A 58,125-nucleotide genomic window follows, 5' to 3' on the forward strand; every position below is an offset into this window, starting at 1 on the left:
ACTTTAGAAATATTTTGGAGCATATCAATGATATATGAAATATTTTAAAGTATATCAATATTGTATGAAATATTTTAAAGCATATCAATGGCATATAAAATATTTTAGATTATATTAATGACATATAAATTATTTCGGAGCATATCAATAGTGTATAAAATATTTTAGAGTATATCAAAAGAACAAATAAGAAACATAAGTTCAAATATCACATTTGATGTTACATTCATTTCATTCTTATCCAAAGCTCACATATAAACTCATAAGCAATGCTTTAGATATCATATAAAAAATATAGAGGGTGAAATGTGATCATAATATAATAATGTCTATCCATTTCTATTTGATTACCAAATATAAGTCTTCCACGTTTGGGAACTCCATCCACCCATATCTGGATGAAGTCAAAGGGGGCTAGTAAAGCATCGCGAGCTCTAAATATAACTCTCTTTTTTTACTTCTAGTAAAGGTTTATATTATTTCACAAATACTATAGTATAAAAGGATATTATGAACAATAAATTTAGCATGTATCGGTGTTAAATCTCAAATTTTGATGATGAAACCAATTGATAAGTGTTTATGATTTAATATGCGTTTTGAGTGATGCAGGATGCTTCGATCAAGATAAGACAATTAAAGCAGGAAGAATCATGTTGGGCCAGTGGAACATGTCAGAAGATTGGACGTCGAGCCGGAGGATCGGTCGACATATCGATAGAAGGCTTCGGGTCATGGATTCGGGCTTCGGGCCAAGAAGAGCGAATATTGCGCTAAGGATATCGGAGTTGTGGAGTCAACTGGCTGATTGGGCAATAGGCCGCAAGAGAGAACGATATGCCGAAGAATCGGACGAAGCGTCAATGGACCAATGACATACCGGACAACATGATTCATGCTTAGTATTAATTGTCTAGATCGAAGTGTGTTTTTACATGTGTAGGATTAACTACAATAGCAAGGTATAAAGCAAAATAAAGTTCTGGAGTCAAGGACGTGATTTCGTTGGGAGTTTGAGAGTTCGTCGGAAGTTCGGATGTTCGTCGAAAGGTTTACCGAGAAGTCTAGGAGCTTGCCAAAGAAGCTGGTCGGAACTCGCCAAAAAGATCATCATGAAGTCCAAGAGCTTACCGGGAGTCCGCCGGAACATTACCGAGAGATCGTCAAAAGTTCGCCGGAAGCTCGTCGGAAAAAACCAAGACTTACGGACTTGTTTAACTTAAGTATATCTTAGAATTCATAGTTAGCACATAATTGAGATTGAATTTGGGCCAACCAATTAGGGGTTAGTTGGGCCCATGTAAGCATTGTGTTGGGCCCAATGAGAGTCCCAAACAGTGACCCAAGAAGTGGCACCGTCGTGGCACAGTCTCTGAGACTATGTCAGGCGGTGGTACCGCTAGCCTGGGCGGTGGTACCGCCCTTGGCAGGGTGTCAAGCGGTGGTACCACCCAACGCAGTGTCAGTGTCAGACTGACACTAGCGGTGGTACCGCCCGTACCCAGAAGATCCGGGATGAGATGTTTTTAGGCTCCAAGTTTGAATCAACTTAAGGCCTATAAATGCCCCTCCTATCCTTGGTTAACTAATACAAGCACAAAGAGTTTTAAAGTGAGAAAACACCGTAGAAATCACTTGAGAAATCCCTCCTCTAGCTTAAACTTAGAATTCTATTTAGAGAGGAGTGTGAGTGATTGTAAGGGTTATCTCCTAAACCCAGTAAAAGGAGAAGAGGGGTGTAAAAGGTGGTTGGTCTTCGCTTATTGAAGGAAGACTGATAGTGGATGCCGGTGGCCTCGATGGAAGAGGAATCGTTGAAGTGGATGTAGGTCACGATGACCGAACCACTCTAAAATCTGGTTTGCATTTACTTTGAGTAATTTACTTTCATAGCAAACTGCCTCACCTTCTTGCTTTACATCCACTACGCTTTTCCGTATGCTTTCAAAGTTAAGATCTTTACGAAATGATTTTCGATGGAATCGGTTTTAATCTAAATGAAAAGTTTTGAAGACATATTTTACCGCTGTACTAATTCACCCCTCACTCTTAGTGTCAACTGCTTTCCTAGCAATTGGAAGCACATAACAAATAATAAAAATATATATATGTTTATAGAAACAGTACGATGCAAACATAAACTTTTATGCAATACATTCAGATATAATAAGAATCAATGATAAAGGCTACAACAGTTTAAAACAATCACATAAGGCTTAATTGTGGGAAGAATTCTAGATAAATTTGATTTCAAAGAGATGAAATAAGAATAGGCAAAATAGGCAAAAATTTTGTTCTGACAAAATCTATAAGGCACATTATATAAATTCTTTGAAAAATAATTATACTCTAATTTGCTCAAGAAAGGGGTTATTTGAAACTATATCAGTCTACTTTCAAATGAATCAAGTTTTGTAAAATATAGAGTTTTTAACAGAGAGTTACAAGTAATTTAATATAGAAAGATAAAAAATTATCTTTCCCATTTTATAAAATCTATAGGGTCAATTTAAATAGATGTTTTGGTAGGCATTTATACTTCAAATATTTCAAATAAGATATGAAAGAAAGATTTATAAGTTTAGTTTTCAATAAATCAAGTTTTGTAGAATTATAGTTCATAATAGAAAGTTATAAACAATTTAGTAATAAAAGATAAAAAATTATGGTATTTGTTTTGTAGAATCTATAGGGCCAATTAAAATAGATGTTTGGATAGGTATTTAAACTCAAAATCTTTTAATCGAACTATAAAAAATGATCTATGAATCTACTTTCAGATAAAATAAGTTTCGTCTAAATCTAAATTTGGTTTAGAGAGTTATAGTTAAAACAAAGCAGAAAGATTACAATCATGAACAATTTCAGATTTATAGTTTTATATCTAAATAAGAGGGATATCATGTGCTAGGCCAAAACCCTTCAAATTATTCATAATTAAGATGGAAATAGAGGTTAAAATCATATAGGAAAGGGTTAGTATAAAATATGTAATATGGTATATGTAATTCGAAAAAACTTCGATTGAAATCAAATAATAATATATTGGATTTACGATACGTACCTTTCGATGTCATTTGAAAAGAACTTTATTAAATCTACAAGGGCACCATCTTCGATCTAAAGATCATAGTGATATCAATGTGCAAGAAGAACTATACTCTCCTTCTCCTCTCTTCATGTTTTTTCACAAGACCACTTAGATTGATATATTAAGGACAATATATCAATTACTATCACGTATCCACTTCCATCATATTGTGATGTATCATATTTTGTTTAGTCCCTAAAAGGTGCTATCTATATATAAGTGAGAACAAAGTGTCTAGGATAAATAATTATGAGAGTTCCTCCCATCAAGAGCATCTCCTAAGAAACCCTATTATAATATGAACTTCCTTTCAATTGGTTAAAATCATCATCGGAATCCAATCAATTTTATAATATATCATATTCAATTAGAAAGGATAATCTAATAGAAGATTAACATTCCAATAAGGAATACTTTGAAGGTATGGTTTTAATAGGTTTTATAAGATAATAATGTGTGTAGGATATAGAATGTCTAAATTTAATTTCTTTAATTTTGTAAAGGATCGAGAAAGGTAAAGTTTTTACAAAGGAAGAAGAAACATTAATCGTATGCATGTTAAACATATTATCGTGAGTTAGATGATAAATTTGATGAATTGTTTGATTATGTGTAATAAGTTTAATATATTTGTAATAATTTTATACAAGAAGAAGATAATATATATATTTTTTGACGTTATAGTTTATTAACCCAAACCATTTGAAAAGACAACCAACAACACCTGACTATGGATGAATTCTTGAGCTTATTAGATTGGAACAACATGTGTGATGGAGAAATAATAAATGTGTATTGCAGTACTCTATTTTAGAAGGCATGTGCACTATTAGCATTGTCAAATAATTCTTGTGTTTCATCGATATTCATTTTTTTTTTTTTTGGATATGAGGTATATGTCTTTTGTTGTTTGTTGGAATACTATAAAATTTTGAGGTTATTAATAGGTGTCATATTGTTTCAGGGATACCTCGAGGGCACTGACAGCTCATTATTTAGACTTAGCAACAAACACATGATGATGATCTAATTAAATACATCTTTGTGCCACTACATGAGATATTATAATGATCATGATTTGAGAGAATTACAATTCAATGTCAAATAACTAAGGATTATTAACAAAATATTATAATATGATAATAATGAGGTAGAATTATATATCCTTATTATTATTATTATTATTATTATTATTATTATTATTATATATATATATATATATAGTAAGGTCATACTTGTTAAAAAAGTCATGAGCTGTTTATTGTTAAATATTTTATATTAATTATTTTAAAATGTTATATACATAACAAGATATTGCTCACATAAATAAATTTATAAATATTTATACTTATTGAGTGATTATTTATTATAGATCATATTTTATAAGTAAGAATACTAGTATCCTACCTAAGTGATTAGGTAGGAAAATGAGTATGTGTAAGTCCATGCAGATATAGACGATAACTTATGAGTATTTAATTTGTATAAATTTTAAAAATGTTATATTTATAATTTTCTTTTGGTCAGAGGTTATAATTGTGCACAAATGTTAAAAATATTATGTATAGGAAAAACTCTATTATTTTATTTAGTAAGTTAGCATATTTTAATTTTAAGAGTATCTACTTTTCATTTTATTCCTATCGATAATAGTAATGAAAATTAAAATATAACATTATACTTTAATCATGTATATATGGTATGTATGGAACCAGGAGTAAGATGAATAATATTTACAATGTTATAGATAAAGATATTCAAAGCAATGAATAATATGCAACTAGAGTTGTTGCATCCTGTGATTGCATAAATTATCAAATCTAAGAGATGGACATACAAATATCAACTTTATTCTAAGCAAATTTTGTCGTAAGGTACCATATTTGAAGAGAATATATCATACACATTGTGTTTTCAATCAATTTTTTAATAATTTTTTTTTGTATTCCGGGAATGATTATGCTATATTCCTTATGAAGTATATGAAACATTTGCTCTTCGGATATCCTTTTTATATTCTTATAATCGCACATGAAGTGGTTTCGATCGGACATTTCAGGAACAATGATGGAGGACCAGCATTTTTGTGAAAAATTCAATGATTGTTAGTGTGCACAGATAGTTGTACGGAAGCTATAACTGATTGTAACTGTTTTTTACTTTCAACTACTTAGGGCCAAACATTGTACAAATGACATCAGGCTAATATGAAGATATTGATATTGATATCAAATTCAATTTGTACCATATATTTACGAGTGTTATATGTTATAAAACCCCTCGGGTTCAATTGTTTGGGTCCATAGTGAGAGTGTGTACCCATTTTTAATTACTTAGATCGTTGCTGTGTTGTTAAATAAAGCATGTAAAAGAATTTGATTACTTTGAAAAGGGTCCGAGATTGACAAAATGACATGATTTCCTATTTTTTGGGGAATTTATTTGATAATTTCTGGTATTTTCAGCGTGTTAATACTCCAAATTTCCTGAATTCCTTTATAATTTGAAGCTTCCATATAATGTGTTTTTTTTTTTTTTTATTATCATTTAAGCTTCTAAATAGGTTTAAAACCTATTCTGAATGTATGCTCCAAAAATACTAGCATTTAGACCTACTTACATTGTTTTTAGGGGTAATTTTAAAAATTATATTACTCGGTGGAAACTTGGTCAAAACAAATTTAAACTTTCGATAAATCTTTAAATTACTATGGACGATAAGGAATGAGAAGTTTAACATAGAAAAACTATTGCCTATATTAGAAGATGGATGTACATAAATTTGCATGAGCATATTTCTGATGAAACCAGAGCTGATTTTGTTTCACAAAGATTAGAAAACCTCTTTGCGAAAAAGACAATGGGAAATAGAATTTCTTTCCTTAGAAGACTTGTAAATTTGAAGTATAAAGATGGTGATAATATTGTTGAGCATATAAGCTTATTTCAGAGTCTTGTAAACAAGCTGGTTGCTATAAAAATAAATATAGATGATAAGATGCAAGGATTATTACTTCTCAACTCTTTACCAGAAAGTTGAAAATCGTATGTGGTGACAATTTGTAACTCCATATCAGAGGAGACTCTAACTATAAATATAGTTAAAGACAGTTTGCTAAATGAAGATGCTAAAAGGAAATAATAGGGTGAATCTTCTTCTGGTGTATTTGTTACTAAAAAATAAGAAAGACGTGGAAGAAGTCATAGCAGAAATCTACATAGTTATAGAGGAAGATCCAAGTCTAGAAGAGATATCAAATATTTCCACTATAATATGTCAGGTCACATAAAGAAATAGTGTATGGTTTTGGAAGCGAGAATAGAATGAAATGAAGAAAAATGATAAATAGACAAATGCAGTTGCTGTTGAAGGTGATATCATTATTGTTTATGATGACGGTTGTATCAGTCTTACAGGTTAAGACAGTAACTAGGTAATTGACTCTGGTGCTTCATTTTATATTACGTGATTTCTTTAGATCTTACACTGCTGGTGATTTTGGTAATGTCAGAATGGGAAACGGTGGTACATCTAAGATTGTGGGTATTTGAGATATTTGCTTGGAGACCAGTATTGGGAGCAAATTGATACTCAAATATGCTAGACATATTCTAAATATTCGTTTTAACTTAATATCTACAGGTAGACTTGATGATGAGAGATTTACATATTATTTTGGTGAAAACAAATGAAAACTCATTAAAGGTTCTCTAATTGTGGCAAGAGGAAAGAAGCTTAACTCTTTTTATATCATGGAAGCTAAGCTACACAAAGGAAAGATTAATGCAATTCAGAAGGGTGAAAGTATAGATCTTTAGCATAAGAGGCTTGGTTATATCAATGAGAAAAGACTTCAAACTCTTGCTAGAAAATAGTTCTTATCAGAGTTGCAAGGTATATCTATTAAATCTTATGATAATTACTTAGCTGGAAAAACACAGAGAGTTGCATTTCATATATATTCATCATCTAGAAGATCATATGTTATTGATTTGATTCATACTTATGTCTGTACTATACAAACTAGAACTCTTGGAGGTACTCTTTATTTTGTTACTTTTATTAATGATCATTCTAGAAAAGTTTGGGCTTTTGCCTTCAAATCTAAAGACTAGGTACTTGATGTTTTCAAAAGAGATTCATGTCAGTGTTGAAAGAGAAACTGGAAAAAAGTTAAATTGTATTCGAGCAGATAATGGTGGTGAGTGGGTCTTTTTGAGAATTATTGCAAGTTTCATGATATCAGGCTTGAGAAAATAGTTCCTAAAACTCCTTAGCAGAATGGTGTGATAGAAAGAATGAACAGAACCATTGAAGAAAGGATTAGGTGTATGCTTTTCCACGCTAAGTTACCGAAATCATTTTGGGGGGAGGCTATGAGAACTACAGTTGACCTGATAAATCTTTCTCCATCAGTTCCTCTGAAAGGTGATGTTCCAGAGAGAATATAAAAAGGAAAATATATATTTTATAATCACTCGAGAGTCTTTGGGTGTAAAGCATTTGTTCATATTCCCAAAGATGAGAAGTCCATGCTTGATAATTAGGCAAAAGTATGTATCTTCTTGGGATATTGTCATGAAGAGTTTGGGTATAGATTATAAGATCCAGTGAACAAAAAGATTATTAGAAGCAGAGATGTTGTATTTCTTGAAGACCAATTGTTTGATAATGGTGATAATGTTGAGAAGTCAAAAACCTTTGTTTATATTCCTTGAAGTTTGGGTCCAGTTCCTTCACCTGTAGTTCATGATGATCATGGGGGAGATAAACAAGAATATTATAGTAAGAATGCTAGTGATCATACTCTTACAATTGATGATGTTAAACCAATTGAACAAACACCTCCACCACTAGTTGAGATTCCATTGAGAATATCCACGAGAAAGCGACAACCATCTGCCAGATATTCTCCACATGAATATGTTATTATTACTAATGCGAAAGAGCCAAAAACTTTCTAAGAAGCTATTCTACATAAGCATAAGAATGAGTGTGTTAAAGCTATGCAATAAGAGATGAGATCCTTGTTTGAGAACCACACCTATTATTTGGTAAAGTTGCCCAAAGAAAAGAAAGCTCTCAAGAATAAATGAGTTTACAAATTGAAGATTGAAAATAATAGCTCACAACAAAAATACAAGGCACGACTAGTTGTGAAAGGATTCAGTCAGAAGAAAGGTATTGACTTTGAATAAATATTTTCTCCTGTGGTAAAAATGTCCTCTATCCGAGTTGTTCTTGGTTTGGTTGCTCGCTTGAATTTAGAGGTTGAACAACTTGATGTGAAAATAGCATTTCTTCATGGTGACTTAGAAGAAGAAATTTACATGGAGCAACAAGAATGTTTCAAAGTCAAGGGAAATGAAAATCTGATATATAAGCTTAGGAAAAACTTATATGGACTCAAACATGCACTTAGACAGTAGTACAAGAAGTTTAATTCATTTATGATGAGCCAAGGGTATAATAGAACCACATATGATCATTGTGTGTTTATGAAAAAATTTTCAAATGATGATTTCATTATTCTCCTACTATATGTTGATGATATGTTGATTGTTGACCATGATGTTGGTAAAATTAAAAAGCTTTAAAGAGAGCTAAGTAAGTCTTTTGCCATGAAAGACTTGGGATTGGTAAAACAAATACTATGTATGAAGATTTTTCATGATAGGAAGGAAAGGAATATTTGGTTATCTTAGGAGACTTACATTGAAAAAGTTCTTGAAAGATTCAACATGAGTAACGCTAAAGCGGTTTGTTCTCTAGGTCATTTCAAGCTTAGTTCAAAACAATGTCCTACAAGTGAGAAAGAAAAAGAAGAAATGTCCAAAGTGCCTTACTCATTTGTAGTAGGCAGTTTGATATATGCTATGGTTTGTACTAGACCAGATATAGCTCATGTAGTTGGAGTTGTCAACCGATTTCTCTCTAATCCTAGTAAGGAACATTGGGCAGCAGTGAAATAGATATTAAGATATCTAAGAGGTACTTCCAGGTTGTGTTTATGTTTTGGCAGTGATTAACTTGTGTTAGAAGGGCACATAGATGCAAACATGGTAAGTGATACTGATTCCAGGAAATCCACTTCGGGGTTCTTGATAATATTTGTATAGGGAGTAGTCTCTTGGCAGTCTAAGTTATAGAATTGTGTTGCTTTATCAACCACAGAAACATAATACATAGTAATTACTGAAGCTTGCAAGGAAGCTTTTTAGATGAAAAAGTTTCTATAGGAATTAAGCTTGAAACAGGAAGGATATACTATTTACTGTGACAGTTAGAGTGTCATTCACTTCTCCAAGAATTCAATGTACCATTCTATATCCAAACATATTGATGTGAGATATCACTGGATTCGTGATGTACTTTAGATGAAAGAATTGCACATGAAAAAAATACATACCAAAGAGAATGGATCAAATATATTGCCAAATTTTTTACCTAAGGAGAAGCTTAAAGTATGTAGATGAAGAGCGAACTTAGTACAGCCCATCATATGAGCTTGGAGGGAGAGAATTGTTAAGTCCAACCCATATGTGGGCTTGGACTAATGATTTCGGCTATAGGCCCAAATTATTAATTAAAAGAAAAAAAATGCATGTACAGTGCGGGCAACCAACGAGGGTTTTGTGTGTGCAGCGTACAGAATAGTGGCGGTATCCAGCGAGAGGAAAAAGAACAGAGAGAGAAAGAGAGAGAAGAAATAGGATTTTGAATTTTTGTGGTCGACTATAAGTGGCCAAATGTTATCAATTTTGACCCAAATTATATATGGAGAATTTTGTAACAAACTCTATAATCCTAACGGTACTGATTTAAAGTTTACTCTCTTTAAAGTACTTTCTTATTATACTCATTTTGTAAGATCTAAAATTTTTTTATGATAAGATTATCATAAGATTGTCTATATGAAGAAGATATTGAGCCAAGATATATAATTAGTGGAAGATTGAGATAGTCCCGTAGTTTTTTTGGGTTTTATATATTAAAAATTTGGTCTGCGTTCATATTTGTTTTTGATAACATATTGATATTTTGATAGAAAAAAATTATTCCGGTTTTTCCCATCACCTTCCTTCGTTCTGGCATTTGCACATTCCAATCAGGCAAAAACCAGCGAGCAAAACAGCAAAACAGCAAAACCTCCGACCACGCCACCAACGTCACTCTTATGTTTCGCACTCCCCTTCCTGAGATCTCTAGGATCATCGTAGAGCTGCGAGCGTGCTCCTGGATTAAGACCAGCCAGGCTGTTATTACTGTTCTGCAGCTTGAACACCTCAAGCCCATTCAAGATGGCATCATAATACTCTGGGTTGGAGAGTGTATCTGGATGAAGCGCAACCCACAGATCCATCTGCCCTCTTCCCATTGTCCTCACCACATAGTCCTTGAACACAGGGATACCGATCCCGCCACTCCAACCAATGACATCAGCTTCTTCTGTTGCAGTCTGGTTATTAAGGTAGATGTCAAAGACTCTCTGGTTTTTCTTCACTATCGGATACTGGATTTCACAGAAATGTAGCCGGACAAGGTAATAGAAGCCAGCATCCACTGGGAGAATCCATGTTAAATTGTAGTTCAAGTTCACCTGTGCATTTGGACCCATTGATCTTGCTGTGGAGTAGACATCCGGTGGTGCAATGTAATTTGGAACACTGGTCGGGTATGTGATGGTAACATTCGGATCATTGGAGTAGGACACACCAAATGCAGCCCCATAAATGTAAGGCGAGTCGTCGTCCCAAGAGCGGAACAAGCCGGAGTCTTCGATGGGGGGAATTGCTTGCCCACCCACATTGAGCCGGTAAACTGTCTCCAGAGCTTGGTCGGGATCGATAGTGTAAGTATGATTATCATCATCGCCATAGACAAGCAACGGTGTTGCTGAGCTAAACAAGTCAGGGATTGATAGAATCTCGATACCGTTAATGAAGGCATAGGAGTTGGGATGGGTGGTTGATGGGGTGAAAGTGAGGTTTAGGCCGCCGGTGGAGACGTTTACGGAGTATTCACGGATTAGATAGGCGAAATTTAGGGCATCGGCAGTTAGGTAGGCGCTGAAGTTGTGAAGAAGGATGTAAGGGCCAGATGTAACGGAGAAGAAGGCATCGGAAGCGGCATGGTTGGAGTAATCGGAAGGGTAGAAATGGAGGCGTATAAATTTCCGGCCGGCGCTGAGAGGGAAGCGGTAGGTGAAGGGAGAAGTGAAGACCCGAGCGGTCGAGTACGGGACCGTGGAGACCGATGGATCTTTCCGTAGAGCATCGAAGCCGTCGCCGTTCAAGGAGGGGGCGTACCTGGTTCCGGTGTCGCCGGTCCAGGATCGTCCGTCGAAGCTAGATGCCTGGCCGGAGGCGCCGCAGTTGAGGAGGATGTCGTCTCTTGGCATGTAATAGGGGGAGTTGTCGACAGCAACGACGACCAAAGTAGTCGTCAGCAGCAAGAAGGCTAAGGAGGCACAGAGAAGGGAACGGAGCTGCATCAGAGACCATGACTGATCCAGGAAAACGAACCCTAAATCCATCAAAAATCGGATCTTTAACGAAGAAATCGATTGGCCTCACTCTACTCTCCGGAATTCAGCAGGGAAAATTAGCATTCAACATCTAAATCTTCAACTCCCGCGCTCACGTTCAGCTAAAAGCAGAGGAAAACCAGCTAATATTGCATCAAAATCAACCTTGGAAACAAGGGAGAAATCAGGCGTTAGAGAGAGAGTTACCACGAAGAACTGCGAGAGAGTTGAATTGGGAGTCGCGGAGGGGAGGCGTTCATAATATGACTCGGCGCCACAATCGTCGCAAGCAATAGATTGCAAGAGTCGAGATGTTTTGAGCGAATAGGATGAAGTCTGCGTCAACACTGACTCACACGGAGTCAACATAAAGACTGGCATCCACTCGAATTTGTTATTCATATGTAATTAATCGACCAAAGTGTTGACTCAGTGGAGGACGTTTGGACTAATGAAGTATAATGAGGTTAAATTATATATATAATTATAGAAATTTTTTTATTAGATATATTTTCTCTCTTAGCATCTTCATTTCCAAAACTTTTTGCTTGCCGCCTTTGCCCTTTCATTTGTGGACGCTAGTTTTTTTCAATCAAATCAATATTTTTGGATTGTAAATTCATTAAGGGTTTATTATTAGTTTACTAAGATATGATTTACTATAGATTTAATATGATTAAGGATGATAGAAGATTATGATTGAGGATCAATGGAAAAGTAAATCTAGTTAAGTTTATTATATTTCAAATATGTCATGATCCTCAATTAACTAATATTTGAGGATCAATTAATATGATTCATGTGTATGATTAGAGGATAATCAATCCCTCCTCAAATATGTATAAATATACAATACTTCATATGAATGAAATCATCTTTTTCATAACTTGAGCAAGGCTTCCTCTTCCTTACTCTTGATAATAGTTATTCCTTTTCTCCGTTGATGTTACTAGCAATAGTGATTCCTCTTCCTCATAATTCTAGTCACAACAACGTAAATTGCACGTCGCATGTGTCTCCTTACTCCTATACCGACATCTCTTCCTCCCACTTAGATGCTTCCTCTTCCTTGCTACTTGATAATACCGAATCCTTTTCTCTGATGATGTGCCCAGCAATAGTGATTCCTCTTCCTCGCAACTTTATTCTACTTGTCATTCTCCACTTATCTTTTTCTCACCACAACACAAGTCTGCGTCAACACCGACTCACACACGGAGTCAACATAAAGACTAGCATCACTCGAGTTTGTTATTCATATGCAATTAGTCTATCAAAGACTTGACTCAGTCAAGTAAATATGTGGAGGATGTTTGGACTAATGAATTATAATGGTAGGATCTTTTTCTCATGTCACCTCAACACTTATAGAGGTTAAATTGTATATATAATTATAGAAATTTTCTTGTTGGATATATTTTTATATAGGATAAAGTTTTAGAAAAAAATATAAAATTCTCTCTTAGCATCCCCATTTCCAAAAAAAATTATTTGCCACCTTTGCCCTTTTATTCGTGGATGTTATTTTTTCTCGTTCAAGTCAATATCTTTTGGATTGTCGATTCACTAAGGGTTCATTATTAGTTTACTATGATATGATTCACTATAGATTTAATAGAAGTAAATCTGGTTGAGTTTATTGTATTCCGAATATGTCATGATCCTCAATTAACCATGATTTGAGGATCAATTAATATGATTCATGTACATGATCGGAGGACAATCAATCCCTCTACAAGTGTGTATAAGTATACAATACTTCATATGAATGCAATCTATCTTTTTCATAACTTCTCTTCTCGGAGCAAGGCTTCCTCTTCCTTGTTGCTCGATAATAGTTATTCCTTTTCTCCATTGATGTTTCCAGCAATAGTGATTCCTCTTCCTTGCAACTCTATTCTACTTGTCATTCTCCACTCATCTCTTTTTCACAACAACCTAAACCGTACTTTGCATGTCTCCTTACTCCTACAATGGCATCTCCTCCTTCTCCCACTACAAGTGACTCTCCCACTTAGATGCTTCCTCTTCCTTGCTACCTGATAATAGCGAATCCTTTTATCTGTTGATGTGCCTAGCAATAGTGATTCCTCTTCCTCGCAACTTTGTTCTACTTGCCATTCTCCATTCATCTTTTTCTCACCACAACACAAGCTGCATGCTACATGTATCTCCTTACTCCCACACTGGTGTTTCCTCCTCCCACTACAGGTGACTCTCCCACTATAGATGGCCCTCCATCGGTGACTCTCCATCGACCACCTTCTCGCACCACAAGCGGTGCTCCCTCCTCTCCAACTTTTGGCCAACAGTGTGTTCCTCACTATTGGCCATTAGCGACATAATATATCACAACATCGGGGCATATCACAGGCCCCCATAGATCTACTCGTGTCTGTTCATAGTAAATATCTGACCTTTTCTTGGAGTATAATCTGTCTTCCATCCAATGTCGACGTTTTTTTTTTCAATGCTGCATCGACATTAAACAATGTTGATCTAATTTGATAGTATCTCTTCTCCCTCAACAATATTGCATCCAACCACATCATTTGAGAAATTTAAAACTTCATAACTATAATACTCATGTTCATATATTAATAACATAAAAAATTATTTTTAAATAATATTTTGAGCTTTCACATATTGCTTTAGAAGTTTTAGATTATATATATGACATATTTTTTATAATGATGATGCATATTTATTATGCAAATATCCTAGTACTTTGATAATAACAACATTTATTTTGTCAATTGCATGATAGATATTGAGGTGGTTCTTGCATTAGTTGAGAATATATATTATTGAATATAAAATTTAACAATTATTAGTGATTAAAATCTAAAAATTCTTTCATTTATGAAGGAGATATGTTTATAAGCAATTCATGGTTGTTGCATGATTTATCTATCGAAAAATTTTATTATCGATATATGAGATAAAATGTTACAAAGTTATTTTGGGTTGTTACTAGAGCTCCAATTTTATATAAGTTTAATGAATCCATTGCAAAAATTAAGAAAATAATCTAATGAAAGAACAAATAAATATAATATTGTCACACCCCACAAATTAACACATTCAAGATGTGTGAACCTATCTTAAATCAAGAAAATTTATAATTCATCAATAATCTAATCTATGATCCAAAGTAACATTTGGGGATACTTAAATTTTTTTTAATATTATTCACATATATAAAACCTATGTAGTTTATAATCATATACTATATCACTTGAAATACTTTAAAAATATTTTGGAGCATATCAATGATATATGAAATATTTCAAATTATATCAATATTGTATGAAATATTTTGGAGCATATTAATGATATATAAAATATTTTAGAATATATTAATGATATATAAATTATTTCAAAGTATATCAATAGCGTATAAAATATTTTGGAGTATATCAAACGAACAAATAAGAAACATAAGCTCAAATATCATATTTGATGTTACATTCATTTCATTATTATCCAAAGCTTACATAAAAACTCATAAGCAATACTTTAGATATCATATAAAAATATAGAGGGTGAAATGATATCTAATTGATTATCAAATATAAGTCTTTCACGTTTGGGAACTTCATCTACCCACATCTGGATGAAGTCAAAGGGGGCTAGTAGAGCATCGCGAGCTCTAAATATAACTCTCTTTTTTTACTTTTAGTAAAGGTTTATATTATTCCACAAATACTAGAGTATAAAAGGATATTATGAACAATAAATTTAGCATGTATCGGTGTTGAATCTTAGATTTTGATTATGAAACTAATTGATAAGTGTTTATAATTTAATCTGCGTTTTGAGTGACGCAGGAAGCTTCAATCAAGATAAGACAATTAAAGCAGGAAGAATCATGTTGGGCTGGTGGAACATGTCAGAAGATTGGATGTCGAGCCGGAGGATTGGTCGACGTATCGATAGAAGGCTTCGGGCCATGGATTTAAGCATCGGGCCAAGAAGAGCGAATATTACGCCAAGGATATCGGAGTTGCAGAGTGAACTGGCTGATTGGGCAATAGGCCGCAAGAGAGGACGATACGCCAAAGAATCGGACGAAGCGTCAATGGACCAATGACATGCCGGACAACATGATTCATGCTTAGTATTAATTGTCTAGATCGAAGTGTGTTTTTATATGTGCAGGATTAACTACAATAGCAAGGCATAAAGCAAAATGAAATCCCGGAGTCAAGGACGTGATTTCATTAGGAGTTCAAGAGTTCGTCGGAAGTCCGGACGTTCATCGGAAGGTTTGCCGAGAAGTCTAGGAACTTGCTAAAGAAGTTCGTCGGAACTCGCCAAGAAGATCGTCGTGAAGTCCAGGAGCTTGCTAGGAGTCCGCCGGAACATTGCTGAGAGATCGTCGGAAGATCGTCGGAAGAAACCAAGACTTACAGACTTGTTTAGCTTAAGTATATCTTAGAATTCGTATTTAGCACATAATTGGGATTGGATTTGAGTCAACCAATTAGGGGTGAGTTGGGCCCATGTAAGGATTGTGTTGGGCCCAATGAGAGGCCCAAACAATGACCCAAGAAGTGGCACGGTCTCCGAGACTGTGTCAAGCGGTGGTACCGTCTGTCTAGGCGGTGGTACCGTCCCTGGCAGGGTGTCAGGCGGTGGGACCGCCTAGTGTAGTGTTAGTGTCAGATTGACACTGGCGGTGGTACCGCCCAGCACAGGCGGTGGTACCGCTCATACCTAGAAGACCCGGGATGAAATATTTTTAGGCTCCAAGTTTGAATCAATTTGAGGCTTATAAATACCTCTCCCATCCTTGGTTAAGTAACACAAGGACAGAGAATTTTAAAGTGAGAAAACGCTGTAGAAATCACTTGAGAAATCCCTCCTCTAGCTTAAACTTAGAATTATATTTAGAGAGGAGTGTGAGTGCTTATAAGGGTTATCTCCTAAATCCAGTAAAAGGAGAAGAGGGGTGTAAAAGGTGGTTGGTCTTCGCCTATTGAAGAAAGACTGATAGTGGATACCGGTGGCCTCGACGGAAGAGGAATCGATAAAGTGGATGTAGGTCACGATGATCGAACCACTCTAAAATCTGGTTTGCATTTACTTTGAGTAATTTACTTTCATAGCAAACTGCCTCACCTTCTTGCTTTACATCCACTACGCTTTTCAGTATGCTTTCAAAGTTAAGATCTTTACGAAACAATTTTAACGAAATTGATTTTAATCTAAACAAAAAGTTTTAAAGACATTTTAAACTACTCTTAAAGTTTTGAAGACATATTTTAAACAAAAAGTTTTGAAGACATATTTTACATCCACTACTCTTAATGTCGATTGCTTTCCTAACAATCAGAAGCACATAACAAATAATAAAAATATACCTATGTTTATATGAAATAGTACGATGCAAACATAAACTTTTACACAATACATTCAAATATAATAAGAATCAATGATAAAGGCTACAATAGTTTAAAACAATCACATAAGGCTTAATTGAGGGAAGAATTCTAGATAAATTTGATTTCAAAGAGATGAAATAATAATAGGTAAAATTGGCAAAAATTCTGTTTTGGCAGAATCTATAAGGCACATTATATAAATTCTTTGAAAAATAAAGTATACTCCAATTTGCTCAAGAAAGGGGTTATTTGAAACTATATTAGTCTACTTTCAAATGAATCAAGTTTTGTAAAATATAGAGTTTTTAACAAGGAGTTACAAGTAATTTAATATAGAAAGATCAAAAATTATCTTTCCCATTTTATAAAATCTATAGGGTCAATTAAAATAAATGTTTTGGTAGGCATTTATACTTCAAATATTTTAAATACGATATGAAAGAAAGATCTATAAGTCTAGTTTTCAATAAATCAAGTTTTGTAGAATTATAGTTCCCAACAGAAAGTTATAAATAATTTAGTAACAAAAGATAAAAAATTACGATATTTGTTTTGTAGAATCTATAGGGCCAATTAAAATAGATGTTTGGATAGGTATTTGAACTTAAAATCTTTTAATCAAACTATAAAAAAAGATCTATGAATCTACTTTCAGAAAAAATAAGTTTCGTCTAAATCTGAATTCGGTTTAGAGAGTTATAGTTAAAACAAAGCAGAAAGATTATAATCATGAAAATTTTCAGATTCGTAGTTTTATATTTAAATAAGAGGGATATCATGTGCTAGGCTAAAACCCTTCAAATTATTCATAATTAAGATGGAAATAGAGGTTAAAATCACTATAGGAAAGGGTTAGCATAAAATATGTAATATGGTATATGTAATGCGAAAAAACTTTAATGCTAGGATTGAAATCAAATAAAAATATATTGGATTTACGATGCATGCCTTTCGATGTCATTTGAAAAGAACTTTATTAAATCTACAAGGGTACCATCTTCGATCTAAAGATCACAGTGATATCAATCTGCAAGGAGAACTATACTCTCCTTCTCCTCTCTTCATATTTTTTCATAAGACCACTTAGATTGATATATTAAGGACAATAGAGAATGAGAGAGAAACTGTAATCTCTCAATGACTATCACGTATCCACGTCTATCATATAGTGATGTGTTATACTTTGTTTAGTCCCTAAAAGGTGTTATCTATATATAAGCGAGAACAGAGTGTCTAGAATAAATAATTACGAGAGTTCTCCTATCAAGAGCATCTCCTAAGAAACCTTATTATAATATGAACTTCTTTTGGATTGGTTAAAATTATGATCAGAATCTAATCAATTTTATAATATATCATATTCAATTAGAAAGGATAATCTAATAAAAGATTAATATTGAAATAAGGAATACTTTGAAGGTATGGTTTTAACAGGTTTTATAAGATAATAATGTGTGTAGGATATAGAATATCTAAATTTAATTTCTTTAATTTTGTAAAGGATCGAGAAAGGTAAAGTTTTTACAAAGGAAGAAGAAACATTAATCATATGCATGTTAAAGATATTATCGTGACTTAGATGATAAATTTGATGAATTGTTTGATTGTGTAATAAGCTTAATATATGTGTAAAAATTTTATACAAGAAAAGATAATATATATATATATTTTTTTTTTTGACGTTATAGTTTATTAACCCAAACCATTTGAAAAGACAAACAACAACACCTATTTTTTGTACTGCAATACACTATGGATGAGTTATTGAGCTTATTGTATTGGAACAACATGTGTGATGGAGAAATAGTAAATGTGTATTGCAGTACTCTATTTTAGAAGGCATGTGCACTATTAGCATTGTCAAATAATTCTTGTGTTTCATCGATATTCATTTTTTTTTTTTGGATATGAGATATATATCTTTTGTTGTTTGTAGGAATACTATAAAATTTTGAGGTTATTAATATGTGTCATATTGTTTCAGGGATACAGCTCATTATTTAGACTTAGCAACAAGACACATGATGCCGGTCCAATTAAATACATCTTTGTGCCACTACATGAGATACTGTAACAACAACATTAACACCTTTTGATTGTCAATCTAAAGATCATGATTTGAGAGCATTACAATTCAATGTCAAATAACTAAGGGTTATTAACAAAATATTATAATATGATAATAATAAGGAGGTAGAGTTTTATATCCTTATTATGCATATATATATATATATATATATATATATATATATATATATATATATATATATATATATATATATATTATAAAGTCATACTTGCTAAAAAAGTCATGAGCTGTTTATTGTTAAATATTTTATGTTAATAATTTTAAAATATTATATACATAACAAGATACATACTCACATAAATAAAACTATAAATGTTTATACTTACTGAATGATTATTTATTATAAATAATATTTTATAAGTAAGGATACTAATACCACACCTAAGTGATTAAGTAGAAAAATGAGTATGTGTAAGCTCATGCAGTGCATAGATATAGACGATAACTTATGAGTATTTTATATGTATAAATTTTTGATATGTTATATTTATATTTTCTTTTAATTAGAGGTTATAATTATGCATAAATGTTTAAAATATTATGTATAGGGAAAATTCTATTATTTTATTTAATAAGTTAGCATATTTAAAATTTAAAATTATCTAAATTTCACTTCACTCCTATCAATAATAGTAATGAAAATTGAAATATAATATCCTACTTTAGTCACGCATATAGGATATGTGTGTAATTAGGAATAGGATAAACAATATTTATAATATTATAGATAAAGATATTCAAAGCAATGAATAATATGCGGCTATAGTTGTTGCATCCTGCGATTGCATAAATTATCAAATCTAAGGGATGGACATAAAAATATCAACTTTATTCAAAGCAAATTTTATCGTAAGTTACCATATTTGAGAGCATTACAATTCAATGGCAAATAACCAAAAGTTATTAACAAATTATTATACTATGATAATAATAGGAAGTAAATTTTATATCCTTATTGTGTATATACTATATTGTAAGGTCATACTTGTTGGGTTGATGGCCCAATTTAGCCCATGTGGGCTTTATCAGCCCACAGCCCACACTCCCTCTTAACCTAACCCTAATGAACATTAGGGGGGTGTGGTGGCTACGTTTTAGAGGCAGATTAAGGCTATAAAAAGACAGCAACGAGGCAGATCTTTAGAGCGACGAGATTCCAAAGAGAAGAAGGAGAACAAGGCAGAAAAGGAAGAGAAAGAAAGGGAAGAAGACAAGGACAACACAGAGAGACTGTTCTCAATCATCTAGCAGTGTTCTCATCTCAGGTTAGATCAAATCTACAGTAGGCTCTTGCTGTGATTACTTGGGAGGTTTAAGATATTGTGGGCAGTGACGTGATCCTTGTATCCCAGTTATTCTCTTGTGGTTGTTGCTAGGGTTTTGGGCAAGAGATTGAGATTTGTACATTTATTATTCTCATAGTGGATTATCTCTAGTTTGCCCCGTGGTTTTTACCCTTCACATTGAAGGGGTTTTCCACGTATATCTTGGTGTTCTGTTTGATTGTGTTTCCATTTTATTCCGCTGCGTATTTTGGTCTTCTAGTATTTGTTTCTATACAAAGGTTATTCCTGTTTATATCCTCATCAACTGGTATTAGAGCGGGGTTTTGGTGATTTAAATTTTGTATTTGAACATGGAGGCCAGTAATATTTCTCGCATGATTAGTTTGAATGGAAATAATTGGATGATATGAAAACCAAGAATGGAAGATCTCTTGTATTGCAAAGATTTGTATGGACCTTTGCAAGGGGATAGTGCAAAACCTACAACTATGACAGATGATGAGTGGAAGAGGTTAGATCGAAAAACAATTGGGTTTATTAGACAATGGCTTGATGATAGTGTCTTTCACCATGTTTCTACTGAAATTTCTGCATATTCTCTTTAGAAAAAATTGGAAAGTCTCTATGAAAGAAAAACAGCTGGCAACAAAGCTTTTTTGATCAGAAAACTTGTGAACCTAAAATATAGAGAGGGTGCTTCTATTGCTGAGCATTTGAATGAAATGCAGAGTATTACTAACCAGTTATCCTCTATGAAAATGTCTCTTGATGATGAGTTGCAGGCATTGTTACTTCTCAGTTCATTACCAGAAAGTTGGGAGACACTGGTGGTTTCCCTTAGTAATTCTACGCCAGATGGTATTGTCACTATGAGTCAAGTAACAAGCAGTTTGTTGAATGAGGAGTTGAGAAGAAAGAGTTCAGCAACATCTCAGAATGATTCACAGGCACTTATCTCAGAGAATAGAGGAAGGTCAAAGTCTAGAAGCAGTTCATGTATGGGTAGGAGCAAGTCAAGATCAAGAAAAGATATTGTCTGCTATAACTGTGGTGAGAAAGGACATTACAAGAACCAATGTAAGCAACCTAAGAAGAACAAGAAAAAGGGAAAAGAAGTGGAGTTTACAGAGTCAAAGGATAATACTACAGCTACAGTGCAGGGTGGTGATTATTTGATTTTGTCTCCTTCTGATGATATTTTTTCTTGTGTGTGTCAGGATCTTGAGTGGGTGATTGACACAGGTGCTTCTTATCATGCTACACCTCGGAGAGAGTTTTTTGCTACATACAGGTCTGGAAACTTTGGTGTTGTCAAGATGGGCAACTATGGCACAGCAGATATCATTGGCATGGGTGATATCCATTTAAAGACTAACCTTGGCTGCAAGTTGGTACTTAAGGATGTGAGGCATGTGGTTGACTTGAGGCTGAATTTAATTTCAGTTGGAAGACTAGATGATGAAGAGTATGAAAACAGATTTCACAGAGGGCAATGGAAGCTCAGTAAGGGTTCTCTTGTTATAGCTAGTGGAAAGAAATGTCATACTTTGTACAGGTTGCAGGCTAAAGCTTATGGTGAGCAGTTAAATGCTACAGAGAAAGACTTCAGTATGGAGTTGTGGCATAGGCGATTGAGACACATGAGCGAGAAGGGGCTGCAAGCTCTTTCCAAGAGAGAGGTATTACCAGATCTCAGAGGTATACATCTGAACCCTTGTATTGATTGTTTGGCTGGTAAACAACATAGAGTTTCATTTGCTAGTGCTGCTTTGTCTAGAAAAATGCATGCCTTAGACCGTGTTTATACAGATGTATGTGGTCCTTTGAGGACAAAAACTCCTGGTGGATCTGTTGATGTTCTTGGTATAAGTGGTGCACTTTATTTTGTCACTTTTATAGATGATTTTTCCAAGAAAGTTTGGGCTTATGCTTTGAAGACCAAAGATCAGGTTATTAATGTCTTCAAAGAGTTTCATGCTAGGGTTGAAAGGGAGACAGAAAGGAAATTGAAATGCATAAGATCAGATAATGGTGGTGAGTATACAGGATTGTTTAATGACTATTGCAGGTCACATGGGATCCAACATGAGATGACAGTTCCTGGTACACCTCAGCATAATGCAATTACAGAGAGGATGAACCGCACCATCATGGAAAAGATCAGATGTATGCTTTCACAGGCCAAGCTACCCAAAAGGTTTTGGGATGAGGCTTTGAGGACTGCAGTTGATGTGATCAACTTATCACCATGTACAACCCTAGATGGTGATGTTGCAGAGCATGTATGGTCAGGGAAAGATGTTTCCTACAGGCATTTGAGAGTATTTGGTTGTCATGCATTTGCACATGTGCCAGATAATGAGAGGTCCAAGTTGGATGGTAAGTCTAAAGAATGTATTTTTCTTGGTTACTCACATGACCAGTTTGGTTACAGGCTTTGGGATCCAGAAAAGCAGAAGGTGTTCAGGAGCAGAGATGTGGTCTTCTTTGAGGATCAAACCTTTGAGGATTTGAAGAAGAAGGCACCAGTCAAGACTTCTGCAGAAGGATTAGCAGATTGTGACCCAGTTATTCCTCCAGTATATTAGGGTGATGGGGGAGATGTGCAAGAAGATAGTGTAGAGCCTAATATTGATCTACCTGCAGGACATGTTGAGAAAGAAGAAGTAGGAGAGCAAGTTCCCGCAGAACCTCAGTTGAGAAGATCTTCTAGACAACGTCAACCTTCCAGAAGATACTCTACAGATGAGTATGTGATGCTTACTGATGCAGGTGAACCAGAGAGTTACCAGGAAGCAGTTGAGAGTGAGCAGAAAGAGAAGTGGTTAGTTACTATGCAGGAAGAGATGGATGCTTTTCAGAAGGACCACACTTATGATTTGGTGCTGCTACCAAATGGAATGAAAGCCTTGAAAAACAAGTGGGTTTTTAGGTTGAAGACTCAAGAATATTGTTCTCAACCAAAGTACAAAGCTAGATTGGTTGTGAAAGGCTTTGGTCAAAAGAAAGGTATTGACTTTGAAGAGATATTTTCTCCTGTTGTTAAAATGTCTTCTATTCGTGTTGCTCTTGGTATTGCTGCTAGCCAGGACTTGGAGGTTGAGCAGTTAGATGTGAAGACAGCTTTCCTTCATGGTGATTTGGAGGAGGAAATTTATATGGAGCAACCAGAAGGCTTCAAAGTCAAAGGTAAAGATAATTTTGTCTGCAAGTTGAAGAAGAGCTTGTATGGGCTAAAGCAAGCTCCAAGACAGTGGTACAGAAAGTTTGATTCATTTATGAAAGAAAATGGATACAAAAGAACGGCTTCAGATCATTGTGTGTACATCAAATGGTTTGGTAAGGATTTTATTATTCTCTTACTTTATGTTGATGACATGCTTATTCTTGGGAAAGATATGTCTAAAATTGACAGGTTGAAGAAGGAACTGAGTGAGTCTTTTGCAATGAAGGACATGGGGCCAGCAAAGCAAATACTAGGCATGCAGATTTCTCGTGACAGGAAAAACAAGAAGATTTGGTTGTCACAGGAGAAATACATCGAGAAGGTATTGGAAAGATTCAGTATGAGCAATGCTAAGCCAGTTAGTTCTCCTCTTGCAGGTCACTTCAAGTTGTGCTCAAAACAGAGTCCGTCAAGTGATGAGGAGAAGGAGAAAATGCAAAAGGTTCCTTATGCTTCAGTAGTTGGAAGTTTAATGTATGCAATGGTATGTACGAGGCCAGACATCGCATATGCAGTGGGTGTTACTAGCAGATTTCTTGCAAATCCAGGCAAAGAGCACTGGGCAACAGTGAAGTGGATTTTTAGATATCTCAAAGGGAGCCCTAAGGTTTGTTTAAGCTTTGGAGGTGGACCACCTGTGTTAACAGGTTACACAGATGCAGATATGGCAAGAGATATAGATACGAGGAAGTCTACTTCAGGTTATGTACTTACTTTTGCAGGGGGAGCTGTGTCATGGCAATCCAAGTTACAAAGGTGTATTGCTCTCTCTACCACAGAAGCAGAATATATTGCTGCTACAGAGGTATGCAAAGAAATGTTATGGATGAAAGAATTCTTACAAGAATTGGGGCTGAAACTGGAAAATTATGTGGTGCATTGTGACAGCCAAAGTGCCATCCATTTGTGTAAGAACCCAATGTTTCATTCCAAGTCAAAGCATATAGATGTCAGATACCACTGGATTCGAAATGTATTTGAAGAGAAGCAGTTGCAGCTTCAGAAAATTCATACAGATGACAATGGAGCAGACATGTTGACGAGGACCTTACCAAAAGAAAGACAGGAGATATGCCGACAGTTGGTCGGCATGGCTTCACATTGAGGAGTCATGGGACAGCCTCCCTTATGGGCTGAAAGGGGAGGTTGTTGGGCTGATGGCCCAATTCAGCCCATGTGTGCTTTATCAGCCCACAGCTCACACCCCCTCTTAACCTAACCCTAATTAAGATTACGGGGGTGTGGTGGCTGCGTTTTAGAGGCAGATTAAGGCTATAAAAAGGCAGCAACGAGGCAGATCTTTAGAGCGACGAGATTCCAAAGAGAAGAAGGAGAACAAGGCAGAAAATGAAGAGAAAGAAAGGGAAGAAGACAAGGACAACGCAGAGAGACTGTTCTCAATCATCTAGCAGTGTTCTCATCTCAGGTTAGATCAAATCTACAGTAGGCTCTTGCTGTGATTACTTGGGAGGTTTAAGATATTGTGGGCAGTGACGTGATCCTTGTATCCCAGTTATTCTCTTGTGGTTGCTGCTAGGGTTTTGGGCAAGAGATTGAGATTTGTACATTTATTATTCTCATAGTGGATTATCTCTAGTTTGCCCCGTGGTTTTTACCCTTCACATTGAAGGGGTTTTCCACGTATATCTTGGTGTTCTGTTTGATTGTGTTTCCATTTTATTCCGCTGCGTATTTTGGTCTTCTAGTATTTGTTCCTATACAAAGGTTATTCCTGTTTATATCCCCATTAATACTTGCTAAAAAAATCATGAGATGTTTATTGTTAAATATCTTATATTAATGATTTTAAAATATTAAATACATTATACATGCTCACATAAATAAAACTATATATGTTTGTACTTATTGAGTAATTATTTATTATAAATCATATTTTATAAGGATACTAGTATCACCTAAGTGATTAGGTAGGAAAGTGAGCACATGCAAACTGATGTCAGCATAAATATAGATGATAACTTATGGATATTTTGTATGTATAAATTTTGGATATATTATATTTATATTTTCTTTTTGTTAGAAGTTATAATTATGCACAAGTGTTAAAAATATTATGTACAGGGAAAACTTTATTATTTTATTTATCAAATTAGCATGTTTTAATTTTAAGATTACCTATTTTTCACTTCACTCATATCAATAATACTAATAAAAATTGAAATATAATGGTAGGGTGAATAATATTTATAATATTATAAATAAAGATATTCAAAGCAATGAATAATATGCAACTTTAGTTGTTGCATCCTGTGATTGCATAAATTATTCAAAGCAATAAATATCTTTATTATAAATAAAGATATTCAAAGCAATGAACAATATTTACAAGTACTAGCATTTAGACCCACTACCATTGTTTTTTGGGGTAATTTTAAAAATTATATTACTCGGTCAACCTTTAAATTACTCCCAGATGCACAAAAATATAACTTTTGTGGTTTTTTTTAAATTTATTTGATATTTTTTATGATATTTTCATTTTGTGATTGCTCTTAAGTTTTTCTAATTTTTAATTCTTCAAATTTTAAAACTTTCATGCAATATTTATTAACCTTTTAGCTTCTAAATAATTTTTACAATTATTATAAAATTTGTGTCCGAAAACATCATGGTCTAAATCCACTTACACTATTTTTGTGTGACTCAGTTGAAACAAATTATGACTTTTAGGAAACCTTTAAATTGCTCCCAGATAAAAAATATAACTCTTTATTTTAAAATTTTAAATGATAATTATTTTTGGTTCTTTCAGCATGTGAATACTTTGGATTATTTCAATTTCTTCGATTTCTTCAAATTTTGTCAAAATTTGATGAAATTGTGCAATATTTGGAGTGCAAAATTTGTCAAAATTTAAAATATATTCTAAAAGTTTGATTAAAAAATATTATGACGTAGACCCACTTATACTCTTTTGGAGGGCAATTCAAGAACTACATAACTAGGTCAAAACAAACATTTGGTTTTGTCCAAGTTTGAAGCGTCAACGTATTTCTTTCTAATATCGGAGCTTCTAAATAGACTTAAAATCTATTCTGATTTTTTGGTTAAAAAATAACAGCATTTAGATCCTCTTCTATGATTTTTGGATAATCCAAAAATAGTGTAACCGGATTTAAACCTAATCAAAACAAGTTGGGACCTTTGTGAAACATTTAAATTGCTCCCAAATGGATAAAAAAATATATAATTTTTCTATTTTTAAAAATTAATTTGATCTTTTATGGTATTTTTAAAATATGAATACTTTAAATAAATATTATGGACTTTTTTTAAAAATATCCCTATAAAATACGATAATACTAGTGCAATATGTTTAACAAAAAATCTCGTTCAATACTCTAGAACTAAACATATATTATTATAGGTCAAGTTAACAATCATGACATAACTTTAGAATTTATTAATATAAAGCATCAATTAACATATATTTTTATAAAATCATGAGGAGCAATTTAATTTTATTAGGAGAGAAATAGGCATGTTAAATCTTTCAAATGCATGAATGATTCTTATATAATTTTTGAATCATTATCTTGATTTCTCGATTTTCAAGATCATATCCTATAACTCTTCCGTTTGCCAAAGAGAATATTTTCTTTTAAACGAATCATGATCCTTCTCTTGATTTCTCGATGTTCTTGACTTGAGTTTTCTCTTAAATCAAGATAGCTTACTATGATTTCTTTCTCTTACTATTTATAAAAGAAGAGATTTGATTAATGGAGTTTTGGTATTTATAACTTGATATTTTATTTTTCATGAGATGATAATTTCCTATGAATCCTTCCCTTTTCTATTTACGAAAGTAGAACCTTGATTCATGGACTTTCGGTACTTATGACTTGATGTGATGAATGAATTCTTCCCTTTTTTTTTTTTTCTTCTTATTTTATGACAAAGAGGAGAATGCAAAAGTTGCTACCTTGCACATCTAAAAACTTGCTATTTTGCTCAACTTCACTAGCTAGTTTGCAGTTCTAAATGTTGAATCTTAGATTTTGTTAATGAAATCAATTGATAAGTTTGTAATCTAATTTGCATTTTGAGTGACGTAGGACCAGCTTCGATTAAGGAGAGGAAAATTGATTGAAGCAAGAGGAATTCGACATTGGGCTGGAGTTGAACATGTTAGGAGATTGGACGTCAGACCGGAGGATCGGTCGACATGCTGGTAGAAGGACTTCGTGCCGTGAGTTTGGGCATTGGGCTAAAGGATTGGACATTATACTAAGGTAATCGGAAGTTACAGGAGTCAACATGCCAATTAGGCAATATGCTGAAGGAGAGGACAATGCACGAAAGGATCGGACGAAGCATTGAATGATCGAATAAAGCGCCGGAAAAACCAATAACATGTTGGACAACTTATAATTCATGCTTTATAATAATTTGTCAAGATCGAGTTAGTTTAGGTCTAATTAAGACAATATTTGAGTAAAACAATGCCAACTCAATTAAGGGCCAATTGGGCCTGAATCAGGGTTGAATTGGACTTGTTGTATGGCCCATTCAATGTTCTATAGTATGGTCTAGTAGTGGTACCGCCCAAACTAGATAGTGATACCTCCCAAACTAGTCCAGATTATGTCAGGCGGTGGTACCGCCTAGTACTGGCGATGGTACCGGTAGTACCTCAAAAACCCAGGATGAGATCATTTTGACTCCAAATTTGAATCCATTTGGGGCCTATATAAACCATACTCATCCCTGCTTAGTGAACACATCAACTGAGAACAAAAATTGGGAAAACTCTATTGTAGTCCTCCTCCTCTAGCTCTAAGTATTGATTTCAGTTTAAGAGATGTGTGAGTGGGTTGTAAATATTATCTCCTAAACCTGTGAAAATGACAAAAGAGTTGTAAGAGAGTAGTTGGTCTTTGTCCATTGAAGGAATACCGTTAGTGGATACCAGTGGCCTCAATAGAGGAGGAATTGAGAGTGGACGTAGGTCACGATAATCGAACCACTATAAATCTCGGTTTACAATTTTGTTTTGCTTTTCATTGTCATTCTTATATTGCAAACTAATTTACTTACTACTTTTACTACGCTTACGAACATGCTTTCAAATTAGACGCTTTTCGATATCGATTTTCATCGAACGTAATTTTTCCAAACCGACGTGTTTTTTGGTAAGAACTAATTCACCCCCCTCTCTTGGTATCAATTTTGGTCCTAACACTAAAGTGATATAAAATTTGCGGATATAGTTCAAATATTTGTTGAACATTTCTCCTTTTTGTTGATGACAAAAGGGGAGAAATGATGAATGTTTGGAATCATACTAAAATGATGTTGAATTTGGTATCATACATCATTTTAGTATCATGAATGGTTAAAAAATTTACTTTAGTATCATGAATGTTATGCCCAAAATGATGTTAATTTTGGTATCATGTATGAAGTGATGAATGCTTTAGTATCATGAAGGTTATGCCCAAAGTGATATTGATTTATTATAAAATTATGCATGTTATACTTTGATGACTTGAAACTATCATGATGCACAATATATGATATTTTAATTTTGATCACTATGATCGAAATTGTTTCTCTTGAATTCAAATATTATGATTCCTTTTGAATTAAGTTTGCCTTATCTCAATGTGGTATATAAATAGGGGGAGTTAAAGTTAACTCCGTCATTAATTGGTTGTTATAAATAAAGGAGAGATTGTTGAATTTCATATTTTGATAATCAAATCAATTGATGAATTAATGATCTATTTCATGTGTAGAGATAAGTGACGTAGGACTAACTACGATCATGAAAAAGATAAAATAATTAAAAAAGAATCGAATGTTAGGCCGGAGTTAATGATTGAGCATTGGGCCGGATGAATCAGGGGATACACCGAAGGATCAAACGGTATAATGAAAGCTCGCCCGAAGTTCGCCGGAAGCTCGCTGAAAGATCGTCGGAAGTTCATCGAGAGTTTGGTTGAACAATTGACGTGCCAGACAACTTAAATTTCTTATATCATATTTGTTTTAGCCTTAACTATCGTAGTTAGAAATTTAATTTGAGTTAGTTTTAGGATTTCTCAATTTGATCCGAAACAAGACTCATTTGGATCGATCGGATGGCTTATTCAGCCAGAGCGACGTTAGGCGGTGGCTCCGAGCAAATTTGACACAATATAATTCTATTGTCAGCAGAGACATATCCAACACTCCAAGCAAAAGAAGCAGCAGTTCTTGCAGCTCCATAGGGTTTACATTACAAATCTCTATTGCTAATTGCAATAACATTATGGGAAGCATAAAATACATTGTTCAAGTATAAAATACATTATCGATATGTAAGAAATTTATATATTGATAATTATTGCAGTATTAACATCATGAATATTATATATTAAAGTATCTTCTGAGATATATGAAGATCCACTTGAACGCTCTATTTGAGTTTCTAATACCTGAGATTCTTGACTAGCGGGACTCTGCCTTATTACGCTCGTTGTAGTGCTCGATTCGATCAATCGATCATCGGAGTCTTTATTTTCTGTTCCGACAAACAACACAGTCTCATCGGAGATCCCTCCATCGATGCTGTCACTTTCCTCTGCTCTTTCCTGTAGTTGGAGGGCAAGCTCAAGGTTCCGAACCACATCAACCATGGATGGTCGTTCCTTCCCAGTATCAGCCAAACATTTCACTGCAGTCTCTACAAACCACTTGAAACTCAGTGGAGCAATCTTATCCTTCAAGTAGGGATCAATGATCATGTCGAGCATGCCATTCTTTTGGCAGTGCAGTACCCACTCCGACAAGCTCACCTTTTCATCTGAAAGCATGGGGTTAAGAGCTGGCCGAGCACACAGGACCTCAAACAGCACGACCCCAAAAGAGTAGACATCAGATTTCTCTGTGAGCTGCATCTTTCTAAAGTACTCTGGATCGAAGTAACCAAAGCTTCCCTTCACCACCGTGCTGACATGGGACTCGTCGGCGTTCGGACCAATCTTCGAGAGCCCGAAATCTGAAACTTTTGCAACCCCTTTGTCATCTAACAGTATGTTTGTTGCCTTCACATCTCGATGTATGATGGTATGCTTGGCACCGGTGTGAAGGTAATGCAGACCGCGTGCAGCCCCGATGCAGATCTCAAGCCGCTGTTTCCATGGAAGAGGCGGCTTCTGTGTCTTGCAAAGATTCTCGCGGAGGGTCCCCTGTGCCATGTAATCGTAGACTAGGATCATCTCACAGTTCTCCTCACAGTAACCGATCAAAGAGACAAGGTGGTTGTGTCGGAGCATGGAAAGCATCTCAATCTCAGTCTGGAATTGATGGACACCTTGGTCGGACATCGGGTTAGCACGCTTGATGGCCACCTTTGTGATCCCACCATCTATCTCCCCACGGTAGACCTTTCCGAACCCACCAACTCCAAGAAGAAGGGACTCATCGAAGTCATTTGTGGCAGCTTTTATCTCTGCAATGGAGAAGTAGCGGCAGAGATTGAAATCAGCCGACGCAACTGAACGTGTGTTGCCATAGAGGGAGAGAGGCGACAAACCATAAGGCCCATTGCTTGTAACTGCACCCTTCCCTTCCTTCACCATCTTCTTCTTCTGGCATTTGCACATTCCAATTAGGCAAAAACCAGCGAGCAAAACAGCAAAACCTCCGACCACGCCACCAACAATAACAGGAACTTCACTCTTATGTTTCGCACTCCCCTTCCTGTGATCTCCAGGATCAACGTAGAGCTGCGAGCGTGCTCCTGGATTAAGACCAGCCAGGCTGTTATTACTGTTCTGCAGCTTGAACACCTCAAGCCCATTCAAGATGGCATCATAATACTCTGGTTCGGAGAGTGTATATGGATGAAGCGCAACCCACAGATCCATCTGCTCTCTTCCCATTGTCGTCACCACATAGTCCCTGTACACAGGGATACCGATCCCGCCACTCCAACCAATGACATCAGCTTTTTCTTTTGCAGTCTGGTTATTAAGGTAGATGTCAAAGACTCTCTGGTTTTTCTTCACTATCGGATACTGGATTTCACAGAAATGTAGCCGGACAAGGTAATAGAAGCCAGCATCCACAGGGAGAATCCAGGTTAAATTGTAGTTCAAGTTCACCTGTGCATTTGGACCCATTGATCTTGCTGTGGAGTAGACATCCGGTGGTGCAATGTAATTTGGAACACTGGTCGGGTATGTGATGGTAACATTCGGATCATTGGAGTCGGTCACACCAAATGCAGCCCCATAAATGTAAGGCGAGTCGTCGTCCCAAGAGCGGAACAAGCCGGAATCTTCGATGGGGGGAATTGCTTGCCCACCCACATTGAGCCGGTAAACCGTCTCCAGAGCTTGGTCGGGATCGATAGTGTAAGCATGATTATCATCATCGCCATAGACAAGCAACGGTGTTGCTGAGCTAAACAAGTCAGGGATTGATAGAATCTCGATACCGTTAATGAAGGCATAGGAGTTGGGATGGGTGGTTGATGGGGTGAAAGTGAGGTTTAGGCCGCCGGTGGAGACGTTTACGGAGTATTCACGGATTAGATAGGCGAAATTTAGGGCATCGGCAGTTAGGTAGGCGCTGAAGTTGTGAAGAAGGATGTAAGGGCCAGATGTAACGGAGAAGAAGGCATCGGAAGCGGCATGGTTGGAGTAATCGGAAGGGTAGAAATGGAGGCGGATAAATATCGGGCCGGCGCTGAGAGGGAAGCGGTAGGTGAAGGGAGAAGTGAAGACCCGAGCGGTGGAGTACGGGACCGTGGAGACCGATGGATCTAGCGGTAGAGCATTGAAGCCGCCGCTGCCGTTCAAGGAGGGGGCGTACCTGGTTCCGGTGTCGCCGGTCCAGGATCGTCTGTCGAAGCTAGATGCCTGGCCGGAGGCGCCGCAGTTGAGGAGGATGTCGTCTCTTGGCACGTAATAGGTGGAGTTGTCGACAGCAACGACGACCAAAGTAGTCGCCAGTAGCAAGAAGGCGAAGGAGGCACAGAGAAGGGAACGGAGCTGCATCAGAGACCATGACTGATCCAGGAAAAGGAACCCTAAATCCATCAAAAATCGGATCTTTAACGAAGAAATCGATTGGCCTCACTCTACTCTCCGGAATTCAGCAGGGAAAATTAGCATTCAACATCTAAATCTTCAAGTCCCGCGCTCACGTTCAGCTAAAAGCAGAGGAAAACCAGCTAATATTGCATCAAAATCAACCTTGGAAACAAGGGAGAAATCAGGCGGTAGAGAGAGAGTTACCACGAAGAACTGCGAGAGAGTTGAATTGGGAGTCGCGGAGGGGAGGCGTTCATAATATGAGTCGGCGCCACAATCGTCGCAAGCAATAGATTGCAAGAGTCGAGATGTTTAAGTGAATAGGATGAAGTCTTCGTCAACAACGACTTACACACGGAGTCAACATAAAGACTGGCATCCACTCGAGTTTGTTATTCATATGCAATTAGTCTATCAAAGACTTGACTAATGAATTATATGGTGGGATCTTTTTCTCATGTCACCTCAACAATTATAGAGGTTAAATTGTCTATATAATTATAGAAATTTTCTTATTAGATATATTTTTATATAGGATAAAGTTTTAGAAAAAATATAAAATTCAAACAACATCATTTGCTTCCCACCTTTGCGCTTTTATCCATGGATGCTCTTTTTTTTTTTCTCAAATCAATATCTTTTGGATTGTCAATTCACTAAGGATTCATTATTAATTTACTATGATATGATTCACTATAGATTTAATAGGGATGAGGATGGTAGAAGATTATGATTGAGGATCAATGATAGAAGATTATAGTTGAGTTTATTGTATTCCTAATATGTCATGATCCTTAATTAATCATGATTTGAGGATCAATTAATATGATTCATGATTCGAGGACAATCAATCTCTCCTTTATAAATATACAATACTTCGTATAAATGAAATTTACCGTTTTCATAACTTCTCTTGCTTGGAACGTTTCCAGCAATTTTGATTCCTCTTTCTCGCAACTCTATTTTACATAGTCATTCTCCACTCATCTCTTTTTCACTACAACGTAAACCGCACGTTGCAAGTGAATTTTTTTCTCTGTTGATGTGTCCAGCAATAGTGATTCCTCTTCCTTGTAACTTTGTTCTACTCGCCATTCTCCACTTATCTCTTTCACACCACAACGCAAGCTACACGCTACATGTATCTCCTTACTCTCACACCGGTGTTTCCTCCTTCTCCCACTACAGGTGACTTTCCCGGTATAGATGACCCTCCATCGGTGACTCTCCATCGTCCACCTTCTCACACCACAGGCGACGCTCCCTCCTCTCCAACTTTTGGCCAATAGTGTGTTCCTCACTATAGGCCATTAGCGACATTGTATATCACAACATCGGGGCAAATCACAGGCCCCTAGATCTGCTCGTGTCCACTGCTCTTGCTCCAGCGACACCTCTTGGGTGTTGAGCCACTGTTCACATCATCAAACATCTTACCTTTTCTTGTAGTACAACCTGTCTTCCATCCAATGTTGACTTTTTTTTTCAACGCTGCATCGGCATTAAACAATGTTGATCTAATTTGATCTCATCTCTTCTCCCTCAACAACATGATATTGCATCCAACCACATCATTTGAGAAATTTAAAACTTCATAACTATAATACTCATGTTCATATCTTAATAACATAAAAAAAAAATTTAAATAATATTTTGAGCTTTCACAGAAGTTTTAAATTATATATATATATGACTTATTTTTATAATGACGATGCATATTTATTAGGCAAATATCCTAGTACTTGGATAATAACAACATCTATTGATAGTTGTAATTTTATATTGTTAAATATAAAATTTAATAATTATTAGTGATTGAAATACAAAAATTCTTTCACATATGAAGGAGATCTTCTCCGAAGCAAATCATGGTTATTGTCTGATTTATCTATCAAAAAATCTTGTGATCGATATATGAGATAAAATATTACAAAGTTATTTTGAGCTATTGCTAGAGCTCCAATTTTATATAAGTTTAATGAATCGATTGGGAAAGTTAAGAAAAAAACTAATGAAAGAAAAACATAAATATAATATTGTCACTCCCTCCAAATTAACACATTCAAGAGGTGTGAACCTATCTTAAATCAAGAAAATTTATAATTCATTAATAATCCAATCTAGGATTCAAACTAACATTTGAGAATACTAAAAATAATTCCAATATTATTCACATATATAAAACTTATGTAGTTTATAATCATACACCTCATCACTTGAAATATTTTAAAAATATTTTGAAGTATATCAATGGTGTATAAAATATTTCAGAGTATATCAATCACGTATGAAATATTTTAGACATATGAAATATTTTAAAATATATCAATGGTATATGAAATATTTTGGAGCATATCAATAGTGTATAAAATATTTTGGATTATATCAAAAGAAAAAATAAGAAACTTAAGCTAAAATAGTATATTTAACGACATTCATTTCATTTTTATCCAAAGCTCACATAGAAACTCATAAGAAATACTTTGAATATCATATCAAAAATATAAAAGGTGAAATAAGATCATAATATAATATAGTCCATCCATTTTTGGTTGACCACCCGATATAAGTCTTACACATTTGGGAACTCCATCCACCCACATTTGGATGAAGTCAAAGGGGGCTAGTAGAGTATCACAAGCTCTAAATAAAACTCCCCTTTTTATTTCTAGTAAAGATTTATATTATTCCACAAACAATATAGTATAAAAGGACATTATAAACAATAAATTTAGCATGTATTAGAAAGCACAAACCAAATAATAAAAATATATATGTGTTTATATGAAACAATATGACGTAAACATAAACTTTTATGTAATACATTCAAATATGATGCAATACATGACAGAAATTGAAGTAAAGTGGTTCTTGCATTAGTTGAGAATATATATTATTAAATATTAATTTTAACAATTATTAGTGATTTAAATCCAAAAATTCTTTCACCTATAAAGGAGATCTTCTGATAAGCAAATCATAGTTATTGCATGATTATCTATCGAAAAATCTTGTGATCGATATATGAGATAAAATATTAGAAAGTTATTTTGGGTTATTGCTAGAGCTTCAATTTTATATAAGTTTAATGAATCCATTGGAAAAGTTAAGAAAAAAATCAATGAAAGAAAAATATAAATATAATATTGTCACACTCTCTAAATTAACACATTCAAGAGGCGTGAACCTATCTTAAATCAAGAAAATTTATAATTTATCAACAATCTAATCTAGGATTCAAACTAACATTTGGGGATACTAAAAACAATTCCAACATTATTCACATATATAAAACATATGTAGTTTATAATCATACACCACATCACTTGAAATATTTTAGAAATATTTTGAAGCATATCAATAGTGTATGAAATATTTCGGAGTATATCAATCACGTATGAAATATTTTGGAGCATATCAATAACATATAAAATATTTTAAAATATATCAATGGTATATAAAATATTTTGGAGCATATCAATAGCGTATAAAATATTTTGGAGTATATCAAAAGAACGAATAAGAAACATAAGCTAAAATAATATATTTAACGTTATATTCATTTCATTTTTATCCAAAGCTCACATAGAAACTTATAAGAAATACTTTGAATATTATATCAAAAATATAGAGGGTGAAATAAGATCATAATATAATATAGTCCATCTATTTCTGATTGACCACCAGATATAAGTCTTACACATTTGGGAACTCCATCCACCCATATCTGGATAAACTCAAAGGGGGCTAGTAGAGTATCACGAGCTCTAAATATAACTTTCTTTTTTATTTCTAGTAAATATTTATATTATTCCACAAATACTAAAGTATAAAAGGATATTGTAAATAATAAATTTAGCATATATCATAAGTAGATACCAAATAATAAAAATATATATGTGTTTATATGAAATAATATGACGCAAATATAAACTTTTACGCAATACATTCAAATATAATAAGAATTAATAATAAAGGCTATAAAAGTTTAAAATAATCACACAAGGTTCAATTGAGGGAAGAATTGGATTTGAAAGAGATGAAATAAGAATAGGCAAAATTAGCAAAAATTCTATTCTAGCAAAATCTATAAGGCACAATATATAAATTCTTTGAATAATCAATTATATTCTAATTTACTCAAGAAATGTGTTATTTGAAAGCTATATCAAACTACTTTTGGATAAATTAAGTTTTATAAAATATAGAGTCCCAGCAAGGAGTTACAAGTAATTTAATATAGAAAGATCAGAAATTATCTTTCCCATTTTGTAAAATCTATAAGGTTAATTGAAATAGATGTTTTGGTAAGCATTAATACTTCAAATATTTCAAGTAAGATATGAAAGAAAGATCTATAAGTCTAGATTTTCAATAAATTAAGTTTTGTTTAATTAGAGTTCCGAATAGAAAGTTATAAGCAATTTAGTAACGAAATATAAAAAATTACGGTCTTTGTTTTGTAGAATCTATAGGATCAATTAAAATAGATGTTTGGATAGGTATTTAAACTTAAAATCTTTCAATCAAACTATAAAGAAAGATCTATGAATCTACTTTTAGATAAAATAAGTTTTGTCTAAATCCAAATTCATTGTAGAGAGTTATAGTTAAAACAAAGTAGAAAGGTTATAATTATGAAAAATTTTAGATTCACAGTTTTATATCTAAACAAGAGGGATATCATGTGCTAAGCCAAAACTCTTCAAATTATTCATAACTAAGATGAAAACAGGGATTAAAATTATTATGGGAAAGAATTAGCATAAAATCTGTAATATGCTATATGTAATGCGAAAAAACTTCAATGCTAGGATTGAAATCAAATAACAATAAATTAGATTTTCGATGTGTATCTTTGGATGCCATTTGAAAAGAACTTTATTAGATCTGGCACCATCTTCAAATCCAAATATCATAGTGATGTCAATCTGCAAGGAGAACTAGACTCTCCTTCTCATCTCTTCATATTTTTTCACAAGACTACTAAGATTGATAGATTAGGGACAATAGAGGATGAGAGAGGAATCGTAATCTCTTAGTGATTGTCACATATCCACGTCTATATCTACATCCATCGTATCGTGATGTGTCACATTTCGTTTAGTTCCTAAGAGGTCCTATCTATATATAAGTGAGAGTAGAGGTTCTAGAATAAGTGATTACGAGAGTTCCTCTCATCAAGGGTATCTCTTAAAAAATCCTCTTATAATATGAACTTTATTTGTATCGACTAAAATCATCATCAAAATTCAATCAAGTTTATAATATATCAATTGCTCCCAGATGGATAAAAAAATATATATAATTTTTCTATTTTTAAAAATTAATATGATATTTTATGATATTTTTAAATTATGAATACTCTGAATTTTTTAATTTCTTTAAATTCTTCAAATTTTATCAAAATTTCATATTTTCATATAATATTTTTGAACATTTAAGCTTCTAAATAAATACATTTGACAGCTATTCTAAAATTTTGGTCCAAAAACAACATGAACTACACCCATTTGTACTATTCTCAAGGCATTTCAGAAAGAATGTAACTAAGTCTAAACCTGATCAAAACAAGCTAAAAACATTGCTCCAAGATGGACACAAATACAATTATTTCTATTTTAAAATTTATTTGATATTTTTATATATTTTCAAGAATATGTTAAAATTTTTAATTTCTTTAATTTCTTCAAATTTTGATATTTCCATGAAATGTTTTTTAACATTTCAGCTTCTAAGTAGGTTTGAAATTATTCTAAAATTTTGATCCAAAAGCACCATCACTTAGACCCACATACAATATTTTTTGGGTAGTTCAAAAAATAGTGTAACTACGTCTAAACTTGATTAAAACAAGTTAAACTTTTGAATCGCTTTCAGATGGGAAAAAAAAATATAACTTTTCTATTTTTAAAATTTTAAATAATATTTTTTAGAAATTTTCAACGTGTGAATACTCTGAATTTTATCAAAATATATGAAATTAGTAACATTTGAGCTTATAAGTCGATCTTAAACCTATTTTAAAAGTTTGGTTCACTTAAATTATTTTTGGATAATTAAAAAAATAAATTTGGGTCTAAACATAGTCAAAACAAGTTGGAACTTTCAGGAAATGTTTTTTAAAAATTGATCCTGGATGTATTAAACCAACTAACTTTTTTCTATTTTTAAATATTTATATGATTACATTTTGGTATTTTCAGATTGCGAATACTCTGATTTTTTTAATTTCTATAATTTTTAGCAAAATTTGATTCTTCTATGTAATGTTATTTAACATTTGAGCTTTAAATAGGTTTGAAACCTATTCTGAAATTTTGGCACAAAAACAACATCACTTAAAACCACTTATATTATTTTTGGGGGATAATTTAATAATAGTGCAAATAAATCTTAACATAGTCCAAACAAGTTGAAACTTTCATAAAACTAACTTTTGAATTGCTCCCAGATGGACAAAAATATAATTTTTTTTCCTATTTTAAGAATTTATTTGCCATTTTATGATATTTTATTCAAATTTTATAAAATTTGATGTTTTCATATAATTTTTTTAACATTTTAGTTTCTAAATAGGTTTGACATCTATCCTGAAAGTTTGATCTCATGCCATGATCTAGAGACACTTACACTTTACACTATTTTTGGAGTAATTCAAAAAGTAGTGTAGTTGGTTCTAAACCTGATCAAAATAAGTTAAAACATTTAGCAAACCTTTGAATTGCTCCAAGATGAACAAAAAGATATATATATATATATATATATATGAATTTAAATGCTAATGTTTTGGTTTTTTCAACATTTAAATACTTTAAATTATTTATTTCATCAAACTTTCTCAAACTTGGATGAAATTGTACAATATTAATAATATTTGTGCTTATAAATAGGTTTGAAACATATTTAAAATTTCGGTCCAAAACACTAAGGTCGAGACCAACATACCGTTGAATCTCGGATTTTGATGATAAAACCAATTGATAGTATTTATGATTTGATATACGTTTTGAGTGAGGTGGGATGCTTTGATCAGTGAGAGACAATTAAAACAGGAAGAATCATATTAGGCCGAAGAAATACATGTCAGAAGATTGGACGCTGAGCCGAAGGATCGGTTGACGTATCGACAGAAGGCTTCGAGCCATGAGTTCGAGCATCGGGCCAAGAAGAGTGACTATTGCACTAAGGAAATCGGAGTTGCGGAGGTCAATTAACCGATTGGGCAATAGGCTGCAAGAGAGGACGATGCGTCGAACAATCGGACGAGGCGTCGATGAACCAATGATATGCCAGACAACATCCGATTAGCTTAGTATTAATTGTATAGATCGAAATAGGTTTTTATATATGTAGGATTAACTACGATAGCAAGGCATAAAGCAAAATAAAGTCCCGGAGTCAAGAACATAATTTCGTTGGGAGTTCGAGAGTTCGTCGGAACTCCGGACGTTCATCGGAAGTTCTGTCAGAATTGATCGAGAAGTCCAAGAGCTTGCTAAAGAAGCTCGTCGGAACTTGATAAGAAGATCGTCGTGAAGTCCAAGAGCTTACCGGGAGTCGTTGTTGGGCTAACAGCCCATATTCAGCCCAAGGTGGGATTTATTAGCCCACAGCTCACCCCCCTCTTAACCAAACCCTAATTTATATTGGGGGGGTGTGGTGGCTATAAAAAGAGGCAGAAAAAGGCAGCAATAGGGCAGTTTTTTGTAGCCATGGGATTCTAAAGAAAAGGAGGAGAATAAGGCAGAAAAGGAAGAGAAAAAAGGGGAAGAAGACAAGAGACTGTTCTCAATCATCTAACATTGCTTTCATATCAAGTTATATCAGATCTATAGTAGATTCTTACTGTGATTACTTAGGGAGAATTAGGGAGGATTTAGATATTGAGCATAGTGACGTGATCCTTGTATCCCAGTTATTCTCTTGTGATTGTTGCTAGGGTTTTGGATAAGAGATTGAGATTTGTATATTCATTATTATTATAGTGGATTATCTCTAATTTGCCCCGTGGTTTTTACCCATCACATTGAAGGGGTTTTTCACATATATCTTGGTGTTCTATTTGATTGTGGTTCTATTTAATTCCGTTGTGTGTTATGGCTTGCTAGTATTTGTTCATATACAAAAGTTATTTCTCTTTATATCTCATCAACTTGTATCAAAGCAGGGTTGTGGTGATTTAACTTTTGTATTTGAACATGGAGGCCAGTAGTGTTTCTCATATGATTAGATTGAATGGAAACAATTGGATGATATGAAAATCAAGAATAGAAGATCTCTTGTATTGCAAAGATTTGTATGGACCTTTGTAGGGGGATAGTGCAAAACCCACAACTATAACAGATGATGAGTGGAAGAGGTTAGATAAAAAAATAGTTGGGATTATTTGATGGTGGTTTGATGATAGTGTCTTTCACCATGTTTCTACTGAAAGTTCTACATATTCTCTTTGGAAAAAATTGGAAGGTCTCTATGAAAGAAAAACAACTGGTAACAAAGCTTTTATGATAAGAAAACTTGTGAACCTAAAATATAGAGAGGGTATTTCTATTACTGAGCATTTGAATGAAATGCAAAGTATTACTAACCAGTTATCCTCTATGAAAATGTCTCTTGATGATGAGTTGCAGGCATTGTTACTTCTCATTTCATTACCAGAAAGTTGGGAGACACTAGCGGTTTCCCTCAGTAATTCTGCGCCAGATGGTGTTGTCACCATGAGTTAAGTAACAAGCAGTTTATTGAATGAAGAGTTGAGAAGAAAAAATTCAGCAACTTCTCAAAATTATTCACAAGCACTTATCTTAAAGAACAGAGGAAGGCCAAAGTCTAGAAGTAGTTCACGTATAGGTAGGAGCAAGTCAAGATCAAGAAAAGATATTATTTGCTATAACTTTGGTGAGAAAGAACATTACAAGAACTAATGTAAGCAACATAAGAAGATCAAGAAAAGATATTATTTGCTATAACTTTGGTGAGAAAGAACATTACAAGAACTAATGTAAGCAACATAAGAAGATCAAGAAAAAGGAAAAAGAAGTGGAGTCTACAGAGTCAAAAGATAATACTACAGCTATAGTGCAGGGTGGTGATTATTTGATTTTGTCTCCTTCTGTTGATATTTTTGCTTGTGTGTTAGGATATTGAGTGGGTGATTGACACAGGTGCTTCTTATCATGCTACACCACAAAAGGAGTTTTTTGCTACATACAGGTCTAAAAATTTTGGTGTTGTCAAGATGGGCAACTATGGCATAACGAACATCATTGGCATGGGTGATATCCATTTAAAGACCAACCTTGGTTGCAAGTTGGTGCTTAAGGATTTGAGGCATGTGGTTGACTTGAGGCTGAATTTAATTTCAGTTGGAAGACTACATGATGAAGACTATGATAGCAGATTTTAGAAAGGGCAATGGAAGCTCAATAAGGGTTCTCTTGTTATAGCTAGTGAAAAGAAATGTTATACTTTGTACAGGTTTTAGACTAAAGCTTATGGTGAGTAGTTAAATACTACAGAGAAAGACTTCAGCATTGAGTTATGGCATAGGCGATTGGGACACATAAGCGAGAAGGCGCTGCAAGCTCTTTCCAAGAGAAAGGTATTGCCATACCTCAGAGGTACACATCTGAACCCTTGTATTGATTGTTTGGTTGGTAAACAACACAGAGTTTTATTTGCTAGTCCTGCTTTGTCTAGAAAAATGCATGCCTTAGACCGTGTTTATACAGATGTATGTGGTCCTTTGAGGACAAAAACTCCTGGTGGATCTATTGATGTTCTTGGTATAAGTGGTGTACTTTATTTTATCACTTTTATATATGATTTTTCCAAGAAAGTTTGAGCCTATGCTTTGAAGACCAAAGATCAGGTGATTAATGTCTTCAAAGAATTTCATGCTAGGGTTGAAAATGAGACAAAAAAGCAATTAAAATGCATAAGATCATATAATGGTGGTGAGTACACAGGATTATTTGATGAGTATTGTAGGTCACATGGGATCCAACATGAGATGACAGTTTCCGGTACATCTCAGCATAATGCAATTGCAAAGAGGATGAACCGCACCATCATGAAAAAGATCAGATGTATGCTTTCATAGGCCAAGCTACCCAAAAGGTTTTGGGATAAGGCTTTGAGGACTGCAGTTGATGTGATCAACTTGTCACCATGTACAGCCCTAAATGGTGATGTTGTAGAGCATGTATGGTCAGGAAAGATGTTTCCTACAAGCATTTGAGAGTGTTTTGTTGTCGTGCATTTGCACATGTTCCAAACAATGAGAAGCCCAAGCTGGATGGTAAGACTAAAGAATATATTTTTCTTGGCTACTCACATGATCAGTTTGGTTACAGGTTTTGGAATCCAGAAAAATAGAAGGTGTTTAGAAGCAGAGATGTAGTTTTCTTTTAGGATCAAACCTTTGAGGATTTGAATGAGAAGATACAAGCCAAGACTTCTGTAGAAGGATTATCAGATTGTGACCTAGTTACTCCTCCAATATATTAGGGTGATGGGGGAGATGTGCAGGAAGATACTATAGAGCTTGATGTTGATCTACTTGCAGGACATGTTGAGCAAGAAGAAGATTGAAACAACATGTGTGATGGAGAAATAATAAATGTGTATTGCAGTACTCTATTTTAGAAAGCATGTGCACTATTAGCATTGTCAAATAATTCTTATGTGTCATCGATATTCGACATGAGGTACTATAAAATTTTGAGGTTATTAATATGTGTCATATTGTTTCAGGGATACCTCGAGGGCATTGACAGCTCATTATTTAGACTTAGCAATAAGACACATGATAGACGGTTCAATTAAATACATCACTGCAACAACACTAACTCCTTTTGAGTGTCAATCTAAAGATCATGATTTGGGAGCATTACTTATGTGGTGAATCCTTACAGCAAGCTCTATAATTTTAACGTGTTGATCTACAGTTTATCATCTCTGAGATGCTTTTCTACTATATCCATTTGGTGAGACCTAAACTTTTCATTTTACAAGATCCATTATGATATACTGAGTCGGTTTTTAATATTATTATGATCCTCTTATTATTCTGGAGAAGATTTATTATAAATATATTATCATTATTGGTGATAGTAAAAGTTTGAATTAGATTACGGTCCCATGATTTTTTTCGTATTAAAATTTTTATGTAAAAATTTAATGTCTGATTGATTCATTGAATTATTATTCGGTTATAATAAATTTTTCCAACAAAACCTATTCTTCTGAATGTGTGATCCAAAAATACTCGCATTTAGACCCACTTACATTATTTTTAGAGGTAATTTTAAAAATAGTATTACTCGGTCTAAACTTAGTCAAAACAAGTTTAAACTTTTGACAAACCTTTAGATTACTCCCCGATGCACAAAAATATAACTTTTCTGATTTTTCTAAAATTTATTTGATATTTTTATAGTATTTTCATTTTCTGATTACTCTAAGTTTTTCTAATTTTTTAATTTCATCAAATTTTAAAGCTTTTATACAATATTTATTAACCTTTTAACTTCTAAATAAGTTTTTTAATTATTATAAAATTTGGTGCAATTCAGTGTAACTCAGTCTAAACAAATCGTGACTTTTAAGAAACCTTTAAATTGCTCCGAGATGGATAAAAATATAATTCTTTATTTTTAAAATTTTTAAATGATAATTTTTTTCATTTTTTCATGTGAATACTTTGGATTATCAGGGTTGTGGTGATTTAATTTTTGTATTTGAACATGGAGGACAGTAGTGTTTCTCGTATGATTAGTTTGAATGGAAACAATTGGATGATATGGAAATCAAGAATAGAAGATCTCTTGTATTGCAAAGATTTGTATGGACTTTTGCACGGGGATAGTGCAAAACCCACAACTATGACAGATGATGAGTGGAAGAGGTTAGATCGAAAAATAGTTGGGTTTATTTGATAGTGGCTTGATAATAGTGTCTTTCACCATGTTTCTACTAAAGTTCTACATATTCTCTTTGGAAAAAATTGGAAGGTCTCTATGAAAGAAAAACAATTGGTAACAAAGCTTTTATGATAAGAAAACTTGTGAACCTAAAATATAGAGAGGGTACTTCTATTACTGAGCATTTGAATGAAATGCAAAGTATTACTAACCAGTTATCATATATGAAAATGTTTCTTGACGATGAGTTGCAGGCATTGTTACTTCTCAGTTCATTACCAGAAAGTTGGGAGACACTAGCGGTTTCCCTCAGTAATTCTGCGCCAGATGGTGTTGTCACAATGAGTTAAGTAACAAGCAGTTTATTGAATGAAGAGTTAAGAAGAAAAAATTCAGCAAATTCTCAGAATTATTCACAAGCACTTATCTTAAAGAATAGAGGAAGGCCAAAGTCTAGAAGTAGTTCACGTATGGGTAGGAGCAAGTCAAGATCAAGAAAATATATTATTTGCTATAACTTTGGTGAGAAAGAACATTACAAGAACTAATGTAAGCAACATAAGAAGATCAAGAAGAAGGAAAAAGAAGTGGAGTCTACAGAGTCAAAGGATAATACTACAGCTATAGTGCAGGGTGGTGATTATTTGATTTTGTCTCCTTCTGTTGATATTTTTGCTTGTGTGTTAGGATATTGAGTGGGTGATTGACACAGGTGCTTCTTATCATGCTACACCACAAAAAGAGTTTTTTGCTACATACAGGTCTAAAATTTTTGGTGTTGTCAAGATGGGCAACTATGGCATAACGAACATCATTGGCATGGGTGATATCCATTTAAAGACCAACCTTGGTTGCAAGTTGGTACTTAAGGATTTGAGGCATGTGGTTGACTTGAGGCTGAATTTAATTTCAGTTGGAAGACTACATGATGAAGACTATGATAGCAGATTTTAGAAAGGGCAATGGAAGCTCAATAGCTAGTGAAAAAAAATGTCATACTTTATACAGGTTTTAGACTAAAGCTTATGGTTGAGTAGTTAAATACTACAGAGAAAGACTTCAGCATGGAGTTATGGCATAGGCGATTGGGACACATAAGCGAGAAGGTGCTGCAAGCTCTTTCCAAGAGAAAGGTATTGCCATACCTCAGAGGTACACATATGAACCCTTGTAATGATTGTTTGGTTGGTAAACAACATAGAGTTTTATTTGCTAGTCCTGCTTTGTCTAGAAAAATGCATGCCTTAAACCATGTTTATAAAAATGTATGTGGTCCTTTGAGGACAAAAACTCCTGGTGGATCTATTGATGTTCTTGGTATAAGTGGTGTACTTTATTTTATCACTTTTATAGATGTTTTTTCCAGGAAAGTTTGAGCCTATGCTTTGAAGACCAAAGATCAGGTGATTAATGTCTTCAAAGAGTTTCATGCTAGGGTTGAAAAGTAGATAGAAAAGCAATTAAAATGCATAAGATCATAAAATGGTGGTGAGTACACAGGATTATTTGATGATTATTGTAGGTCACATGGGATCCAACATGAGATGATAGTTTCTGGTACATCTCAGCATAATGCAATTGCAAAGAGGATGAACCGTACCATCATGAAAAAGATCAGATGTATGCTTTCATAGGCCAAGCTACCCAAAAGGTTTTGGGATGAGGCTTTGAGGACTGCAGTTGATGTGATAAACTTGTCACTATGTACAGCCCTAGATGGTGATGTTGTAGAGCATATATGGTTAGGAAAGATATTTCCTACAAGAATTTGAGAGTGTTTGGTTGTCGTGCATTTGCACATGTTCCAGACAATGAGAGGCCCAAGCTGGATGGTATGACTAAAGAATATATTTTTCTTAGCTACTCACATGATCAGTTTGGTTACAGGTTGTGGGATCCAGAAAAATAGAAGGAGTTTAGAAGCAGAGATGTAGTTTTATTTGAGGATCAAACCTTTGAGGATTTGAATGAGAAGATACAAGCCAAGACTTCTGTAGAAGGATTAGCAGATTGTGACCCAGTTACTCCTCCAGTATATCAGGGTGATGGGGTAGATATGTAGGAAGATACTATAGAGCTTGATGTTGATCTATTTGCAGGATATGTTGAGAAAGAAGAAGATTGAAACAACATGTGTGATGGAGAAATAATAAATGTGTATTGCAGTACTCTATTTTAGAAGGCATGTGCACTATTAGCATTGTCAAATAATTCTTATGTGTCATCGATATTCGACATGAGGTACTATAAAATTTTGAGGTTATTAATATGTGTCATATTGTTTCAGGGATACCTCCAGGGCATTGTCAGCTCATTATTTAGACTTAGCAATAAGACACATGATAGACGGTTTAATTAAATACATCAATGCAACAAAACTAACACCTTTTGAGTGTCAATCTAAAGATCATGATTTGGGAGCATTACTTTTGTGGTGAATCCTTACAGCAAGCTCTATAATTTTAACGTGTTGATCTACAGTTTATCATCTCTGATATGCTTTTCTACTATATCTATTTGGTGAGACCTAAACTTTTCATTTTACGAGATCCATTATGATATACTGAGCCGGTTTTTAATATTATTATGATCCTCTTATTATTTTAGAGAAGATTTATTATAAATATATTATCATTATTGGTGATAGTAAAAGTTTGAATTAGATTATGGTCCCGTGATTTTTTTCGTATTAAAATTTTCATGTAAAAAATTAATGTATGATTGAGTCATTGAATTATTATTCGGTTATAATAAATTTTTCCAACAAAACCTATTCTTGTGATCCAAAAATACTCGCATTTAGACCCACTTACATTATTTTTAGAGGTAATTTTAAAAATAGTATTACTCGGTCTAAACTTAAGCAAAACAAGTTTAAACTTTTGACAAACCTTTAGATTACTCCCCGATGCACAAAATTATAACTTTTCTGATTTTTCTAAAATTTATTTGATATTTTTATAGTATTTTCATTTTCTGATTACTCTAAGTTTTTCTAATTTTCTAATTTCTTCAAATTTTAAAACTTTCATACAATATTTATTAACCTTTTAAATTCTAAATAAGTTTTTTAATTTTTATAAAATTTGGTGCAATTCAATGTAACTCAGTCTAAACAAATCGTGACTTTTAAGAAACCTTTAAATTGCTCTAAGATGGATAAAAATATAATTCTTTATTTTTAAAAATTTTAAATGATAATTATTTTGGTTTTTTCATGTGAATACTTTAGATTATCATAGCAGGGTTGTGGTGATTTAATTTTTGTATTTGAACATGGAGGCCAGTAGTGTTTCTCGTATGATTAGTTTGAATGGAAATAATTGGATGATATGGAAATCAAGAATAGAAGTTCTCTTGTATTGCAAAGATTTGTATGGACCTTTGCAGTGGGATAGTGCAAAACCCACAACTATGACAGATGATGAGTGGAAGAGGTTAGATCGAAAAATAGTTGGGTTTATTTGATAGTGGCTTGATGATAGTGTCTTTCACCATGTTTCTACTGAAAGTTCTATATATTCCCTTTGGAAAAAATTTGAAAGTCTCTATGAAAGAAAAACAACTGGTAACAAAGCTTTTACGATAAGAAAACTTGTGAACCTAAAATATAGAGAGGGTACTTCTATTACTGAGCATTTGAATGAAATGCAAAGTATTACTAACCAGTTATCCTATATGAAAATATCTCTTGATGATTAGTTGCAGGCATTGTTACTTAGTTCATTACCAGAAAGTTGGGAGACACTGACGGTTTCCCTCAGTAATTCTGCGCCAGATGGTGTTGTCACAATGAGTTAATTAACAAGCAATTTATTGAATGAAGAGTTGAGAAGAAAAAATTCAGCAACTTCTCAGAATTATTCACAAGCACTTATCTTAAAGAACAGAGGAAGGCCAAAGTCTAAAAGTAGTTCACGTATGGGTAGGAGCAAGTCAAGATCAAGAAAAGATATTATTTGCTCTAACTTTGGTGAGAACGAACATTACAAGAACTAATGTAAGCAACCTAAGAAGATTAAGAAAAAGGGAAAAGAAGTGGAGTCTACAGAGTCAAAAGATAATACTACAGCTATAGTGTAAGGTGGTGATTATTTGATTTTGTCTCCTTCTGTTGATATTTTTGCTTGTGTGTGTTAAGATATTGAGTGGGTGATTGACACAGGTGCTTCTTATCATGCTACACCACGAAACACCACGAAAGGAGTTTTTTGCTACATACAGGTCTAAAAATTTTGGTGTTGTCAAGATGGGCAACTATGGCATAACGAACATCATTGGCATGGGTGATATCCATTTAAAGACCAACCTTGGTTACAAGTTGGTGCTTGAGGCTGTAAGGCATATGATTGACTTGAGGCTGAATTTAATTTCAGTTGGAAGACTAGATGATAAAGACTATGATAGCAGATTTTAGAAAAGGCAATGGAAGCTCAATAAGGGTTCTCTTGTTATAGCTAGTGAAAAGAAATGTCATACTTTGTACAAGTTGTAGACTAAAGCTTATGGTGAGTAGTTAAATACTACAGAGAAAGACTTCAGCATGGAGTTATGGCATAGGCGATTGGGACACATAAGCGAGAAGGTGCTGCAAGCTCTTTCCAAGAGAAAGGTATTGCCATACCTCAGAGGTACACATCTGAACCCTTGTATTGATAGTTTGGTTGGTAAACAACATAGAGTTTTATTTGCTAGTCCTGCTTTATCTCGAAAAATATATGTCTTAGATCGTATTTATACAGATGTATGTGGTCCTTTGAGAATAAAAACTCCTGGTGGATCTATTGATGTTCTTGGTATAAGTGGTGTACTTTATTTTATCACTTTTATAGATGATTTTTCCAGGAAAGTTTGAGCCTATGCTTTGAAGACCAAAGATCAGGTGATTAATGTTTTCAAAGAGTTTCATGCTAGGGTTGAAAAGGAGACAGAAAAGCAATTAAAATGCATAAGATCATATAATGGTGGTGAGTACACAGGATTATTTGATGATTATTGTAGGTCACATAGGATCCAACATGAGATGACAGTTTCTGGTATATCTTAGCATAATGCAATTGCAAAGAGGATGAACCGCACCATCATGAAAAAGATCAGATGTATGCTTTCATAGGCCAAGCTACCCAAAAGGTTTTGGGATGATGCTTTGAGGACTGCAGTTGATGTGATCAACTTATCACCATGTACAGCCATAGATGGTGATGTTGTAGAGCATTTATGGTCAGGAAAGATGTTTCCTACAAGCATTTGAGAGTGTTTGGTTGTCATGCATTTGCACATTTTCCAGACAATGAGAGGCCCAAGCTGGATGGTAAGACTAAAGAATATATTTTTCTTAGCTACTCACATGATCAGTTTGGTTACAGGTTGTGGGATCCGGAAAAATAGAAGGTGTTTAGAAGCAGAGATGTAGTTTTCTTTGAGGATCAAACCTTTGAGGATTTGAATGAGAAGATACAAGCCAAGACTTCTGTAGAAGGATTAGCAGATTGTGACCCAGTTACTCCTCCAGTATATCAGGGTGATGGGGGAGATGTGGAGGAAGATACTATAGAGCTTGATGTTGATCTACTTGCAGGACATGTTGAGCAAGAAGAAGATTGAAACAACATGTGTGATGGAGAAATAATAAATGTGTATTGCAGTACTCTATTTTTGAAGGCATGTGCACTATTAGCATTGTCAAATAATTCTTATGTGTCATCGATATTCGACATGAGGTGATACCTCGAGGGCATTGACAGCTCTTTATTTAGACTTATCAATAATACACATGATAGACGGTTCAATTAAATACATCACTGCAACAACACTAACACCTTTTGAGTGTCAATCTAAAGATCATGATTTGGGAGCATTACTTATGTGGTGAATCCTTACAGCAAGCTGTATAATTTTAACGTGTTGATCTACAGTTTATCATCTCTGAGATGCTTTTCTAGTATATCCATTTGGTGAAACCTAAACTTTTCATTTTACGAGATCTATTATGATATACTGAGTCGGTTTTTAATATTATTATGATCCTCTTGTTATTCTGGAGAAGATTTATTATAAATATATTATCATTATTGGTGATAGTTAAAGTTTGAATTAGATTACGGTCCCGTGATTTTTTTCGTATTAAAATTTTTATGTAAAAATTTAATATCTGATTGATTCATTGAATTATTATTCGGTTATAATAAATTTTTCCAACAAAACCTATTCTTCTGAATGTGTGATCCAAAAATACTCGCATTTAGACCCACTTACATTATTTTTAGAGGTAATTTTAAAAATAGTATTACTCGGTCTAAACTTAAGCAAAACAAGTTTAAACTTTTGACAAACCTTTAGATTACTCCCCGATGCACAAAAATATAACTTTTCTGATTTTTCTAAAATTTATTTGATATTTTTATAGTATTTTCATTTTCTGATTACTCTAAGTTTTTCTAATTTTTTAATTTCTTCAAATTTTAAAACTTTCATACAATATTTATTAACCTTTTAACTTCTAAATAAGTTTTTAAATTTTTATAAAATTTGGTGCAATTCAGTGTAACTCAGTCTAAACAAATCGTGACTTTTAAGAAACCTTTAAATTGCTCCGAGATGGATAAAAATATAATTCTTTATTTTTAAAAATTTTAAATGATAAATTTTTTTGGTTTTTTCATGTGAATACTTTGGATTATTTCAATTTCTTCGATTTCTTCAAATTTGGTCAAAATTTGATGAAATGGTGAAAGTCCAAACATCGGCCACATATTTACTTGACTCAGTCGAGTCTTTGATCGACCAATTGCATATGAATGCCAAACTCGAGTGGATGCTGAGTCGACCACCGAGAATTGCTTTATGTGGACTCCGTTTGTTTGTGTGTGTCAGTCTTCGCGCAGACTGCATACTATTCACTCGAAAAATCTGGACTCCTGCAATCTCTTGCTTGCGACGTTCGTGGCGCAGACGCATATCGTGAACGCCTCCCTCCGCGACTCCCATTTCAACTCTCTCGCGGTTCTTCGTGGTAACTCTCTCTACCGCCTGATTTCTCCCTTGTTTCTAGGGTTGATTTTGATGCAATATCAGCTGGTTTTCCTCTGCTTTTAGCTGAACGTGAGGCCGAGAGTTGAAGATTTAGATGTTGAATGCTAATTTTCCCTGCTGAGTTCGGGAGAGTAGAGTGAGGCCAATCGATTTCTTCGTTAAAGATCCGATTTTTGATGGATTTAGGGTTCCTTTTCCTGGATCAGTCATGGTCTCTGATGCAGCTCCGTTCCCTTCTCTGTGCCTCCGTCGCCTTCTCGCTATTGGCGGCTACTTTGGTCGTCGTTGCTGTCGACAACTCCACCTATTACGTGCCAAGAGACGACATCCTCCTCAACTGCGGCGCCTCCGGCCAGGCATCTAGCTTCGACGGACGATCCTGGACCGGCGACACCGGAACCAGGTACGCCCCCTCCTTGAACGGCGGCGGCAGCTTCGATGCTCTACATCAAGATCCATCAGTCTCCACGGTCCCGTACTCGACCGCTCGGGTCTTCACTTCTCCCTTCACCTACCGCTTCCCTCTCAGCGCCGGCCGGAAATTTATCCGCCTCCATTTCTACCCTTCCGATTACTCCAACCATGCCGTTTCCGATGCCTTCTTCTCCGTCACATCTGGCCCTTACACCCTTCTTCACAACTTCAGCTCCTACCTAACTGCTGATGCCCTAAATTTCGCGTATCTAATCCGTGAATACTCCGTAAACGTCTCTACCGGCGGCCTAAACCTCACTTTCATTCCATCAACCACCCATCCCAACTCCTATGCCTTCATTAACGGTATCGAGATTGTATCAATCCCCGACTTGTTTAGCTCAGCAACACCTTTGCTTGTCGATGGAGATGATGGTCATATTGTTTACACTATCGATCCCGACCAAGCTCTGGAGACAGTTTACCGGCTCAATGTGGGTGGGCAAGCAATTCCCCCCATCGAAGACTCCGGCTTGTTCCGCTCTTGGGACGACGACTCGCCTTACATTTATGGGGCTGCATTTGGTGTGACCTACTCCAATGATCCGAATGTTACCATCACATACCCGACCAGTGTTCCAAGTTACATTGCACCACCGGATGTCTACTCCACAGCAAGATCAATGGGTCCAAACGCACAGGTGAACTTGAACTACAATTTAACCTGGATTCTCCCGGTGGATGCTGGCTTCTATTACCTTGTCCGGCTACATTTCTGTGAGATCCAGTATCCGATAGTGAAGATAAACCAGAGAGTCTTTGACGTCTACCTTAATAACCAGACTGCAACAGAAGAAGCTGATGTCATTGGTTGGAGTGGCGGTATCGGTATCCCTGTGTACAGGGACTATGTGGTGATGACAATGGGAAGAGGACAGATGGATCTGTGGGTTGCGCTTCATCCAGATACACTCTCCAAACCGGAGTATTATGATTCCATCTTGAATGGGCTTGAGGTGTTCAAGTTGCAGAACAGTAATAACAGCCTGGCTGGTCTTAATCCAGGAGCACGCTCGCAGTTGTACGTCGATCCTAGAGATGTCAGGAAGGGGAGTGCAAAACACAAGAGTGAAGTTTCTGTTATTGTTGGAGTGATTGGAGCTTTTGCTGTTTTGCTCGCTGTTATTTGCCTGATTGGAATATGCAAATGCCAGAAGAATAAGAAGATGAAGAAAGGGAAGGGTGCAGTTACAAGCAATGGGCCTTATGGTTTGTCGCCTCTCTCCCTCTATGGCAACGCACGTTCAGCTGTGTCGGCCGAGTCTAACCTCTGCCGCTACTTCTCCATTTCAGGGATAAAAGCTGCCACAAGTGACTTTGATGAGTCTACCGTGGGGAGATTGATGGTGGGATCATAAGGTTGAGATGCTTTCCAAGCTCTGACACAATCACCTTTGTCTTTTGATCGGTTTGTAATAAATCATTGAAGCCAACTTATTTTTAAATTATTATAATAGAAACACAATAATAAAAACCGATGCGAAAATAAAATAATACATCTCTATCCAGTCAATAATTTTTACAGAGGTTTCTTCTTGAACTTTGTTACTTCTTGGCTTAGAACTTTCGTTTTAGATGGTGTATGAAATCTTTTTTTGCTTCAAAGAGATGATCGAGTCCAGAGACCAAAATTCTCATATATATATATAGATGTTCTCCCATCAAAAATATTTATTTTTACCAACTCATAACGTTCAAGAATTAATTCAAATTTATAATATTTGGACTATAACGAAGAATTTTAATGATATTAAATATTTAATTTAATAATAACGATTTTATGTATAATGAATAAAAAACTAAAATCATTTAAACCTTAATAAATGAAGAAATTCATGATAATGAATTATGAATCTTAATGAGAATGGTTATATTATTATTAAATAAGATATTTAATAATAACGGTTATATTCTCCCACTTGATCCATACATTTATCTTAATAATTTGAATTAACCTTTCTCGAACAACTTTCTTAAGAAATAAATACATGAATCATAACGATAAGTCTTCTAAGAGCAAGTATTATCATCCATGTATCACGATATATTTAGTTTCTTAATCTCAATGTGGTAATATTACTTAATGAATAAACCTTATGTTTATTCTTAGTCTAGTAACAATATATTTTCTTAAAATAATGTGCACATGAATGAGAAAATATTATAATATATAAGAGTTTCAATATCATTACAAAGTGGAACCAAGTCTCATTTTCTCTACATGATCCTTGAATTTTAAAGGTGGCATACCTTTAGTCAAAGGATCAATAATCATCAATTCAGTGCTAATATGGTCAATAATCATTTTATTTTCTTTTACACGTTCTCTTATGGCTAAATACTTAATTTCGATGTTTTTACTTCGACTTCGACTTTGATTGTTTTTAGCCATAAAGACAGCAGCTTAATTATCATAGAAAATTTTTAATGACCTAGAAATAGAATCCATGACTCTAAGCCCAGAAATGAAACTCTTAAGCCATACACCATGTGAAGTAGCCTCCAAACAGGAGATAAACTCAACTTCCATGGTAGAAGTAGCAGTCAAGGTCTGCTTGGTGCTTCTCCAAGAAATAGCTCCACCGACCATTATAAAAATATATCCTGATGTTGATTTATGAGAATCAACACAACCGACAAAGTCTGAATCTGAGTAACCAATCACATCCAGATTGTTTGTATATCTATACATAAGCATATAATCTTTGGTTCCTTGTAGATACCTAATCACTTGCTTTACAGCTCTCTAATGGTCCATACTTGGATTACTCTGATATCGACCTAGCATCCCCACAATAAATGCAATATCAGGTCTAGTACAAACCTGAGCATACATAAGGCTTCCTACGATAGAAGCAAATGGGATATTTTTCATTGATTCCCTTTCAAGGTTGTTCTTTGGGCATTGGTTCAAATTGAACCTAGAAATCTTTCTAAAAGTTTATCGATATAGGTTTCTTGTGATAAACCTAAAATACCATGAGGTCTATCTCTATGGATCTTAATGCCAATGACATAAGATGCTTCACCCATATCCTTCATATTAAAATTTTTAGAAAGAAATTGTTTCACCTCATGCAGCAAACCCTTATCGTTGGTTGCAAGCAAAATATCATCTACATATAAAATAAGGAAACATATTTTACTCCAACTAACCTTCTAGTATATGCATTGATCCATGGGATTTTTAACAAATCCAAATGAAAAAATCACTTCATAGAATTTAAAATACCATTGGCGGGAGGCTTGTTTTAAGCCGAATATAGACTTCCTAAGCTTACAAACCAAGTGTTCACCAACACTAGAGGAGAAACATTCACGTTATTTCATATAAACCTCTTCCTCTAGATCTCCATTAAGAAATGACGTTTTTACATCCATTTGTTGTAACTCAAGGTCAAAATGAGCAACTAATGCCAAAATAATATGTAGAGAATCTTTCTTAGATATAGGAGAAAACGTCTCCGTATAATCGATTCCCTCTTTTTGAGTAAATCCCTTTGCAACAAGTTTTACCTTGTATCTCTCAATGTTGTATAATGAATCTTTCTTAGTTTTAAAGACTCATTTGCAACTAATAGCCTTTGCTTCATTAGGCAACTTTACAAGATCCCAAACTCCATTGCTCATCATGGAATTCATCTCTTCTTTCATAGCATCATGCCACAAATTTGACTCTTTGTAACTCATGGCTTATGAAAATGTTTTAGGATCATTTTTGGCTCCAATATTATAGTCATATTCTTATAGATATACAACATAATCATTAGGAATTGCTGATCTTTTATTTCTAATAGATCTTCTTAATGTTATACTAATATTTTCCTGTGGAACTTGTGGTTCAACTAGTTATTCAGGAGCTTGTTGTAATTCCTGAACTGCTTGATATATTAGAATACTATCAACAACTTGTGGAATTTTAATGATTGGTTGTTCAGCACTAGTTTGTACTTGAGGAGTGCTATGAACTATAACCAATCTATCATTTGATGTGGAAGGTTAAGATTTTATATGATCATGTGCGGAAACTATGTTCCTGAAATGATCGCTCCTACTAATCACATCATTCTTAAGAAATTTAGTATTTTTTGATTCCACAATCCTAGTTGTGTGAGATGGACATTAGAACCTTTGGACTTTTCGGCATATGCAATAAAATACCCATTAATAGTCCTCGGGTCCAATTTATTCTCTTATGGATTATATATCCTAACTTCAGATGGACATCCCCAAATGCGCATATGTCGCAAACTCGGTTTCCAACCTTTTCATAATTCAAATGGTGTCTTTTGGACAGCCTTGATTGGAACTCGGTTTAATATATACACAACCGTCTTTAGTGCTTCAGTCCACAAGAACTTAAGAAGATTGGAGTTGCTAAGCATACTCCGCACCATGCTAATAATGTTCGGTTTCTTTTTTCTGCAACACCATTCTGGTCAGGAGAACTAAACATAGTATATTGGGCAATAATCCCATGTTCTTAAATAAACTTAACAAAAGGACCAAGTGCTTGTCCATTTTTAGTATATCTACCATAATATTCTCCACCTCTATCTGATCTCACAATTTTAATTTGCTTACCACATTAGTTCTCAACTTCAACCTTAAAAACTTTGAAGGCATACAATACTTCATTTTTGTTATGAAGCAAATATATATACATATATCGTGAGTAATCATCTATAAAGGAGATGAAGTATTTCTGGCCATGTATGTCCATGTCTGGATAACATATATCAGTATGAATGATCTCTAATAAGTATGAACTCCTATTAGTACCCTTTTTGGACTTATTGGTCTGCTTTCCCTTAATACAGTCCACACAAGTCTTAAAATTAGTAAAATCAAGAGTACTAAGTACCTTATCTTCAAGTAATCTTTTAATTCTCTCTATGGAGATATGTCCTAATCTCCGATACCATAATATAGAGAGGAGTCCTCATTGATATTACACCTCTTAATGCTAGTGTGAACATGCATTGAACTTTAAGTATTATCATTTTGTAATAAAATACAATAAAGACCATCAAACAAAATATCATTCCGAACACAATCAGAATTATATAATAAACGAAATGATATGTCTTTAAAATTAAAGGAATACCCAAATGGTATGAGTCTGGAAACAGAAATTAAGTTTCGTGAGAAACTTGATACATAAAAGGTCCTTTCCAATTTTAAAACAAAACCACTACTTAAAGTTAAAATGCATGTTTCAATGCCTCCACATGTGAGCCCATCTTATTTCCTGATAAGATGCTTTGCTCACTTCCCACTGGCTTCCTTAGGTTTTGCATACCCTGCAAAGAGTTTGCAATATGGATTGTTAATCCAGAGTCAATCTATCAGGTGTTAATATTAACATTGACCATATTAGATTCATAACACACAAACGAGGTTAGTTTACCTTTCTTTTCAAGTCATTGTTAGAATTTCGTGCATTCCTTTTTCATATGTCCCTTTCTTTTACAAAAGAAACACCTTGCTTCTTTCTTGATATCAGCTTGGGGTGGTATTTTACCTTTTTCCTACTGATGAGCTTTCTGATTGGCTTGATGTTTGTCAGTTTTGTTCTTCCCACGAGTGGTTACCATCAATGCACTCTCACCCAATTTCATCACTAGCCTCTCTTCTTCTTGAACACACATGATCATTAATTCATTGATTGACCATTTGTCCTTATGTGTATTATATGAAATTTTAAAAGGGCTATATTGAGGTGGAAGGGTGTTTAGAATATAGTGCACCAGAAAGGATTTTGATATATTAACCTCGAGTTTCTTAAGTTGAGCCGCAATATCTCGTATTTGCATTATGTGCTCACGCACACCCTTTATGTTAGTGAGTCTAAGGGATGAAAATTTCATTCTAAGGGTACTTGATAGTGCCTTATCCGAAGTGACGAATTGTTCATCGATAGCTTTTAGTAAGTCTCGAACATTTTCATGCTAGTCAACAGAACCACATATGCCAAAAGTTATATTAAGTTTGATAAACATCACGCTGAGCCGATTGGATCACTTCCATCGCTCATA

At 34.4% G+C, this 58,125-nt stretch overlaps 3 protein-coding genes across 7 annotated transcripts; 1 reads left to right on the forward strand and 2 right to left on the reverse strand.

Moving 5' to 3' along the window:
* Nucleotides 1-10,105: 10,105 nt before the first annotated feature.
* LOC135671527 (receptor-like protein kinase FERONIA) lies at nucleotides 10,106-11,936 on the reverse strand. Of its 2 annotated transcripts, XM_065179729.1 has the most exons (3): nucleotides 11,827-11,936; nucleotides 11,669-11,741; nucleotides 10,106-11,552 (listed from the first exon to the last, which is right to left on the reverse strand). In XM_065179729.1, the coding sequence occupies exon 3, from the start codon at nucleotides 11,491-11,493 to the stop codon at nucleotides 10,201-10,203; it is 1,293 nt and encodes a 430-aa protein (XP_065035801.1). In that variant the 5' UTR covers nucleotides 11,494-11,552; nucleotides 11,669-11,741; nucleotides 11,827-11,936; the 3' UTR covers nucleotides 10,106-10,200. The 2 variants fall into 2 exon arrangements, with proteins under 2 accessions (XP_065035801.1, XP_065035800.1); XM_065179728.1 differs by having other exon boundaries at nucleotides 10,106-11,741.
* A 17,869-nt stretch (nucleotides 11,937-29,805) lies between these two features.
* On the reverse strand, nucleotides 29,806-32,963 carry LOC135586209 (receptor-like protein kinase FERONIA). Of its 2 annotated transcripts, XM_065179450.1 has the most exons (3): nucleotides 32,859-32,963; nucleotides 31,151-32,773; nucleotides 29,806-31,066 (listed from the first exon to the last, which is right to left on the reverse strand). In XM_065179450.1, exons 2-3 carry the CDS (start codon nucleotides 32,658-32,660, stop codon nucleotides 29,943-29,945), a joined length of 2,634 nt encoding a protein of 877 aa, XP_065035522.1. In that variant the 5' UTR covers nucleotides 32,661-32,773; nucleotides 32,859-32,963; the 3' UTR covers nucleotides 29,806-29,942. The 2 variants fall into 2 exon arrangements, with proteins under 2 accessions (XP_065035522.1, XP_065035521.1); XM_065179449.1 differs by having other exon boundaries at nucleotides 29,806-32,773.
* Nucleotides 32,964-51,432: 18,469 nt separating this feature from the next.
* On the forward strand, nucleotides 51,433-53,611 carry LOC103999718 (receptor-like protein kinase FERONIA). 3 transcript variants are annotated; one of them, XM_065179474.1, is made up of 3 exons: nucleotides 51,435-51,593; nucleotides 51,677-53,296; nucleotides 53,381-53,611. In XM_065179474.1, exons 2-3 carry the CDS (start codon nucleotides 51,790-51,792, stop codon nucleotides 53,443-53,445), a joined length of 1,572 nt encoding a protein of 523 aa, XP_065035546.1. In that variant the 5' UTR covers nucleotides 51,435-51,593; nucleotides 51,677-51,789; the 3' UTR covers nucleotides 53,446-53,611. The 3 variants fall into 3 exon arrangements, with proteins under 3 accessions (XP_065035545.1, XP_065035546.1, XP_065035544.1); XM_065179473.1 differs by having other exon boundaries at nucleotides 51,433-51,593; nucleotides 51,800-53,611; XM_065179472.1 differs by having other exon boundaries at nucleotides 51,677-53,611.
* Nucleotides 53,612-58,125: the final 4,514 nt, after the last annotated feature.

The sequence above is a fragment of the Musa acuminata genome, unplaced genomic scaffold (genome assembly GCF_036884655.1).
Source record: "Musa acuminata AAA Group cultivar baxijiao unplaced genomic scaffold, Cavendish_Baxijiao_AAA HiC_scaffold_1139, whole genome shotgun sequence".
In the NCBI taxonomy this organism is placed as follows: Eukaryota; Viridiplantae; Streptophyta; class Magnoliopsida; order Zingiberales; family Musaceae; genus Musa; species Musa acuminata.

Coding starts and splice junctions, on each gene's coding strand:
- LOC103999718 (XM_065179472.1), top strand. CDS start 51,790: ATGGATTTAGGGTTCCTTTTCCTGGATCAGTCATGGTCTCTGATGCAG.
- LOC135671527 (XM_065179728.1), bottom strand. CDS start 11,628: ATGGATTTAGGGTTCGTTTTCCTGGATCAGTCATGGTCTCTGATGCAG.
- LOC135586209 (XM_065179449.1), bottom strand. CDS start 32,660: ATGGATTTAGGGTTCCTTTTCCTGGATCAGTCATGGTCTCTGATGCAG.